At 42.7% G+C, this 71,309-nt stretch overlaps 1 long non-coding RNA gene across 1 annotated transcript; it reads left to right on the top strand.

The window, feature by feature from the left end:
• The first annotated feature begins 47,700 nt into the window (after positions 1-47,700).
• LOC142320977 (uncharacterized) lies at positions 47,701-54,123 on the top strand. The gene is made up of 3 exons (XR_012755533.1): positions 47,701-47,778; positions 51,390-51,471; positions 54,048-54,123. It is a non-coding gene; the product is annotated as an uncharacterized LOC142320977 (long non-coding RNA).
• The last annotated feature ends 17,186 nt before the right edge of the window (positions 54,124-71,309 follow it).

The following is a 71,309-nucleotide window of genomic DNA, read 5'->3' as shown; positions in this document are numbered from 1 at the left end:
GAACTGTTACTTCTGAAGTGCCGACCCTGGTGCGGAACTGTGCTCTCCACAGTTCCAGCAGTGTGATATTTTGATATTGTGCAGATGTTTTGTTTTGTTTGGTCTCTTTATTGAAAGAAGCGGTTCGGAAGCAACCCGTGAGGCTATAAGAAGAGAGAGCACTGTTACTTCTGCAGTGCCGACCCTGGTGCGGAACTGTGCTCTCCACAGTTCCAGCAGTGTGATATTTTGATATTGTGCAGATGTTTTGTTTTGTTTGGTCTGTTTATTGAAAGAAGGGGTTCGGAAGCAACACGTGTGGCTTTAAGGAGAGAGAGCACGTTTACTTCTGCAGTGCCGACCCTGGTGCGGAACTGTGCTCTCCGCAGTTCCAGCAGTGAGATATTTTAATATTGTGCAGATGTATTGTTTTGTTTAATCTGTTTATTGAAAGAAGGGGTTCGGAAGCAACCCGTGAGGCTATAAGAAGATAGAGCACTGTTACTTCTGCAGTGCCGACCCTGGTGCGGAACTGTGCTCTCCGCAGTTCCAGCAGTGTGTTATTTTTATATTGTGCAGATGTTTTGTTTGGTCTGTTTAATGAAAGAAGGGGTTCGGAAGCAACACGCGAGGCTTTAAGGAGAGAGAGCACTGTTACTTCTGCAGTGCCGACCCTGGTGCGGAACTGTGCTCTCCACAGTTCCAGCAGTGTGATATTTTGATATTGTGCAGATGTTTTGTTTTGTTTGGTCTGTTTATTGAAAGTAGGGGTACGGAAGCAACACGTGAGGCTTTAAGGAGAGAGAGCACTGTTACTTCTGCAGTGCCGACCCTGGTGCGGAACTGTGCTCTCCACAGTTCCAGCAGTGTGATATTTTGTTATTGTGCAGATGTTTTGTTTTGTTTGGTCTGTTTATTGAAAGAAGGGGTTTGGTAGCTACACGAGAGGCTGTAAGGTAGTGAGAGAACTGTTACTTCTGAAGTGCCGACACTGGTGCGGAACTGTGCTCTCCACAGTTCCAGCAGTGTGATATTTTGATATTGTGCAGATGTTTTGTTTTGTTTGGTCTGTTTATTGAAAGAAGGGGTTCGGAAGCAACCCGTGACGCTATAAGAAGAGAGAGCACTGTTACTTCTGCAGTGCCAACCCTGGTGGGGAACTGTGCTCTCCACAGTTCCAGCAGTGTGATATTTTGATATTGTGCAGATGTTTTGTTTTGTTTGGTCTGTTTATTGAAAGAAGGGGTTCGGAAGCAACACGTGTGGCTTTAAGGAGAGAGAGCACGTTTACTTCTGCAGTGCCGACCCTGGTGCGGAACTGTGCTCTCCGCAGTTCCTGCAGTGAGATATTTTAATATTGTGCAGATGTATTGTTTTGTTTAATCTGTTTATTGAAAGAAGGGGTTCGGAAGCAACCCGTGAGGCTATAAGAAGAGAGAGCACTGTTACTTCTGCAGTGCCGACCCTGGTGCGGAACTGTGCTCTCCACAGTTCCAGCAGTGTGTTATTTTGATATTGTGCAGATGTTTTGTTTGGTCTGTTTATTGAAAGAAGGGGTCCGGAAGCAACACGCGAGGCTTTAAGGAGAGAGAGCACTGTTACTTCTGCAGTGCCGACCCTGGTGCGGAACTGTGCTCTCCACAGTTCCAGCAGTGTGATATTTTGATATTGTTCTGATGTTTTGTTTTTTTTAGTCTGTTTATTGAAAGAAGGGGTTCGGAAGCAACCCGTGAGGCTATAAGAAGAGACAGCACTGTTACTTCTGCAGTGCCGACCCTGGTGCGGAACTGTGCTCTCCACAGTTCCAGCAGTGTGATATTTTGATATTGTGCAGATGTTTTGTTTTGTTAGGTCTGTTTATTGAAAGAAGGGGTTTGAAGCTACACCAGAGGCTGTAAGGTAGTGGGAGAACTGTTACTTCTGAAGTGCCGACCCTGGTGCGGAACTGTGCTCTCCACAGTTCCAGCAGTGTGATATTTTGATATTGTGCAGATGTTTTGTTTTGTTTGGTCTGTTTATTGAAAGAAGGGGTTCGGAAGCAACCCGTGACGCTATAAGAAGAGAGAGCACTGTTACTTCTGCAGTGCCAACCCTGGTGGGGAACTGTGCTCTCCACAGTTCCAGCAGTGTGATATTTTGTTATTGTGCAGATGTTTTGTTTTGTTTGGTCTGTTTATTGAAAGAAGGGGTTTGGAAGCTACACGAGAGGCTGTAAGGTAGTGAGAGAACTGTTACTTCTGAAGTGCCGACCCTGGTGCGGAACTGTGCTCTCCACAGTTCCAGCAGTGTGATATTTTGATATTGTGCAGATGTTTTGTTTTGTTTGGTCTGTTTATTGAAAGAAGGGGTTTGGAAGCTACACGAGAGGCTGTAAGGTAGTGAGAGAACTGTTACTTCTGAAGTGCCGACACTGGTGCGGAACTGTGCTCTCCACAGTTCCAGCAGTGTGATATTTTGATGTGGTTTACATGTTTTGTTTTTTTGGTCTGTTTATTGAAAGAAGGGGTTTGGAAGCTACACGAGAGGCTGTAAGGTAGTGAGAGAACTGTTACTTCTGCAGTGCCGTCCCTGGTTAACGATTTATTTTTTTTTATTCTGCATGTTTGGAACGTTCCCTTTATTTTTAGTTTAGCTGGCAAAAGGAATATTAAAGCGTTTTATTGTTTTTTTTTCAGTTGTGAAAAGAAGATGTTGAAAGACAAGGTAATAATTAGTAAAAACTTACCTAGAAATTTAAATTAAGAACTGTTACACTATAAGGTTTTTTAAGTTATTCAGTAATCGGAGGCGGTGTACGTGATGTCACTGTTTATCTGAAACACTCCGTACTTCTACCAGATATTATCGATAACATTTACTATAACAAATCTTTTTTTTCTTTAATTCTTTCTTTATACTTGTACAATATACAATACTTAAGCCTAATGACAGTAGTCATCTCCTAGTTTATTAGAAAAAGATATAAAAATCTTTGTATGGAACTGTGATCTCCACAGTTCCAGCAGTGTGTTATTTTGATGTGGTTTACGTGTTTTGTTTTTTTGGTCTGTTTATTGAAAGAAGAGGTTCGGAAGCAACACGTGATTCTGTAAGGAGAGAGAGCACTGTTACTTCTGCAGTGCCGACCCTGGTGCGGAACTGTGCTCTCCACAGTTCCAGCAGTGTGATATTTTGTTATTGTGCAGATGTTTTGTTTTGTTTGGTCTGTTTATTGAAAGAATGGGTTTGGAAGCTACACGAGAATCTGTAAGGTAGTGAGAGAACTGTTACTTCTGAAGTGCCGACCCTGGTGCGGAACTGTGCTCTCCACAGTTCCAGCAGTGTGATATTTTGATATTGTTCTGATGTTTTGTTTTGTAAAGTCTGTTTATTGAAAGAAGGGGTTCGGAAGCAACCCGTGAGGCTATAAGAAGAGAGAGCACTGTTACTTCTGCAGTGCCGACCCTGATGCGGAACTGTGCTCTCCACAGTTCCAGCAGTGTGATATTTTGATATTGTGCAGATGTTTTGTTTTGTTTGGTCTCTTTATTGAAAGAAGCGGTTCGGAAGCAACCCGTGAGGCTATAAGAAGAGAGAGCACTGTTACTTCTGCAGTGCCGACCCTGGTGCGGAACTGTGCTCTCCACAGTTCCAGCAGTGTGATATTTTGATATTGTGCAGATGTTTTGTTTTGTTTGGTCTGTTTATTGAAAGAAGGGGTTCGGAAGCAACACGTGTGGCTTTAAGGAGAGAGAGCACGTTTACTTCTGCAGTGCCGACCCTGGTGCGGAACTGTGCTCTCCGCAGTTCCAGCAGTGAGATATTTTAATATTGTGCAGATGTATTGTTTTGTTTAATCTGTTTATTGAAAGAAGGGGTTCGGAAGCAACCCGTGAGGCTATAAGAAGAGAGAGCACTGTTACTTCTGCAGTGCCGACCCTGGTGCGGAACTGTGCTCTCCACAGTTCCAGCAGTGTGTTATTTTGATATTGTGCAGATGTTTTGTTTGGTCTGTTTATTGAAAGAAGGGGTCCGGAAGCAACACGCGAGGCTTTAAGGAGAGAGAGCACTGTTACTTCTGCAGTGCCGACCCTGGTGCGGAACTGTGCTCTCCACAGTTCCAGCAGTGTGATATTTTGATATTGTGCAGATGTTTTGTTTTGTTTGGTCTGTTTAATGAAAGTAGGGGTTCGGAAGCAACACGTGAGGCTTTAAGGAGAGAGAGCACTGTTACTTCTGCAGTGCCGACCCTGGTGCGTAACTGTGCTCTCCACAGTTCCAGCAGTGTGATATTTTGATATTGTGCGGATTTTTTGTTTTGTTTGGTCTGTTTATTGAAAGAAGGGGTTCGGAAGCAACACGTGAGGCTTTAAGGAGAGAGAGCACTGTTACTTCTGCAGTGCCGACCCTGGTATGGAACTGTGCCTTCCACAGTTTCAGCAGTGTGATATTATGATGTTGTTCAGATGTTTTGTTTTTTTGGTCTGTTTATTGAAAGAAGGGGTTCGGAAGCTACACGTGAGGCTGTAAGCAGAGAGCACTGTTACTTCTGCAGTGCCGACCCTGGTGCGGAACTGTGCTCTCCACAGTTCCAGCAGTGTGATATTTTGATATTGTTCTGATGTTTTGTTTTGTAAAGTCTGTTTATTGAAAGAAGGGGTTCGAAAGCAACCCGTGAGGCTATAAGAAGAGAGAGCACTGTTACTTCTGCAGTGCCGACCCTGATGCGGAACTGTGCTCTCCACAGTTCCAGCAGTGTGATATTTTGATATTGTGCAGATGTTTTGTTTTGTTTGGTCTCTTTATTGAAAGAAGCGGTTCGGAAGCAACCCGTGAGGCTATAAGAAGAGAGAGCACTGTTACTTCTGCAGTGCCGACCCTGGTGCGGAACTGTGCTCTCCACAGTTCCAGCAGTGTGATATTTTGATATTGTGCAGATGTTTTGTTTTGTTTGGTCTGTTTATTGAAAGAAGGGGTTCGGAAGCAACACGTGTGGCTTTAAGGAGAGAGAGCACGTTTACTTCTGCAGTGCCGACCCTGGTGCGGAACTGTGCTCTCCGCAGTTCCAGCAGTGAGATATTTTAATATTGTGCAGATGTATTGTTTTGTTTAATCTGTTTATTGAAAGAAGGGGTTCGGAAGCAACCCGTGAGGCTATAAGAAGAGAGAGCACTGTTACTTCTGCAGTGCCGACCCTGGTGCGGAACTGTGCTCTCCGCAGTTCCAGCAGTGTGTTATTTTTATATTGTGCAGATGTTTTGTTTGGTCTGTTTAATGAAAGAAGGGGTTCGGAAGCAACACGCGAGGCTTTAAGGAGAGAGAGCACTGTTACTTCTGCAGTGCCGACCCTGGTGCGGAACTGTGCTCTCCACAGTTCCAGCAGTGTGATATTTTGATATTGTGCAGATGTTTTGTTTTGTTTGGTCTGTTTATTGAAAGTAGGGGTACGGAAGCAACACGTGAGGCTTTAAGGAGAGAGAGCACTGTTACTTCTGCAGTGCCGACCCTGGTGCGGAACTGTGCTCTCCACAGTTCCAGCAGTGTGATATTTTGTTATTGTGCAGATGTTTTGTTTTGTTTGGTCTGTTTATTGAAAGAAGGGGTTTGGTAGCTACACGAGAGGCTGTAAGGTAGTGAGAGAACTGTTACTTCTGAAGTGCCGACACTGGTGCGGAACTGTGCTCTCCACAGTTCCAGCAGTGTGATATTTTGATATTGTGCAGATGTTTTGTTTTGTTTGGTCTGTTTATTGAAAGAAGGGGTTCGGAAGCAACCCGTGACGCTATAAGAAGAGAGAGCACTGTTACTTCTGCAGTGCCAACCCTGGTGGGGAACTGTGCTCTCCACAGTTCCAGCAGTGTGATATTTTGATATTGTGCAGATGTTTTGTTTTGTTTGGTCTGTTTATTGAAAGAAGGGGTTCGGAAGCAACACGTGTGGCTTTAAGGAGAGAGAGCACGTTTACTTCTGCAGTGCCGACCCTGGTGCGGAACTGTGCTCTCCGCAGTTCCTGCAGTGAGATATTTTAATATTGTGCAGATGTATTGTTTTGTTTAATCTGTTTATTGAAAGAAGGGGTTCGGAAGCAACCCGTGAGGCTATAAGAAGAGAGAGCACTGTTACTTCTGCAGTGCCGACCCTGGTGCGGAACTGTGCTCTCCACAGTTCCAGCAGTGTGTTATTTTGATATTGTGCAGATGTTTTGTTTGGTCTGTTTATTGAAAGAAGGGGTCCGGAAGCAACACGCGAGGCTTTAAGGAGAGAGAGCACTGTTACTTCTGCAGTGCCGACCCTGGTGCGGAACTGTGCTCTCCACAGTTCCAGCAGTGTGATATTTTGATATTGTTCTGATGTTTTGTTTTTTTTAGTCTGTTTATTGAAAGAAGGGGTTCGGAAGCAACCCGTGAGGCTATAAGAAGAGACAGCACTGTTACTTCTGCAGTGCCGACCCTGGTGCGGAACTGTGCTCTCCACAGTTCCAGCAGTGTGATATTTTGATATTGTGCAGATGTTTTGTTTTGTTAGGTCTGTTTATTGAAAGAAGGGGTTTGAAGCTACACCAGAGGCTGTAAGGTAGTGGGAGAACTGTTACTTCTGAAGTGCCGACCCTGGTGCGGAACTGTGCTCTCCACAGTTCCAGCAGTGTGATATTTTGATATTGTGCAGATGTTTTGTTTTGTTTGGTCTGTTTATTGAAAGAAGGGGTTCGGAAGCAACCCGTGACGCTATAAGAAGAGAGAGCACTGTTACTTCTGCAGTGCCAACCCTGGTGGGGAACTGTGCTCTCCACAGTTCCAGCAGTGTGATATTTTGTTATTGTGCAGATGTTTTGTTTTGTTTGGTCTGTTTATTGAAAGAAGGGGTTTGGAAGCTACACGAGAGGCTGTAAGGTAGTGAGAGAACTGTTACTTCTGAAGTGCCGACCCTGGTGCGGAACTGTGCTCTCCACAGTTCCAGCAGTGTGATATTTTGATATTGTGCAGATGGTTTGTTTTGTTTGGTCTGTTTATTGAAAGAAGGGGTTTGGAAGCTACACGAGAGGCTGTAAGGTAGTGAGAGAACTGTTACTTCTGAAGTGCCGACACTGGTGCGGAACTGTGCTCTCCACAGTTCCAGCAGTGTGATATTTTGATGTGGTTTACATGTTTTGTTTTTTTGGTCTGTTTATTGAAAGAAGGGGTTTGGAAGCTACACGAGAGGCTGTAAGGTAGTGAGAGAACTGTTACTTCTGCAGTGCCGTCCCTGGTTAACGATTTATTTTTTTTTATTCTGCATGTTTGGAACGTTCCCTTTATTTTTAGTTTAGCTGGCAAAAGGAATATTAAAGCGTTTTATTGTTTTTTTTTCAGTTGTGAAAAGAAGATGTTGAAAGACAAGGTAATAATTAGTAAAAACTTACCTAGAAATTTAAATTAAGAACTGTTACACTATAAGGTTTTTTAAGTTATTCAGTAATCGGAGGCGGTGTACGTGATGTCACTGTTTATCTGAAACACTCCGTACTTCTACCAGATATTATCGATAACATTTACTATAACAAATCTTTTTTTTCTTTAATTCTTTCTTTATACTTGTACAATATACAATACTTAAGCCTAATGACAGTAGTCATCTCCTAGTTTATTAGAAAAAGATATAAAAATCTTTGTATGGAACTGTGATCTCCACAGTTCCAGCAGTGTGTTATTTTGATGTGGTTTACGTGTTTTGTTTTTTTGGTCTGTTTATTGAAAGAAGAGGTTCGGAAGCAACACGTGATTCTGTAAGGAGAGAGAGCACTGTTACTTCTGCAGTGCCGACCCTGGTGCGGAACTGTGCTCTCCACAGTTCCAGCAGTGTGATATTTTGTTATTGTGCAGATGTTTTGTTTTGTTTGGTCTGTTTATTGAAAGAATGGGTTTGGAAGCTACACGAGAATCTGTAAGGTAGTGAGAGAACTGTTACTTCTGAAGTGCCGACCCTGGTGCGGAACTGTGCTCTCCACAGTTCCAGCAGTGTGATATTTTGATATTGTTCTGATGTTTTGTTTTGTAAAGTCTGTTTATTGAAAGAAGGGGTTCGGAAGCAACCCGTGAGGCTATAAGAAGAGAGAGCACTGTTACTTCTGCAGTGCCGACCCTGATGCGGAACTGTGCTCTCCACAGTTCCAGCAGTGTGATATTTTGATATTGTGCAGATGTTTTGTTTTGTTTGGTCTCTTTATTGAAAGAAGCGGTTCGGAAGCAACCCGTGAGGCTATAAGAAGAGAGAGCACTGTTACTTCTGCAGTGCCGACCCTGGTGCGGAACTGTGCTCTCCACAGTTCCAGCAGTGTGATATTTTGATATTGTGCAGATGTTTTGTTTTGTTTGGTCTGTTTATTGAAAGAAGGGGTTCGGAAGCAACACGTGTGGCTTTAAGGAGAGAGAGCACGTTTACTTCTGCAGTGCCGACCCTGGTGCGGAACTGTGCTCTCCGCAGTTCCAGCAGTGAGATATTTTAATATTGTGCAGATGTATTGTTTTGTTTAATCTGTTTATTGAAAGAAGGGGTTCGGAAGCAACCCGTGAGGCTATAAGAAGAGAGAGCACTGTTACTTCTGCAGTGCCGACCCTGGTGCGGAACTGTGCTCTCCACAGTTCCAGCAGTGTGTTATTTTGATATTGTGCAGATGTTTTGTTTGGTCTGTTTATTGAAAGAAGGGGTCCGGAAGCAACACGCGAGGCTTTAAGGAGAGAGAGCACTGTTACTTCTGCAGTGCCGACCCTGGTGCGGAACTGTGCTCTCCACAGTTCCAGCAGTGTGATATTTTGATATTGTTCTGATGTTTTGTTTTTTTTAGTCTGTTTATTGAAAGAAGGGGTTCGGAAGCAACCAGTGAGGCTATAAGAAGAGACAGCACTGTTACTTCTGCAGTGCCGACCCTGGTGCGGAACTGTGCTCTCAACAGTTCCAGCAGTGTGATATTTTGATATTGTGCAGAAGTTTTGTTTTGTTAGGTCTGTTTATTGAAAGAAGGGGTTTGAAGCTACACCAGAGGCTGTAAGGTAGTGGGAGAACTGTTACTTCTGAAGTGCCGACCCTGGTGCGGAACTGTGCTCTCCACAGTTCCAGCAGTGTGATATTTTGATATTGTGCAGATGTTTTGTTTTGTTTGGTCTGTTTATTGAAAGAAGGGGTTCGGAAGCAACCCGTGACGCTATAAGAAGAGAGAGCACTGTTACATCTGCAGTGCCAACCCTGGTGGGGAACTGTGCTCTCCACAGTTCCAGCAGTGTGATATTTTGATATTGTGCAGATGTTTTGTTTTGTTTGGTCTGTTTAATGAAAGTAGGGGTTCGGAAGCAACACGTGAGGCTTTAATGAGAGAGAGCACTGTTACTTCTGCAGTGCCGACCCTGGTGCGGAACTGTGCTCTCCACAGTTCCAGCAGTGTGATATTTTGTTATTGTGCAGATGTTTTGTTTTGTTTGGTCTGTTTATTGAAAGAATGGGTTTGGAAGCTACACGAGAATCTGTAAGGTAGTGAGAGAACTGTTACTTCTGAAGTGCCGACCCTGGTGCGGAACTGTGCTCTCCACAGTTCCAGCAGTGTGATATTTTGATATTGTGCAGATGTTTTGTTTTGTTTGGTCTCTTTATTGAAAGAAGCGGTTCGGAAGCAACCCGTGAGGCTATAAGAAGAGAGAGCACTGTTACTTCTGCAGTGCCGACCCTGGTGCGGAACTGTGCTCTCCACAGTTCCAGCAGTGTGATATTTTGATATTGTGCAGATGTTTTGTTTTGTTTGGTCTGTTTATTGAAAGAAGGGGTTCGGAAGCAACACGTGTGGCTTTAAGGAGAGAGAGCACGTTTACTTCTGCAGTGCCGACCCTGGTGCGGAACTGTGCTCTCCGCAGTTCCAGCAGTGAGATATTTTAATATTGTGCAGATGTATTGTTTTGTTTAATCTGTTTATTGAAAGAAGGGGTTCGGAAGCAACCCGTGAGGCTATAAGAAGAGAGAGCACTGTTACTTCTGCAGTGCCGACCCTGGTGCGGAACTGTGCTCTCCGCAGTTCCAGCAGTGTGTTATTTTTATATTGTGCAGATGTTTTGTTTGGTCTGTTTAATGAAAGAAGGGGTTCGGAAGCAACACGCGAGGCTTTAAGGAGAGAGAGCACTGTTACTTCTGCAGTGCCGACCCTGGTGCGGAACTGTGCTCTCCACAGTTCCAGCAGTGTGATATTTTGATATTGTGCAGATGTTTTGTTTTGTTTGGTCTGTTTATTGAAAGTAGGGGTACGGAAGCAACACGTGAGGCTTTAAGGAGAGAGAGCACTGTTACTTCTGCAGTGCCGACCCTGGTGCGGAACTGTGCTCTCCACAGTTCCAGCAGTGTGATATTTTGTTATTGTGCAGATGTTTTGTTTTGTTTGGTCTGTTTATTGAAAGAAGGGGTTTGGTAGCTACACGAGAGGCTGTAAGGTAGTGAGAGAACTGTTACTTCTGAAGTGCCGACACTGGTGCGGAACTGTGCTCTCCACAGTTCCAGCAGTGTGATATTTTGATATTGTGCAGATGTTTTGTTTTGTTTGGTCTGTTTATTGAAAGAAGGGGTTCGGAAGCAACCCGTGACGCTATAAGAAGAGAGAGCACTGTTACTTCTGCAGTGCCAACCCTGGTGGGGAACTGTGCTCTCCACAGTTCCAGCAGTGTGATATTTTGATATTGTGCAGATGTTTTGTTTTGTTTGGTCTGTTTATTGAAAGAAGGGGTTCGGAAGCAACACGTGTGGCTTTAAGGAGAGAGAGCACGTTTACTTCTGCAGTGCCGACCCTGGTGCGGAACTGTGCTCTCCGCAGTTCCTGCAGTGAGATATTTTAATATTGTGCAGATGTATTGTTTTGTTTAATCTATTTATTGAAAGAAGGGGTTCGGAAGCAACCCGTGAGGCTATAAGAAGAGAGAGCACTGTTACTTCTGCAGTGCCGACCCTGGTGCGGAACTGTGCTCTCCACAGTTCCAGCAGTGTGTTATTTTGATATTGTGCAGATGTTTTGTTTGGTCTGTTTATTGAAAGAAGGGGTCCGGAAGCAACACGCGAGGCTTTAAGGAGAGAGAGCACTGTTACTTCTGCAGTGCCGACCCTGGTGCGGAACTGTGCTCTCCACAGTTCCAGCAGTGTGATATTTTGATATTGTTCTGATGTTTTGTTTTTTTTAGTCTGTTTATTGAAAGAAGGGGTTCGGAAGCAACCCGTGAGGCTATAAGAAGAGACAGCACTGTTACTTCTGCAGTGCCGACCCTGGTGCGGAACTGTGCTCTCCACAGTTCCAGCAGTGTGATATTTTGATATTGTGCAGATGTTTTGTTTTGTTAGGTCTGTTTATTGAAAGAAGGGGTTTGAAGCTACACCAGAGGCTGTAAGGTAGTGGGAGAACTGTTACTTCTGAAGTGCCGACCCTGGTGCGGAACTGTGCTCTCCACAGTTCCAGCAGTGTGATATTTTGATATTGTGCAGATGTTTTGTTTTGTTTGGTCTGTTTATTGAAAGAAGGGGTTCGGAAGCAACCCGTGACGCTATAAGAAGAGAGAGCACTGTTACTTCTGCAGTGCCAACCCTGGTGGGGAACTGTGCTCTCCACAGTTCCAGCAGTGTGATATTTTGTTATTGTGCAGATGTTTTGTTTTGTTTGGTCTGTTTATTGAAAGAAGGGGTTTGGAAGCTACACGAGAGGCTGTAAGGTAGTGAGAGAACTGTTACTTCTGAAGTGCCGACCCTGGTGCGGAACTGTGCTCTCCACAGTTCCAGCAGTGTGATATTTTGATATTGTGCAGATGTTTTGTTTTGTTTGGTCTGTTTATTGAAAGAAGGGGTTTGGAAGCTACACGAGAGGCTGTAAGGTAGTGAGAGAACTGTTACTTCTGAAGTGCCGACACTGGTGCGGAACTGTGCTCTCCACAGTTCCAGCAGTGTGATATTTTGATGTGGTTTACATGTTTTGTTTTTTTGGTCTGTTTATTGAAAGAAGGGGTTTGGAAGCTACACGAGAGGCTGTAAGGTAGTGAGAGAACTGTTACTTCTGCAGTGCCGTCCCTGGTTAACGATTTATTTTTTTTTATTCTGCATGTTTGGAACGTTCCCTTTATTTTTAGTTTAGCTGGCAAAAGGAATATTAAAGCGTTTTATTGTTTTTTTTTCAGTTGTGAAAAGAAGATGTTGAAAGACAAGGTAATAATTAGTAAAAACTTACCTAGAAATTTAAATTAAGAACTGTTACACTATAAGGTTTTTTAAGTTATTCAGTAATCGGAGGCGGTGTACGTGATGTCACTGTTTATCTGAAACACTCCGTACTTCTACCAGATATTATCGATAACATTTACTATAACAAATCTTTTTTTTCTTTAATTCTTTCTTTATACTTGTACAATATACAATACTTAAGCCTAATGACAGTAGTCATCTCCTAGTTTATTAGAAAAAGATATAAAAATCTTTGTATGGAACTGTGATCTCCACAGTTCCAGCAGTGTGTTATTTTGATGTGGTTTACGTGTTTTGTTTTTTTGGTCTGTTTATTGAAAGAAGAGGTTCGGAAGCAACACGTGATTCTGTAAGGAGAGAGAGCACTGTTACTTCTGCAGTGCCGACCCTGGTGCGGAACTGTGCTCTCCACAGTTCCAGCAGTGTGATATTTTGTTATTGTGCAGATGTTTTGTTTTGTTTGGTCTGTTTATTGAAAGAATGGGTTTGGAAGCTACACGAGAATCTGTAAGGTAGTGAGAGAACTGTTACTTCTGAAGTGCCGACCCTGGTGCGGAACTGTGCTCTCCACAGTTCCAGCAGTGTGATATTTTGATATTGTTCTGATGTTTTGTTTTGTAAAGTCTGTTTATTGAAAGAAGGGGTTCGGAAGCAACCCGTGAGGCTATAAGAAGAGAGAGCACTGTTACTTCTGCAGTGCCGACCCTGATGCGGAACTGTGCTCTCCACAGTTCCAGCAGTGTGATATTTTGATATTGTGCAGATGTTTTGTTTTGTTTGGTCTCTTTATTGAAAGAAGCGGTTCGGAAGCAACCCGTGAGGCTATAAGAAGAGAGAGCACTGTTACTTCTGCAGTGCCGACCCTGGTGCGGAACTGTGCTCTCCACAGTTCCAGCAGTGTGATATTTTGATATTGTGCAGATGTTTTGTTTTGTTTGGTCTGTTTATTGAAAGAAGGGGTTCGGAAGCAACACGTGTGGCTTTAAGGAGAGAGAGCACGTTTACTTCTGCAGTGCCGACCCTGGTGCGGAACTGTGCTCTCCGCAGTTCCAGCAGTGAGATATTTTAATATTGTGCAGATGTATTGTTTTGTTTAATCTGTTTATTGAAAGAAGGGGTTCGGAAGCAACCTGTGAGGCTATAAGAAGAGAGAGCACTGTTACTTCTGCAGTGCCGACCCTGGTGCGGAACTGTGCTACCCACAGTTCCAGCAGTGTGTTATTTTGATATTGTGCAGATGTTTTGTTTGGTCTGTTTATTGAAAGAAGGGGTCCGGAAGCAACACGCGAGGCTTTAAGGAGAGAGAGCACTGTTACTTCTGCAGTGCCGACCCTGGTGCGGAACTGTGCTCTCCACAGTTCCAGCAGTGTGATATTTTGATATTGTGCAGATGTTTTGTTTTGTTTGGTCTGTTTAATGAAAGTAGGGGTTCGGAAGCAACACGTGAGGCTTTAAGGAGAGAGAGCACTGTTACTTCTGCAGTGCCGACCCTGGTGCGTAACTGTGCTCTCCACAGTTCCAGCAGTGTGATATTATGATGTTGTTCAGATGTTTTGTTTTTTTGGTCTGTTTATTGAAAGAAGGGGTTCGGAAGCTACACGTGAGGCTGTAAGGAGAGAGCACTGTTACTTCTGCAGTGCCGACCCTGGTGCGGAACTGTGCTCTCCACAGTTCCAGCAGTGTGATATTTTGATATTGTTCTGATGTTTTGTTTTGTAAAGTCTGTTTATTGAAAGAAGGGGTTCGAAAGCAACCCGTGAGGCTATAAGAAGAGAGAGCACTGTTACTTCTGCAGTGCCGACCCTGATGCGGAACTGTGCTCTCCACAGTTCCAGCAGTGTGATATTTTGATATTGTGCAGATGTTTTGTTTTGTTTGGTCTCTTTATTGAAAGAAGCGGTTCGGAAGCAACCCGTGAGGCTATAAGAAGAGAGAGCACTGTTACTTCTGCAGTGCCGACCCTGGTGCGGAACTGTGCTCTCCACAGTTCCAGCAGTGTGATATTTTGATATTGTGCAGATGTTTTGTTTTGTTTGGTCTGTTTATTGAAAGAAGGGGTTCGGAAGCAACACGTGTGGCTTTAAGGAGAGAGAGCACGTTTACTTCTGCAGTGCCGACCCTGGTGCGGAACTGTGCTCTCCGCAGTTCCAGCAGTGAGATATTTTAATATTGTGCAGATGTATTGTTTTGTTTAATCTGTTTATTGAAAGAAGGGGTTCGGAAGCAACCCGTGAGGCTATAAGAAGAGAGAGCACTGTTACTTCTGCAGTGCCGACCCTGGTGCGGAACTGTGCTCTCCGCAGTTCCAGCAGTGTGTTATTTTTATATTGTGCAGATGTTTTGTTTGGTCTGTTTAATGAAAGAAGGGGTTCGGAAGCAACACGCGAGGCTTTAAGGAGAGAGAGCACTGTTACTTCTGCAGTGCCGACCCTGGTGCGGAACTGTGCTCTCCACAGTTCCAGCAGTGTGATATTTTGATATTGTGCAGATGTTTTGTTTTGTTTGGTCTGTTTATTGAAAGTAGGGGTACGGAAGCAACACGTGAGGCTTTAAGGAGAGAGAGCACTGTTACTTCTGCAGTGCCGACCCGGGTGCGGAACTGTGCTCTCCACAGTTCCAGCAGTGTGATATTTTGTTATTGTGCAGATGTTTTGTTTTGTTTGGTCTGTTTATTGAAAGAAGGGGTTTGGTAGCTACACGAGAGGCTGTAAGGTAGTGAGAGAACTGTTACTTCTGAAGTGCCGACACTGGTGCGGAACTGTGCTCTCCACAGTTCCAGCAGTGTGATATTTTGATATTGTGCAGATGTTTTGTTTTGTTTGGTCTGTTTATTGAAAGAAGGGGTTCGGAAGCAACCCGTGACGCTATAAGAAGAGAGAGCACTGTTACTTCTGCAGTGCCAACCCTGGTGGGGAACTGTGCTCTCCACAGTTCCAGCAGTGTGATATTTTGATATTGTGCAGATGTTTTGTTTTGTTTGGTCTGTTTATTGAAAGAAGGGGTTCGGAAGCAACACGTGTGGCTTTAAGGAGAGAGAGCACGTTTACTTCTGCAGTGCCGACCCTGGTGCGGAACTGTGCTCTCCGCAGTTCCTGCAGTGAGATATTTTAATATTGTGCAGATGTATTGTTTTGTTTAATCTGTTTATTGAAAGAAGGGGTTCGGAAGCAACCCGTGAGGCTATAAGAAGAGAGAGCACTGTTACTTCTGCAGTGCCGACCCTGGTGCGGAACTGTGCTCTCCACAGTTCCAGCAGTGTGTTATTTTGATATTGTGCAGATGTTTTGTTTGGTCTGTTTATTGAAAGAAGGGGTCCGGAAGCAACACGCGAGGCTTTAAGGAGAGAGAGCACTGTTACTTCTGCAGTGCCGACCCTGGTGCGGAACTGTGCTCTCCACAGTTCCAGCAGTGTGATATTTTGATATTGTTCTGATGTTTTGTTTTTTTTAGTCTGTTTATTGAAAGAAGGGGTTCGGAAGCAACCCGTGAGGCTATAAGAAGAGACAGCACTGTTACTTCTGCAGTGCCGACCCTGGTGCGGAACTGTGCTCTCCACAGTTCCAGCAGTGTGATATTTTGATATTGTGCAGATGTTTTGTTTTGTTAGGTCTGTTTATTGAAAGAAGGGGTTTGAAGCTACACCAGAGGCTGTAAGGTAGTGGGAGAACTGTTACTTCTGAAGTTCCGACCCTGGTGCGGAACTGTGCTCTCCACAGTTCCAGCAGTGTGATATTTTGATATTGTGCAGATGTTTTGTTTTGTTTGGTCTGTTTATTGAAAGAAGGGGTTCGGAAGCAACCCGTGACGCTATAAGAAGAGAGAGCACTGTTACTTCTGCAGTGCCAACCCTGGTGGGGAACTGTGCTCTCCACAGTTCCAGCAGTGTGATATTTTGTTATTGTGCAGATGTTTTGTTTTGTTTGGTCTGTTTATTGAAAGAAGGGGTTTGGAAGCTACACGAGAGGCTGTAAGGTAGTGAGAGAACTGTTACTTCTGAAGTGCCGACCCTGGTGCGGAACTGTGCTCTCCACAGTTCCAGCAGTGTGATATTTTGATATTGTGCAGATGTTTTGTTTTGTTTGGTCTGTTTATTGAAAGAAGGGGTTTGGAAGCTACACGAGAGGCTGTAAGGTAGTGAGAGAACTGTTACTTCTGAAGTGCCGACACTGGTGCGGAACTGTGCTCTCCACAGTTCCAGCAGTGTGATATTTTGATGTGGTTTACATGTTTTGTTTTTTTGGTCTGTTTATTGAAAGAAGGGGTTTGGAAGCTACACGAGAGGCTGTAAGGTAGTGAGAGAACTGTTACTTCTGCAGTGCCGTCCCTGGTTAACGATTTATTTTTTTTTATTCTGCATGTTTGGAACGTTCCCTTTATTTTTAGTTTAGCTGGCAAAAGGAATATTAAAGCGTTTTATTGTTTTTTTTTCAGTTGTGAAAAGAAGATGTTGAAAGACAAGGTAATAATTAGTAAAAACTTACCTAGAAATTTAAATTAAGAACTGTTACACTATAAGGTTTTTTAAGTTATTCAGTAATCGGAGGCGGTGTACGTGATGTCACTGTTTATCTGAAACACTCCGTACTTCTACCAGATATTATCGATAACATTTACTATAACAAATCTTTTTTTTCTTTAATTCTTTCTTTATACTTGTACAATATACAATACTTAAGCCTAATGACAGTAGTCATCTCCTAGTTTATTAGAAAAAGATATAAAAATCTTTGTATGGAACTGTGATCTCCACAGTTCCAGCAGTGTGTTATTTTGATGTGGTTTACGTGTTTTGTTTTTTTGGTCTGTTTATTGAAAGAAGAGGTTCGGAAGCAACACGTGATTCTGTAAGGAGAGAGAGCACTGTTACTTCTGCAGTGCCGACCCTGGTGCGGAACTGTGGTCTCCACAGTTCCAGCAGTGTGATATTTTGTTATTGTGCAGATGTTTTGTTTTGTTTGGTCTGTTTATTGAAAGAATGGGTTTGGAAGCTACACGAGAATCTGTAAGGTAGTGAGAGAACTGTTACTTCTGAAGTGCCGACCCTGGTGCGGAACTGTGCTCTCCACAGTTCCAGCAGTGTGATATTTTGATATTGTTCTGATGTTTTGTTTTGTAAAGTCTGTTTATTGAAAGAAGGGGTTCGGAAGCAACCCGTGAGGCTATAAGAAGAGAGAGCACTGTTACTTCTGCAGTGCCGACCCTGATGCGGAACTGTGCTCTCCACAGTTCCAGCAGTGTGATATTTTGATATTGTGCAGATGTTTTGTTTTGTTTGGTCTCTTTATTGAAAGAAGCGGTTCGGAAGCAACCCGTGAGGCTATAAGAAGAGAGAGCACTGTTACTTCTGCAGTGCCGACCCTGGTGCGGAACTGTGCTCTCCACAGTTCCAGCAGTGTGATATTTTGATATTGTGCAGATGTTTTGTTTTGTTTGGTCTGTTTATTGAAAGAAGGGGTTCGGAAGCAACACGTGTGGCTTTAAGGAGAGAGAGCACGTTTACTTCTGCAGTGCCGACCCTGGTGCGGAACTGTGCTCTCCGCAGTTCCAGCAGTGAGATATTTTAATATTGTGCAGATGTATTGTTTTGTTTAATCTGTTTATTGAAAGAAGGGGTTCGGAAGCAACCTGTGAGGCTATAAGAAGAGAGAGCACTGTTACTTCTGCAGTGCCGACCCTGGTGCGGAACTGTGCTACCCACAGTTCCAGCAGTGTGTTATTTTGATATTGTGCAGATGTTTTGTTTGGTCTGTTTATTGAAAGAAGGGGTCCGGAAGCAACACGCGAGGCTTTAAGGAGAGAGAGCACTGTTACTTCTGCAGTGCCGACCCTGGTGCGGAACTGTGCTCTCCACAGTTCCAGCAGTGTGATATTTTGATATTGTGCAGATGTTTTGTTTTGTTTGGTCTGTTTAATGAAAGTAGGGGTTCGGAAGCAACACGTGAGGCTTTAAGGAGAGAGAGCACTGTTACTTCTGCAGTGCCGACCCTGGTGCGTAACTGTGCTCTCCACAGTTCCAGCAGTGTGATATTTTGATATTGTGCGGATTTTTTGTTTTGTTTGGTCTGTTTATTGAAAGAAGGGGTTCGGAAGCAACACGTGAGGCTTTAAGGAGAGAGAGCACTGTTACTTCTGCAGTGCCGACCCTGGTATGGAACTGTGCCTTCCACAGTTTCAGCAGTGTGATATTATGATGTTGTTCAGATGTTTTGTTTTTTTGGTCTGTTTATTGAAAGAAGGGGTTCGGAAGCTACACGTGAGGCTGTAAGGAGAGAGCACTGTTACTTCTGCAGTGCCGACCCTGGTGCGGAACTGTGCTCTCCACAGTTCCAGCAGTGTGATATTTTGATATTGTTCTGATGTTTTGTTTTGTAAAGTCTGTTTATTGAAAGAGGGGGTTCGAAAGCAACCCGTGAGGCTATAAGAAGAGAGAGCACTGTTACTTCTGCAGTGCCGACCCTGATGCGGAACTGTGCTCTCCACAGTTCCAGCAGTGTGATATTTTGATATTGTGCAGATGTTTTGTTTTGTTTGGTCTCTTTATTGAAAGAAGCGGTTCGGAAGCAACCCGTGAGGCTATAAGAAGAGAGAGCACTGTTACTTCTGCAGTGCCGACCCTGGTGCGGAACTGTGCTCTCCACAGTTCCAGCAGTGTGATATTTTGATATTGTGCAGATGTTTTGTTTTGTTTGGTCTGTTTATTGAAAGAAGGGGTTCGGAAGCAACACGTGTGGCTTTAAGGAGAGAGAGCACGTTTACTTCTGCAGTGCCGACCCTGGTGCGGAACTGTGCTCTCCGCAGTTCCAGCAGTGAGATATTTTAATATTGTGCAGATGTATTGTTTTGTTTAATCTGTTTATTGAAAGAAGGGTTTCGGAAGCAACCCGTGAGGCTATAAGAAGAGAGAGCACTGTTACTTCTGCAGTGCCGACCCTGGTGCGGAACTGTGCTCTCCGCAGTTCCAGCAGTGTGTTATTTTTATATTGTGCAGATGTTTTGTTTGGTCTGTTTAATGAAAGAAGGGGTTCGGAAGCAACACGCGAGGCTTTAAGGAGAGAGAGCACTGTTACTTCTGCAGTGCCGACCCTGGTGCGGAACTGTGCTCTCCACAGTTCCAGCAGTGTGATATTTTGATATTGTGCAGATGTTTTGTTTTGTTTGGTCTGTTTATTGAAAGTAGGGGTACGGAAGCAACACGTGAGGCTTTAAGGAGAGAGAGCACTGTTACTTCTGCAGTGCCGACCCTGGTGCGGAACTGTGCTCTCCACAGTTCCAGCAGTGTGATATTTTGTTATTGTGCAGATGTTTTGTTTTGTTTGGTCTGTTTATTGAAAGAAGGGGTTTGGTAGCTACACGAGAGGCTGTAAGGTAGTGAGAGAACTGTTACTTCTGAAGTGCCGACACTGGTGCGGAACTGTGCTCTCCACAGTTCCAGCAGTGTGATATTTTGATATTGTGCAGATGTTTTGTTTTGTTTGGTCTGTTTATTGAAAGAAGGGGTTCGGAAGCAACCCGTGACGCTATAAGAAGAGAGAGCACTGTTACTTCTGCAGTGCCAACCCTGGTGGGGAACTGTGCTCTCCACAGTTCCAGCAGTGTGATATTTTGATATTGTGCAGATGTTTTGTTTTGTTTGGTCTGTTTATTGAAAGAAGGGGTTCGGAAGCAACACGTGTGGCTTTAAGGAGAGAGAGCACGTTTACTTCTGCAGTGCCGACCCTGGTGCGGAACTGTGCTCTCCGCAGTTCCTGCAGTGAGATATTTTAATATTGTGCAGATGTATTGTTTTGTTTAATCTGTTTATTGAAAGAAGGGGTTCGGAAGCAACCCGTGAGGCTATAAGAAGAGAGAGCACTGTTACTTCTGCAGTGCCGACCCTGGTGCGGAACTGTGCTCTCCACAGTTCCAGCAGTGTGTTATTTTGATATTGTGCAGATGTTTTGTTTGGTCTGTTTATTGAAAGAAGGGGTCCGGAAGCAACACGCGAGGCTTTAAGGAGAGAGCACTGTTACTTCTGCAGTGCCGACCCTGGTGCGGAACTGTGCTCTCCACAGTTCCAGCAGTGTGATATTTTGATATTGTTCTGATGTTTTGTTTTTTTTAGTCTGTTTATTGAAAGAAGGGGTTCGGAAGCAACCCGTGAGGCTATAAGAAGAGACAGCACTGTTACTTCTGCAGTGCCGACCCTGGTGCGGAACTGTGCTCTCCACAGTTCCAGCAGTGTGATATTTTGATATTGTGCAGATGTTTTGTTTTGTTAGGTCTGTTTATTGAAAGAAGGGGTTTGAAGCTACACCAGAGGCTGTAAGGTAGTGGGAGAACTGTTACTTCTGAAGTTCCGACCCTGGTGCGGAACTGTGCTCTCCACAGTTCCAGCAGTGTGATATTTTGATATTGTGCAGATGTTTTGTTTTGTTTGGTCTGTTTATTGAAAGAAGGGGTTCGGAAGCAACCCGTGACGCTATAAGAAGAGAGAGCACTGTTACTTCTGCAGTGCCAACCCTGGTGGGGAACTGTGCTCTCCACAGTTCCAGCAGTGTGATATTTTGTTATTGTGCAGATGTTTTGTTTTGTTTGGTCTGTTTATTGAAAGAAGGGGTTTGGAAGCTACACGAGAGGCTGTAAGGTAGTGAGAGAACTGTTACTTCTGAAGTGCCGACCCTGGTGCGGAACTGTGCTCTCCACAGTTCCAGCAGTGTGATATTTTGATATTGTGCAGATGTTTTGTTTTGTTTGGTCTGTTTATTGAAAGAAGGGGTTTGGAAGCTACACGAGAGGCTGTAAGGTAGTGAGAGAACTGTTACTTCTGAAGTGCCGACACTGGTGCGGAACTGTGCTCTCCACAGTTCCAGCAGTGTGATATTTTGATGTGGTTTACATGTTTTGTTTTTTTGGTCTGTTTATTGAAAGAAGGGGTTTGGAAGCTACACGAGAGGCTGTAAGGTAGTGAGAGAACTGTTACTTCTGCAGTGCCGTCCCTGGTTAACGATTTATTTTTTTTTATTCTGCATGTTTGGAACGTTCCCTTTATTTTTAGTTTAGCTGGCAAAAGGAATATTAAAGCGTTTTATTGTTTTTTTTTCAGTTGTGAAAAGAAGATGTTGAAAGACAAGGTAATAATTAGTAAAAACTTACCTAGAAATTTAAATTAAGAACTGTTACACTATAAGGTTTTTTAAGTTATTCAGTAATCGGAGGCGGTGTACGTGATGTCACTGTTTATCTGAAACACTCCGTACTTCTACCAGATATTATCGATAACATTTACTATAACAAATCTTTTTTTTCTTTAATTCTTTCTTTATACTTGTACAATATACAATACTTAAGCCTAATGACAGTAGTCATCTCCTAGTTTATTAGAAAAAGATATAAAAATCTTTGTATGGAACTGTGATCTCCACAGTTCCAGCAGTGTGTTATTTTGATGTGGTTTACGTGTTTTGTTTTTTTGGTCTGTTTATTGAAAGAAGAGGTTCGGAAGCAACACGTGATTCTGTAAGGAGAGAGAGCACTGTTACTTCTGCAGTGCCGACCCTGGTGCGGAACTGTGCTCTCCACAGTTCCAGCAGTGTGATATTTTGTTATTGTGCAGATGTTTTGTTTTGTTTGGTCTGTTTATTGAAAGAATGGGTTTGGAAGCTACACGAGAATCTGTAAGGTAGTGAGAGAACTGTTACTTCTGAAGTGCCGACCCTGGTGCGGAACTGTGCTCTCCACAGTTCCAGCAGTGTGATATTTTGATATTGTTCTGATGTTTTGTTTTGTAAAGTCTGTTTATTGAAAGAAGGGGTTCGGAAGCAACCCGTGAGGCTATAAGAAGAGAGAGCACTGTTACTTCTGCAGTGCCGACCCTGATGCGGAACTGTGCTCTCCACAGTTCCAGCAGTGTGATATTTTGATATTGTGCAGATGTTTTGTTTTGTTTGGTCTCTTTATTGAAAGAAGCGGTTCGGAAGCAACCCGTGAGGCTTTAAGGAGAGAGAGCACGTTTACTTCTGCAGTGCCGACCCTGGTGCGGAACTGTGCTCTCCGCAGTTCCAGCAGTGAGATATTTTAATATTGTGCAGATGTATTGTTTTGTTTAATCTGTTTATTGAAAGAAGGGGTTCGGAAGCAACCTGTGAGGCTATAAGAAGAGAGAGCACTGTTACTTCTGCAGTGCCGACCCTGGTGCGGAACTGTGCTACCCACAGTTCCAGCAGTGTGTTATTTTGATATTGTGCAGATGTTTTGTTTGGTCTGTTTATTGAAAGAAGGGGTCCGGAAGCAACACGCGAGGCTTTAAGGAGAGAGAGCACTGTTACTTCTGCAGTGCCGACCCTGGTGCGGAACTGTGCTCTCCACAGTTCCAGCAGTGTGATATTTTGATATTGTGCAGATGTTTTGTTTTGTTTGGTCTGTTTAATGAAAGTAGGGGTTCGGAAGCAACACGTGAGGCTTTAAGGAGAGAGAGCACTGTTACTTCTGCAGTGCCGACCCTGGTGCGTAACTGTGCTCTCCACAGTTCCAGCAGTGTGATATTTTGATATTGTGCGGATTTTTTGTTTTGTTTGGTCTGTTTATTGAAAGAAGGGGTTCGGAAGCAACACGTGAGGCTTTAAGGAGAGAGAGCACTGTTACTTCTGCAGTGCCGACCCTGGTATGGAACTGTGCCTTCCACAGTTTCAGCAGTGTGATATTATGATGTTGTTCAGATGTTTTGTTTTTTTGGTCTGTTTATTGAAAGAAGGGGTTCGGAAGCTACACGTGAGGCTGTAAGGAGAGAGCACTGTTACTTCTGCAGTGCCGACCCTGGTGCGGAACTGTGCTCTCCACAGTTCCAGCAGTGTGATATTTTGATATTGTTCTGATGTTTTGTTTTGTAAAGTCTGTTTATTGAAAGAAGGGGTTCGAAAGCAACCCGTGAGGCTATAAGAAGAGAGAGCACTGTTACTTCTGCAGTGCCGACCCTGATGCGGAACTGTGCTCTCCACAGTTCCAGCAGTGTGATATTTTGATATTGTGCAGATGTTTTGTTTTGTTTGGTCTCTTTATTGAAAGAAGCGGTTCGGAAGCAACCCGTGAGGCTATAAGAAGAGAGAGCACTGTTACTTCTGCAGTGCCGACCCTGGTGCGGAACTGTGCTCTCCACAGTTCCAGCAGTGTGATATTTTGATATTGTGCAGATGTTTTGTTTTGTTTGGTCTGTTTATTGAAAGAAGGGGTTCGGAAGCAACACGTGTGGCTTTAAGGAGAGAGAGCACGTTTACTTCTGCAGTGCCGACCCTGGTGCGGAACTGTGCTCTCCGCAGTTCCAGCAGTGAGATATTTTAATATTGTGCAGATGTATTGTTTTGTTTAATCTGTTTATTGAAAGAAGGGGTTCGGAAGCAACCCGTGAGGCTATAAGAAGAGAGAGCACTGTTACTTCTGCAGTGCCGACCCTGGTGCGGAACTGTGCTCTCCGCAGTTCCAGCAGTGTGTTATTTTTATATTGTGCAGATGTTTTGTTTGGTCTGTTTAATGAAAGAAGGGGTTCGGAAGCAACACGCGAGGCTTTAAGGAGAGAGAGCACTGTTACTTCTGCAGTGCCGACCCTGGTGCGGAACTGTGCTCTCCACAGTTCCAGCAGTGTGATATTTTGATATTGTGCAGATGTTTTGTTTTGTTTGGTCTGTTTATTGAAAGTAGGGGTACGGAAGCAACACGTGAGGCTTTAAGGAGAGAGAGCACTGTTACTTCTGCAGTGCCGACCCTGGTGCGGAACTGTGCTCTCCACAGTTCCAGCAGTGTGATATTTTGTTATTGTGCAGATGTTTTGTTTTGTTTGGTCTGTTTATTGAAAGAAGGGGTTTGGTAGCTACACGAGAGGCTGTAAGGTAGTGAGAGAACTGTTACTTCTGAAGTGCCGACACTGGTGCGGAACTGTGCTCTCCACAGTTCCAGCAGTGTGATATTTTGATATTGTGCAGATGTTTTGTTTTGTTTGGTCTGTTTATTGAAAGAAGGGGTTCGGAAGCAACCCGTGACGCTATAAGAAGAGAGAGCACTGTTACTTCTGCAGTGCCAACCCTGGTGGGGAACTGTGCTCTCCACAGTTCCAGCAGTGTGATATTTTGATATTGTGCAGATGTTTTGTTTTGTTTGGTCTGTTTATTGAAAGAAGGGGTTCGGAAGCAACACGTGTGGCTTTAAGGAGAGAGAGCACGTTTACTTCTGCAGTGCCGACCCTGGTGCGGAACTGTGCTCTCCGCAGTTCCTGCAGTGAGATATTTTAATATTGTGCAGATGTATTGTTTTGTTTAATCTGTTTATTGAAAGAAGGGGTTCGGAAGCAACCCGTGAGGCTATAAGAAGAGAGAGCACTGTTACTTCTGCAGTGCCGACCCTGGTGCGGAACTGTGCTCTCCACAGTTCCAGCAGTGTGTTATTTTGATATTGTGCAGATGTTTTGTTTGGTCTGTTTATTGAAAGAAGGGGTCCGGAAGCAACACGCGAGGCTTTAAGGAGAGAGAGCACTGTTACTTCTGCAGTGCCGACCCTGGTGCGGAACTGTGCTCTCCACAGTTCCAGCAGTGTGATATTTTGATATTGTTCTGATGTTTTGTTTTTTTTAGTCTGTTTATTGAAAGAAGGGGTTCGGAAGCAACCCGTGAGGCTATAAGAAGAGACAGCACTGTTACTTCTGCAGTGCCGACCCTGGTGCGGAACTGTGCTCTCCACAGTTCCAGCAGTGTGATATTTTGATATTGTGCAGATGTTTTGTTTTGTTAGGTCTGTTTATTGAAAGAAGGGGTTTGAAGCTACACCAGAGGCTGTAAGGTAGTGGGAGAACTGTTACTTCTGAAGTTCCGACCCTGGTGCGGAACTGTGCTCTCCACAGTTCCAGCAGTGTGATATTTTGATATTGTGCAGATGTTTTGTTTTGTTTGGTCTGTTTATTGAAAGAAGGGGTTCGGAAGCAACCCGTGACGCTATAAGAAGAGAGAGCACTGTTACTTCTGCAGTGCCAACCCTGGTGGGGAACTGTGCTCTCCACAGTTCCAGCAGTGTGATATTTTGTTATTGTGCAGATGTTTTGTTTTGTTTGGTCTGTTTATTGAAAGAAGGGGTTTGGAAGCTACACGAGAGGCTGTAAGGTAGTGAGAGAACTGTTACTTCTGAAGTGCCGACCCTGGTGCGGAACTGTGCTCTCCACAGTTCCAGCAGTGTGATATTTTGATATTGTGCAGATGTTTTGTTTTGTTTGGTCTGTTTATTGAAAGAAGGGGTTTGGAAGCTACACGAGAGGCTGTAAGGTAGTGAGAGAACTGTTACTTCTGAAGTGCCGACACTGGTGCGGAACTGTGCTCTCCACAGTTCCAGCAGTGTGATATTTTGATGTGGTTTACATGTTTTGTTTTTTTGGTCTGTTTATTGAAAGAAGGGGTTTGGAAGCTACACGAGAGGCTGTAAGGTAGTGAGAGAACTGTTACTTCTGCAGTGCCGTCCCTGGTTAACGATTTATTTTTTTTTATTCTGCATGTTTGGAACGTTCCCTTTATTTTTAGTTTAGCTGGCAAAAGGAATATTAAAGCGTTTTATTGTTTTTTTTTCAGTTGTGAAAAGAAGATGTTGAAAGACAAGGTAATAATTAGTAAAAACTTACCTAGAAATTTAAATTAAGAACTGTTACACTATAAGGTTTTTTAAGTTATTCAGTAATCGGAGGCGGTGTACGTGATGTCACTGTTTATCTGAAACACTCCGTACTTCTACCAGATATTATCGATAACATTTACTATAACAAATCTTTTTTTTCTTTAATTCTTTCTTTATACTTGTACAATATACAATACTTAAGCCTAATGACAGTAGTCATCTCCTAGTTTATTAGAAAAAGATATAAAAATCTTTGTATGGAACTGTGATCTCCACAGTTCCAGCAGTGTGTTATTTTGATGTGGTTTACGTGTTTTGTTTTTTTGGTCTGTTTATTGAAAGAAGAGGTTCGGAAGCAACACGTGATTCTGTAAGGAGAGAGAGCACTGTTACTTCTGCAGTGCCGACCCTGGTGCGGAACTGTGGTCTCCACAGTTCCAGCAGTGTGATATTTTGTTATTGTGCAGATGTTTTGTTTTGTTTGGTCTGTTTATTGAAAGAATGGGTTTGGAAGCTACACGAGAATCTGTAAGGTAGTGAGAGAACTGTTACTTCTGAAGTGCCGACCCTGGTGCGGAACTGTGCTCTCCACAGTTCCAGCAGTGTGATATTTTGATATTGTTCTGATGTTTTGTTTTGTAAAGTCTGTTTATTGAAAGAAGGGGTTCGGAAGCAACCCGTGAGGCTATAAGAAGAGAGAGCACTGTTACTTCTGCAGTGCCGACCCTGATGCGGAACTGTGCTCTCCACAGTTCCAGCAGTGTGATATTTTGATATTGTGCAGATGTTTTGTTTTGTTTGGTCTCTTTATTGAAAGAAGCGGTTCGGAAGCAACCCGTGAGGCTATAAGAAGAGAGAGCACTGTTACTTCTGCAGTGCCGACCCTGGTGCGGAACTGTGCTCTCCACAGTTCCAGCAGTGTGATATTTTGATATTGTGCAGATGTTTTGTTTTGTTTGGTCTGTTTATTGAAAGAAGGGGTTCGGAAGCAACACGTGTGGCTTTAAGGAGAGAGAGCACGTTTACTTCTGCAGTGCCGACCCTGGTGCGGAACTGTGCTCTCCGCAGTTCCAGCAGTGAGATATTTTAATATTGTGCAGATGTATTGTTTTGTTTAATCTGTTTATTGAAAGAAGGGGTTCGGAAGCAACCTGTGAGGCTATAAGAAGAGAGAGCACTGTTACTTCTGCAGTGCCGACCCTGGTGCGGAACTGTGCTACCCACAGTTCCAGCAGTGTGTTATTTTGATATTGTGCAGATGTTTTGTTTGGTCTGTTTATTGAAAGAAGGGGTCCGGAAGCAACACGCGAGGCTTTAAGGAGAGAGAGCACTGTTACTTCTGCAGTGCCGACCCTGGTGCGGAACTGTGCTCTCCACAGTTCCAGCAGTGTGATATTTTGATATTGTTCTGATGTTTTGTTTTTTTTAGTCTGTTTATTGAAAGAAGGGGTTCGGAAGCAACCAGTGAGGCTATAAGAAGAGACAGCACTGTTACTTCTGCAGTGCCGACCCTGGTGCGGAACTGTGCTCTCCACAGTTCCAGCAGTGTGATATTTTGATATTGTGCAGAAGTTTTGTTTTGTTAGGTCTGTTTATTGAAAGAAGGGGTTTGAAGCTACACCAGAGGCTGTAAGGTAGTGGGAGAACTGTTACTTCTGAAGTGCCGACCCTGGTGCGGAACTGTGCTCTCCACAGTTCCAGCAGTGTGATATTTTGATATTGTGCAGATGTTTTGTTTTGTTTGGTCTGTTTATTGAAAGAAGGGGTTCGGAAGCAACCCGTGACGCTATAAGAAGAGAGAGCACTGTTACATCTGCAGTGCCAACCCTGGTGGGGAACTGTGCTCTCCACAGTTCCAGCAGTGTGATATTTTGATATTGTGCAGATGTTTTGTTTTGTTTGGTCTGTTTATTGAAAGTAGGGGCTCGGAAGCAACACGTGAGGCTTTAAGGAGAGAGAGCACTGTTACTTCTGCAGTGCCGACCCTGGTGCGGAACTGTGCTCTCCACAGTTCCAGCAGTGTGATATTTTGTTATTGTGCAGATGTTTTGTTTTGTTTGGTCTGTTTATTGAAAGAAGGGGTTTGGAAGATACACGAGAGGCTGTAAGGTAGTGAGAGAACTGTTACTTCTGCAGTGCCGACCCTGGTGCGGAACTGTGCTCTCCACAGTTCCAGCAGTGTGATATTTTGATATTGTGCAGATGTTTTGTTTTGTTTGGTCTGTTTATTGAAAGTAGGGGCTCGGAAGCAACACGTGAGGCTTTAAGGAGAGAGAGCACTGTTACTTCTGCAGTGCCGACCCTGGTGCGGAACTGTGCTCTCCACAGTTCCAGCAGTGTGATATTTTGTTATTGTGCAGATGTTTTGTTTTGTTTGGTCTGTTTATTGAAAGAAGGGGTTTGGAAGATACACGAGAGGCTGTAAGGTAGTGAGAGAACTGTTACTTCTGCAGTGCCGACCCTGGTGCGGAACTGTGCTCTCCACAGTTCCAGCAGTGTGATATTTTGATATTGTGCAGATGTTTTGTTTTGTTTGGTCTGTTTAATGAAAGTAGGGGTTCGGAAGCAACACGTGAGGCTTTAATGAGAGAGAGCACTGTTACTTCTGCAGTGCCGACCCTGGTGCGGAACTGTGCTCTCCACAGTTCCAGCAGTGTGATATTTTGTTATTGTGCAGATGTTTTGTTTTGTTTGGTCTGTTTATTGAAAGAATGGGTTTGGAAGCTACACGAGAATCTGTAAGGTAGTGAGAGAACTGTTACTTCTGAAGTGCCGACCCTGGTGCGGAACTGTGCTCTCCACAGTTCCAGCAGTGTGATATTTTGATATTGTTCTGATGTTTTGTTTTGTTTGGTCTGTTTATTGAAAGAAGGGGTTCGAAAGCAACCCGTGAGGCTATAAGAAGAGAGAGCACTGTTACTTCTGCAGTGCCGACCCTGATGCGGAACTGTGCTCTCCACAGTTCCAGCAGTGTGATATTTTGATATTGTGCAGATGTTTTGTTTTGTTTGGTCTCTTTATTGAAAGAAGCGGTTCGGAAGCAACCCGTGAGGCTATAAGAAGAGAGAGCACTGTTACTTCTGCAGTGCCGACCCTGGTGCGGAACTGTGCTCTCCACAGTTCCAGCAGTGTGATATTTTGATATTGTGCAGATGTTTTGTTTTGTTTGGTCTGTTTATTGAAAGAAGGGGTTCGGAAGCAACACGTGTGGCTTTAAGGAGAGAGAGCACGTTTACTTCTGCAGTGCCGACCCTGGTGCGGAACTGTGCTCTCCGCAGTTCCAGCAGTGAGATATTTTAATATTGTGCAGATGTATTGTTTTGTTTAATCTGTTTATTGAAAGAAGGGGTTCGGAAGCAACCCGTGAGGCTATAAGAAGAGAGAGCACTGTTACTTCTGCAGTGCCGACCCTGGTGCGGAACTGTGCTCTCCACAGTTCCAGCAGTGTGATATTTTGTTATTGTGCAGATGTTTTGTTTTGTTTGGTCTGTTTATTGAAAGAATGGGTTTGGAAGCTACACGAGAATCTGTAAGGTAGTGAGAGAACTGTTACTTCTGAAGTGCCGACCCTGGTGCGGAACTGTGCTCTCCACAGTTCCAGCAGTGTGATATTTTGATATTGTTCTGATGTTTTGTTTTGTTTGGTCTGTTTATTGAAAGAAGGGGTTCGAAAGCAACCCGTGAGGCTATAAGAAGAGAGAGCACTGTTACTTCTGCAGTGCCGACCCTGATGCGGAACTGTGCTCTCCACAGTTCCAGCAGTGTGATATTTTGATATTGTGCAGATGTTTTGTTTTGTTTGGTCTCTTTATTGAAAGAAGCGGTTCGGAAGCAACCCGTGAGGCTATAAGAAGAGAGAGCACTGTTACTTCTGCAGTGCCGACCCTGGTGCGGAACTGTGCTCTCCACAGTTCCAGCAGTGTGATATTTTGATATTGTGCAGATGTTTTGTTTTGTTTGGTCTGTTTATTGAAAGAAGGGGTTCGGAAGCAACACGTGTGGCTTTAAGGAGAGAGAGCACGTTTACTTCTGCAGTGCCGACCCTGGTGCGGAACTGTGCTCTCCGCAGTTCCAGCAGTGAGATATTTTAATATTGTGCAGATGTATTGTTTTGTTTAATCTGTTTATTGAAAGAAGGGGTTCGGAAGCAACCCGTGAGGCTATAAGAAGAGAGAGCACTGTTACTTCTGCAGTGCCGACCCTGGTGCGGAACTGTGCTCTCCACAGTTCCAGCAGTGTGTTATTTTTATATTGTGCAGATGTTTTGTTTGGTCTGTTTAATGAAAGAAGGGGTTCGGAAGCAACACGCGAGGCTTTAAGGAGAGAGAGCACTGTTACTTCTGCAGTGCCGACCCTGGTGCGGAACTGTGCTCTCCACAGTTCCAGCAGTGTGATATTTTGATATTGTGCAGATGTTTTGTTTTGTTTGGTCTGTTTATTGAAAGTAGGGGTACGGAAGCAACACGTGAGGCTTTAAGGAGAGAGAGCACTGTTACTTCTGCAGTGCCGACCCTGGTGCGGAACTGTGCTCTCCACAGTTCCAGCAGTGTGATATTTTGTTATTGTGCAGATGTTTTGTTTTGTTTGGTCTGTTTATTGAAAGAAGGGGTTTGGTAGCTACACGAGAGGCTGTAAGGTAGTGAGAGAACTGTTACTTCTGAAGTGCCGACACTGGTGCGGAACTGTGCTCTCCACAGTTCCAGCAGTGTGATATTTTGATATTGTGCAGATGTTTTGTTTTGTTTGGTCTGTTTATTGAAAGAAGGGGTTCGGAAGCAACCCGTGACGCTATAAGAAGAGAGAGCACTGTTACTTCTGCAGTGCCGACCCTGGTGCGGAACTGTGCTCTCCACAGTTCCAGCAGTGTGATATTTTGTTATTGTGCAGATGTTTTGTTTTGTTTGGTCTGTTTATTGAAAGAAGGGGTTTGGTAGCTACACGAGAGGCTGTAAGGTAGTGAGAGAACTGTTACTTCTGAAGTGCCGACACTGGTGCGGAACTGTGCTCTCCACAGTTCCAGCAGTGTGATATTTTGATATTGTGCAGATGTTTTGTTTTGTTTGGTCTGTTTATTGAAAGAAGGGGTTTGGAAGCTACACGAGAGGCTGTAAGGTAGTGAGAGAACTGTTACTTCTGCAGTGCCGACCCTGGTGCGGAACTGTGCTCTCCACAGTTCCAGCAGTGTGATATTTTGATATTGTGCAGATGTTTTGTTTTGTTTGGTCTGTTTAATGAAAGTAGGGGTTCGGAAGCAACACGTGAGGCTTTAAAGAGAGAGAGCACTGTTACTTCTGCAGTGCCGACCCTGGTGCGGAACTGTGCTCTCCACAGTTCCAGCAGTGTGATATTTTGTTATTGTGCAGATGTTTTGTTTTGTTTGGTCTGTTTATTGAAAGAATGGGTTTGGAAGCTACACGAGAATCTGTAAGGTAGTGAGAGAACTGTTACTTCTGAAGTGCCGACCCTGGTGCGGAACTGTGCTCTCCACAGTTCCAGCAGTGTGATATTTTGTTATTGTGCAGATGTTTTGTTTTGTTTGGTCTGTTTATTGAAAGAATGGGTTTGGAAGCTACACGAGAATCTGTAAGGTAGTGAGAGAACTGTTACTTCTGAAGTGCCGACCCTGGTGCGGAACTGTGCTCTCCACAGTTCCACAGTGTGATATTTTGATATTGTTCTGATGTTTTGTTTTGTAAAGTCTGTTTATTGAAAGAAGGGGTTCGGAAGCAACCCGTGAGGCTATAAGAAGAGAGAGCACTGTTACTTCTGCAGTGCCGACCCTGATGCGGAACTGTGCTCTCCACAGTTCCAGCAGTGTGATATTTTGATATTGTGCAGATGTTTTGTTTTGTTTGGTCTCTTTATTGAAAGAAGCGGTTCGGAAGCAACCCGTGAGGCTATAAGAAGAGAGAGCACTGTTACTTCTGCAGTGCCGACCCTGGTGCGGAACTGTGCTCTCCACAGTTCCAGCAGTGTGATATTTTGATGTGGTTTACATGTTTTGTTTTTTTGGTCTGTTTATTGAAAGAAGGGGTTTGGAAGCTACACGAGAGGCTGTAAGGTAGTGAGAGAACTGTTACTTCTGCAGTGCCGTCCCTGGTTAACGATTTATTTTTTTTTATTCTGCATGTTTGGAACGTTCCCTTTATTTTTAGTTTAGCTGGCAAAAGGAATATTAAAGCGTTTTATTGTTTTTTTTTCAGTTGTGAAAAGAAGATGTTGAAAGACAAGGTAATAATTAGTAAAAACTTACCTAGAAATTTAAATTAAGAACTGTTACACTATAAGGTTTTTTAAGTTATTCAGTAATCGGAGGCGGTGTACGTGATGTCACTGTTTATCTGAAACACTCCGTACTTCTACCAGATATTATCGATAACATTTACTATAACAAATCTTTTTTTTCTTTAATTCTTTCTTTATACTTGTACAATATACAATACTTAAGCCTAATGACAGTAGTCATCTCCTAGTTTATTAGAAAAAGATATAAAAATCTTTGTATGGAACTGTGATCTCCACAGTTCCAGCAGTGTGTTATTTTGATGTGGTTTACGTGTTTTGTTTTTTTGGTCTGTTTATTGAAAGAAGAGGTTCGGAAGCAACACGTGATTCTGTAAGGAGAGAGAGCACTGTTACTTCTGCAGTGCCGACCCTGGTGCGGAACTGTGCTCTCCACAGTTCCAGCAGTGTGATATTTTGATATTGTGCAGATGTTTTGTTTTGTTTGGTCTGTTTAATGAAAGTAGGGGTTCGGAAGCAACACGTGAGGCTTTAATGAGAGAGAGCACTGTTACTTCTGCAGTGCCGACCCTGGTGCGGAACTGTGCTCTCCACAGTTCCAGCAGTGTGATATTTTGATATTGTGCAGATGTTTTGTTTTGTTTGGTCTGTTTATTGAAAGTAGGGGCTCGGAAGCAACACGTGAGGCTTTAAGGAGAGAGAGCACTGTTACTTCTGCAGTGCCGACCCTGGTGCGGAACTGTGCTCTCCACAGTTCCAGCAGTGTGATATTTTGATATTGTGCAGATGTTTTGTTTTGTTTGGTCTGTTTATTGAAAGAAGGGGTTCGGAAGCAACCAGTGACGCTATAAGAAGAGAGAGCACTGTTACTTCTGCAGTGCCAACCCTGGTGGGGAATTGTGCTCTCCACAGTTCCAGCAGTGTGATATTTTGATATTGTGCAGATGTTTTGTTTTGTTTGGTCTGTTTATTGAAAGTAGGGGCTCGCAAGCAACACGTGAGGCTTTAAGGAGAGAGAGCACTGTTACTTCTGCAGTGCCGACCCTGGTGCGGAACTGTGCTCTCCACAGTTCCAGCAGTGTGATATTTTGTTATTGTGCAGATGTTTTGTTTTGTTTGGTCTGTTTATTGAAAGAAGGGGTTTGGAAGCTACACGAGAGGCTGTAAGGTAGTGAGAGAACTGTTACTTCTGAAGTGCCGACCCTGGTGCGGAACTGTGCTCTCCACAGTTCCAGCAGTGTGATATTTTGATATTGTGCAGATGTTTTATTTTGTTTGGTCTGTTTATTGAAAGTAGGGGTTCGGAAGCAACACGTGAGGCTTTAAGGAGAGAGAGCACTGTTACTTCTGCAGTGCCAACCCTGGTGAGGAACTGTGCTCTCCACAGTTCCAGCAGTGTGATATTTTGTTATTGTGCAGATGTTTTGTTTTGTTTGGTCAGTTTATTGAAAGAAGGGGTTCGGAAGCAACACGTGAGGCTTTAAGTAGAGAGATCACTGTTACTTCTGAAGTGCCGACCCTGGTGCGGAACTGTGCTCTCCACAGTTCCAGCAGTGTGATATTTTAATATTGTGCAGATGTTTTGTTTTGTTTGGTCAGTTTATTGAAAGACGGGGTTCGGAAGCAACACGTGAGGCTTTAAGGAGGGAGAGCACTGTTACTACTGCAGTGCCGACCCTGGTGCGGAACTGTGCTCTCCGCAGTTCCAGCAGTGTGATATTTTAATATTGTGCAGATGTTTTGTTTTGTTTAGTCTGTTTATTGAAAGAAGGGGTTCGGAAGCAACCCGTGAGGCTATAAGAAGGGAGAGCACTGTTAGTTCTGCAGTGCCGACCCTGATGCGGAACTGTGCTCTCCACAGTTCCAGCAGTGTGATATTTTGATATTGTGCAGATGTTTTGTTTTGTTTGGTCTGTTTATTGAAAGTAGGGGCTCGGTAGCAACACGTGAGGCTTTAAGGAGAGAGAGCACTGTTACTTCTGCAGTGCCGACCCTGGTGCGGAACTGTGCTCTCCACAGTTTCAGCAGTGTGATATTTTGTTATGTGCAGATGTTTTGTTTGGTCTGTTTATTGAAAGAAGGGGTTTGGAAGCTACACGAGAGGCTGTAAGGTAGTGATAGAACTGTTACTTCTGCAGTGTCGTCGCTGGTTAACCATTTATTTTTTTTTATTCTGCATGTTTGGAACGTTCCCTTTATTTTTAGTTTAGTTGGCAAAAGGAATATTAAAGCGTTTTATTGTTTTTTTTTCAGTTGTGAAAAGAAGATGTTGAAAGACAAGGTAATAATTAGTAAAAACTTACCTAGAAATTTAAATTAAGAACTGTTCACTATAAGGTTTTTTAAGTTATTCAGTAATCGGAGGCGGTGTACGTGATGTCACTGTTTATCTGAAACACTCCGTACTTCTACCAGATATTATCGATAACATTTACTATAACAAATCTTTTTTTTTCTTTAATTCTTTCTTTATACTTGTACAATATACAATACTTAAGCCTAATGACAGTAGTCATCTCCTAGTTTATTAGAAAAAGATATAAAAATCTTTGTATGGAACTGTGATCTCCACAGTTCCGGCAGTGTGTTATTATGATGTGGTTTACATGTTTTTTTTTTTGGTCTGTTTATTGAAAGAAGGGGTTCGGAAGCAACACGTGAGGCTGTAAGGAGAGAGAGCACTGTTACTTCTGCAGTGCCGACCCTGGTGCGGAACTGTGCTCTCCACAGTTCCAGCAGTGTGATATTTTGATATTGTGCAGATATTTTGTTTTGTTTGGTCTGTTTATTGAAAGTAGGGGTTCGGAAGCAACACGTGAAGCTTTAAGGAGAGAGAGCACTGTTACTTCTGCAGTGCCGACCCTGGTGCGGAACTGTGCTCTCCACAGTTCCAGCAGTGTGTTATTTTGATATTGTGCAGATGTTTTGTTTGGTCTGTTTATTGAAAGAAGGGGTCCGGAAGCAACACGCGAGGCTTTAAGGAGAGAGAGCACTGTTACTTCTGCAGTGCCGACCCTGGTGCGGAACTGTGCTCTCCACAGTTCCAGCAGTGTGATATTTTGTTATTGTGCAGATGTTTTGTTTTGTTTGGTCTGTTTATTGAAAGAAGGGGTTTGGAAGCTACACGAGAGGCTGTAAGGTAGTGAGAGAACTGTTACTTCTGAAGTGCCGACCCTGGTGCGGAACTGTGCTCTCCACAGTTCCAGCAGTGTAATATTTTGATATTGTGCAGATGTTTTATTTTGTTTGGTCTGTTTATTGAAAGTAGGGGTTCGGAAGCAACACGTGAGGCTTTAAGGAGAGAGAGCACTGTTACTTCTGCAGTGCCAACCCTGGTGCGGAACTGTGCTCTCCACAGTTCCAGCAGTGTGATATTTTGTTATTGTGCAGATGTTTTGTTTTGTTTGGTCAGTTTATTGAAAGAAGGGGTTCGGAAGCAACACGTGAGGCTTTAAGTAGAGAGATCACTGTTACTTCTGAAGTGCCGACCCTGGTGCGGAACTGTGCTCTCCACAGTTCCAGCAGTGTGATATTTTAATATTGTGCAGATGTTTTGTTTTGTTTGGTCAGTTTATTGAAAGAAGGGGTTCGGAAGCAACACGTGAGGCTTTAAGGAGAGAGAGCACTGTTACTACTGCAGTGCCGACCCTGGTGCGGAACTGTGCTCTCCGCAGTTCCAGCAGTGTGATATTTTAATATTGTGCAGATGTTTTGTTTTGTTTAGTCTGTTTATTGAAAGAAGGGGTTCCGAAGCAACCCGTGAGGCTATAAGAAGAGAGAGCACTGTTACTTCTGCAGTGCCGACCCTGGTGCGGAACTGTGCTCTCCACAGTTCCAGCAGTGTGATATTTTGATATTGTGCAGATGTTTTGTTTTGTTTAGTCTGTTTATTGAAAGAAGGGGTTCGGAAGCAACCCGTGAGGCTATAAGAAGAGAGAGCACTGTTAGTTCTGCAGTGCCGACCCTGATGCGGAACTGTGCTCTCCACAGTTCCAGCAGTGTGATATTTTGATATTGTGCAGATGTTTTGTTTTGTTTGGTCTGTTTATTGAAAGTAGGGGCTCGGTAGCAACACGTGAGGCTTTAAGGAGAGAGAGCACTGTTACTTCTGCAGTGCCGACCCTGGTGCGGAACTGTGCTCTCCACAGTTCCAGCAGTGTGATATTTTGTTATTGTGCAGATGTTTTGTTTTGTTTGGTCTGTTTATTGAAAGAAGGGGTTCGGAAGCAACACGTGAGGCTTTAAGGAGAGAGAGCACTGTTACTTCTGCAGTGCCGACCCTGGTGCGGAACTGTGCTCTCCACAGTTTCAGCAGTGTGATATTTTGTTATTGTGCAGATGTTTTGTTTGGTCTGTTTATTGAAAGAAGGGGTTTGGAAGCTACACGAGAGGCTGTAAGGTAGTGATAGAACTGTTACTTCTGCAGTGTCGTCGCTGGTTAACGATTTATTTTTTTTTATTCTGCATGTTTGGAACGTTCCCTTTATTTTTAGTTTAGTTGGCAAAAGGAATATTAAAGCGTTTTATTGTTTTTTTTTCAGTTGTGAAAAGAAGATGTTGAAAGACAAGGTAATAATTAGTAAAAACTTACCTAGAAATTTAAATTAAGAACTGTTCACTATAAGGTTTTTTAAGTTATTCAGTAATCGGAGGCGGTGTACGTGATGTCACTGTTTATCTGAAACACTCCGTACTTCTACCAGATATTATCGATAACATTTACTATAACAAATCTTTTTTTTTCTTTAATTCTTTCTTTATACTTGTACAATATACAATACTTAAGCCTAATGACAGTAGTCATCTCCTAGTTTATTAGAAAAAGATATAAAAATCTTTGTATGGAACTGTGATCTCCACAGTTCCGGCAGTGTGTTATTATGATGTGGTTTACATGTTTTTTTTTTTGGTCTGTTTATTGAAAGAAGGGGTTCGGAAGCAACACGTGAGGCTGTAAGGAGAGAGAGCACTGTTACTTCTGCAGTGCCGACCCTGGTGCGGAACTGTGCTCTCCACAGTTCCAGCAGTGTGATATTTTGATATTGTGCAGATATTTTGTTTTGTTTGGTCTGTTTATTGAAAGTAGGGGTTCGGAAGCAACACGTGAAGCTTTAAGGAGAGAGAGCACTGTTACTTCTGCAGTGCCGACCCTGGTGCGGAACTGTGCTCTCCACAGTTCCAGCAGTGTGTTATTTTGATATTGTGCAGATGTTTTGTTTGGTCTGTTTATTGAAAGAAGGGGTCCGGAAGCAACACGCGAGGCTTTAAGGAGAGAGAGCACTGTTACTTCTGCAGTGCCGACCCTGGTGCGGAACTGTGCTCTCCACAGTTCCAGCAGTGTGATATTTTGTTATTGTGCAGATGTTTTGTTTTGTTTGGTCTGTTTATTGAAAGAAGGGGTTTGGAAGCTACACGAGAGGCTGTAAGGTAGTGAGAGAACTGTTACTTCTGAAGTGCCGACCCTGGTGCGGAACTGTGCTCTCCACAGTTCCAGCAGTGTAATATTTTGATATTGTGCAGATGTTTTATTTTGTTTGGTCTGTTTATTGAAAGTAGGGGTTCGGAAGCAACACGTGAGGCTTTAAGGAGAGAGAGCACTGTTACTTCTGCAGTGCCAACCCTGGTGCGGAACTGTGCTCTCCACAGTTCCAGCAGTGTGATATTTTGTTATTGTGCAGATGTTTTGTTTTGTTTGGTCAGTTTATTGAAAGAAGGGGTTCGGAAGCAACACGTGAGGCTTTAAGTAGAGAGATCACTGTTACTTCTGAAGTGCCGACCCTGGTGCGGAACTGTGCTCTCCACAGTTCCAGCAGTGTGATATTTTAATATTGTGCAGATGTTTTGTTTTGTTTGGTCAGTTTATTGAAAGAAGGGGTTCGGAAGCAACACGTGAGGCTTTAAGGAGAGAGAGCACTGTTACTACTGCAGTGCCGACCCTGGTGCGGAACTGTGCTCTCCGCTGTTCCAGCAGTGTGATATTTTAATATTGTGCAGATGTTTTGTTTTGTTTAGTCTGTTTATTGAAAGAAGGGGTTCCGAAGCAACCCGTGAGGCTATAAGAAGAGAGAGCACTGTTACTTCTGCAGTGCCGACCCTGGTGCGGAACTGTGCTCTCCACAGTTCCAGCAGTGTGATATTTTGATATTGTGCAGATGTTTTGTTTTGTTTAGTCTGTTTATTGAAAGAAGGGGTTCGGAAGCAACCCGTGAGGCTATAAGAAGAGAGAGCACTGTTAGTTCTGCAGTGCCGACCCTGATGCGGAACTGTGCTCTCCACAGTTCCAGCAGTGTGATATTTTGATATTGTGCAGATGTTTTGTTTTGTTTGGTCTGTTTATTGAAAGTAGGGGCTCGGTAGCAACACGTGAGGCTTTAAGGAGAGAGAGCACTGTTACTTCTGCAGTGCCGACCCTGGTGCGGAACTGTGCTCTCCACAGTTCCAGCAGTGTGATATTTTGTTATTGTGCAGATGTTTTGTTTTGTTTGGTCTCTTTATTGAAAGAAGGGGTTCGGAAGCAACACGTGAGGCTTTAAGGAGAGAGAGCACTGTTACTTCTGCAGTGCCGACCCTGGTGCGGAACTGTGCTCTCCACAGTTTCAGCAGTGTGATATTTTGTTATTGTGCAGATGTTTTGTTTGGTCTGTTTATTGAAAGAAGGGGTTTGGAAGCTACACGAGAGGCTGTAAGGTAGTGATAGAACTGTTACTTCTGCAGTGTCGTCGCTGGTTAACGATTTATTTTTTTTTATTCTGCATGTTTGGAACGTTCCCTTTATTTTTAGTTTAGTTGGCAAAAGGCATATTAAAGCGTTTTATTGTTTTTTTTTCAGTTGTGAAAAGAAGATGTTGAAAGACAAGGTAATAATTAGTAAAAACTTACCTAGAAATTTAAATTAAGAACTGTTCACTATAAGGTTTTTTAAGTTATTCAGTAATCGGAGGCGGTGTACGTGATGTCACTGTTTATCTGAAACACTCCGTACTTCTACCAGATATTATCGATAACATTTACTATAACAAATCTTTTTTTTTCTTTAATTCTTTCTTTATACTTGTACAATATACAATACTTAAGCCTAATGACAGTAGTCATCTCCTAGTTTATTAGAAAAAGATATAAAAATCTTTGTATGGAACTGTGATCTCCACAGTTCCGGCAGTGTGTTATTATGATGTGGTTTACATGTTTTTTTTTTTGGTTTGTTTATTGAAAGAAGGGGTTCGGAAGCAACACGTGAGGCTGTAAGGAGAGAGAGCACTGTTACTTCTGCAGTGCCGACCCTGGTGCGGAACTGTGCTCTCCACAGTTCCAGCAGTGTGATATTTTGATATTGTGCAGATGTTTTGTTTTGTTTGGTCTGTTTATTGAAAGTAGGGGTTCGGAAGCAACACGTGAAGCTTTAAGGAGAGAGAGCACTGTTACTTCTGCAGTGCCGACCCTGGTGCGGAACTGTGCTCTCCACAGTTCCAGCAGTGTGATATTTTGATATTGTGCAGATATTTTGTTTTGTTTGGTCTGTTTATTGAAAGTAGGGGTTCGGAAGCAACACGTGAAGCTTTAAGGAGAGAGAGCACTGTTACTTCTGCAGTGCCGACCCTGGTGCGGAACTGTGCTCTCCACAGTTCCAGCAGTGCGTTATTTTGATATTGTGCAGATGTTTTGTTTGGTCTGTTTATTGAAAGAAGGGGTCCGGAAGCAACACGCGAGGCTTTAAGGAGAGAGAGCACTGTTACTTCTGCAGTGCTGACCCTGGTGCGGAACTGTGCTCTCCACAGTTCCAGCAGTGTGATATTTTGTTATTGTGCAGATGTTTTGTTTTGTTTGGTCTGTTTATTGAAAGAAGGGGTTTGGAAGCTACACGAGAGGCTGTAAGGTAGTGAGAGAACTGTTACTTCTGAAGTGCCGACCCTGGTGCGGAACTGTGCTCTCCATAGTTCCAGCAGTGTGATATTTTGATATTGTGCAGATGTTTTATTTTGTTTGGTCTGTTTATTGAATGTAGGGGTTCGGAAGCAACACGTGAGGCTTTAAGGAGAGAGAGCACTGTTACTTCTGCAGTGCCAACCCTGGTGCGGAACTGTGCTCTCCACAGTTCCAGCAGTGTGATATTTTGTTATTGTGCAGATGTTTTGTTTTGTTTGGTCAGTTTATTGAAAGAAGGGGTTCGGAAGCAACACGTGAGGCTTTAAGTAGAGAGATCACTGTTACTTCTGAAGTGCCGACCCTGGTGCGGAACTGTGCTCTCCACAGTTCAAGCAGTGTGATATTTTAATATTGTGCAGATGTTTTGTTTTGTTTGGTCAGTTTATTGAAAGAAGGGGTTCGGAAGCAACACGTGAGGCTTTAAGGAGAGAGGCACTGTTACTACTGCAGTGCCGACCCTGGTGCGGAACTGTGCTCTCCGCAGTTCCAGCAGTGTGATATTTTAATATTGTGCAGATGTTTTGTTTTGTTTAGTCTGTTTATTGAAAGAAGGGGTTCGGAAGCAACCCGTGAGGCTATAAGAAGAGAGAGCACTGTTAGTTCTGCAGTGCCGACCCTGATGCGGAACTGTGCTCTCCACAGTTCCAGCAGTGTGATATTTTGATATTGTGCAGATGTTTTGTTTTGTTTGGTCTGTTTATTGAAAGTAGGGGCTCGGTAGCAACACGTGAGGCTTTAAGGAGAGAGAGCACTGTTACTTCTGCAGTGCCGACCCTGGTGCGGAACTGTGCTCTCCACAGTTCCAGCAGTGTGATATTTTGTTATTGTGCAGATGTTTTGTTTTGTTTGGTCTTTTTATTGAAAGAAGGGGTTCGGAAGCAACACGTGAGGCTTTAAGGAGAGAGAGCACTGTTACTTCTGCAGTGCCGACCCTGGTGCGGAACTGTGCTCTCCACAGTTTCAGCAGTGTGATATTTTGTTATTGTGCAGATGTTTTGTTTGGTCTGTTTATTGAAAGAAGGGGTTTGGAAGCTACACGAGAGGCTGTAAGGTAGTGATAGAACTGTTACTTCTGCAGTGTCGTCGCTGGTTAACGATTTATTTTTTTTTATTCTGCATGTTTGGAACGTTCCCTTTATTTTTAGTTTAGTTGGCAAAAGGCATATTAAAGCGTTTTATTGTTTTTTTTTCAGTTGTGAAAAGAAGATGTTGAAAGACAAGGTTATAATTAGTAAAAACTTACCTAGAAATTTAAATTAAGAACTGTTCACTATAAGGTTTTTTAAGTTATTCAGTAATCGGAGGCGGTGTACGTGATGTCCTGTTTATCTGAAACACTCCGTACTTCTACCAGATATTATCGATAACATTTACTATAACAAATCTTTTTTTTTCTTTAATTCTTTCTTTATACTTGTACAATATACAATACTTAAGCCTAATGACAGTAGTCATCTCCTAGTTTATTAGAAAAAGATATAAAAATCTTTGTATGGAACTGTGATCTCCACAGTTCCGGCAGTGTGTTATTATGATGTGGTTTACATGTTTTTTTTTTTGGTTTGTTTATTGAAAGAAGGGGTTCGGAAGCAACACGTGAGGCTGTAAGGAGAGAGAGCACTGTTACTTCTGCAGTGCCGACCCTGGTGCGGAACTGTGCTCTCCACAGTTCCAGCAGTGTGATATTTTGATATTGTGCAGATGTTTTGTTTTGTTTGGTCTGTTTATTGAAAGTAGGGGTTCGGAAGCAACACGTGAAGCTTTAAGGAGAGAGAGCACTGTTACTTCTGCAGTGCCTACCCTGGTGCGGAACTGTGCTCTCCGCAGTTTCAGCAGTGTGATATTTTGTTATTGTGCAGATGTTTTGTTTGGTCTGTTTATTGAAAGAAGGGGTTTGGAAGCTACACGAGAGGCTGTAAGGTAGTGATAGAACTGTTACTTCTGCAGTGTCGTCCCTGGTTAACGATTTATTTTTTTTTATTCTGCATGTTTGGAACGTTCCCTTTATTTTTAGTTTAGTTGGCAAAAGGAATATTAAAGCGTTTTATTGTTTTTTTTTCAGTTGTGAAAAGAAGATGTTGGAAAGCAAGGGCGATATGAACCTGAAATATATCCGAAAACGTGTTGGAAGGGTGAAAGACAAGGTAATAATTAGTAAATAGTTACCTATAAATTTAAATTAAGAACTGTTACACTATAGGGTTTTTTAAGTTATTCATTAATCGGAGGCGGTGTACGTGAAGTCACTGTTTATCTGAAACACTCCGTACTTCTACCAGATATTATCGATAACATTTACTATAACAAATCTTTTTTTTTCTTTAATTCTTTCTTTATACTTGTACTATATACAATACTTAAGCCTAATGACAGTAGTCATCTCCTAGTTTATTAGAAAAAGATATAAAAATCTTTGTATGGAACTGTGATCTCCACAGTTCCAGCAGTGTGTTATTTTGATGTGCTTAACATGTTTTGTTTTTTTGGTCTGTTTATTGAAAGAAGAGGTTCGGAAGCAACACGTGAGGCTGTAAGGAGAGAGAGCACTGTTACTTCTGCAGTGCCAACCCTGGTGGGGAACTGTGCTCTCCACAGTTCCAGCAGTGTGATATTTTGATATTGTGCAGATGTTTTGTTTTGTTTGGTCTGTTTATTGAAAGTAGGGGTTCGGAAGCAACCCGTGAGGCTATAAGGAGAGAGAGCACTGTTACTTCTGCAGTGCCAACCCTGGTGGGAACTGTGCTCTCCACAGTTCCAGCAGTGTGATATTTTGATATTGTGCAGATGTTTTGTTTTGTTTGGTCTGTTTATTGAAAGTAGGGGTTCGGAAGCAACCCGTGAGGCTATAAGAAGAGAGAGCACAGTTACTTCTGCAGTGCCGACCCTGGTGCGGAACTGTGCTCTCCGCAGTTCCAGCAGTGTGATATTTTAATATTGTGCAGATGTATTGTTTTGTTTAGTCTGTTTATTGAAAGAAGGGGTTCGGAAGCAACCCCTGAGGCTATAAGAAGAGAGAGCACTGTTACTTCTGCAGTGCCGACCCTGGTGCGGAACTGTGCTCTCCACAGTTCCAGCAGTGTGTTATTTTGATATTGTGCAGATATTTTGTTTTGTTTGGTCTGTTTATTGAAAGTAGGGGTTCGGAAGCAACACGTGAAGCTTTAAGGAGAGAGAGCACTGTTACTTCTGCAGTGCCGACCCTGGTGCGGAACTGTGCTCTCCACAGTTCCAGCAGTGTGTTATTTTGATATTGTGCAGATGTTTTGTTTTGTTTGGTCTGTTTATTGAAAGAAGGGGTTTGGAAGCTACACGAGAGGCTGTAAGGTAGTGAGAGAACTGTTACTTCTGAAGTGCCGACCCTGGTGCGGAACTGTGCTCTCCACAGTTCCAGCAGTGTGATATTTTGATATTGTGCAGATGTTTTATTTTGTTTGGTCTGTTTATTGAAAGTAGGGGTTCGAAAGCAACACGTGAGGCTTTAAGGAGAGAGAGCACTGTTACTTCTGCAGTGCCAACCCTGGTGCGGAACTGTGCTCTCTACAGTTCCAGCAGTGTGATATTTTGTTATTGTGCAGATGTTTTGTTTTGTTTGGTCAGTTTATTGAAAGAAGGGGTTCGGAAGCAACACGTGAGGCTTTAAGTAGAGAGATCACTGTTACTTCTGAAGTGCCGACCCTGGTGCGGAACTGTGCTCTCCACAGTTCCAGCAGTGTGATATTTTAATATTGTGCAGATGTTTTGTTTTGTTTGGTCAGTTTATTGAAAGAAGGGGTTCGGAAGCAACACGTGAGGCTTTAAGGAGAGAGAGCACTGTTACTACTGCAGTGCCGACCCTGGTGCGGAACTGTGCTCTCCGCAGTTCCAGCAGTGTGATATTTTAATATTGTGCAGATGTTTTGTTTTGTTTAGTCTGTTTATTGAAAGAAGGGGTTCCGAAGCAACCCGTGAGGCTATAAGAAGAGAGGGCACTGTTACTTCTGCAGTGCCGACCCTGGTGCGGAACTGTGCTCTCCACAGTTCCAGCAGTGTGATATTTTTATATTGTGCAGATGTTTTGTTTTGTTTAGTCTGTTTATTGAAAGAAGGGGTTCGGAAGCAACCCGTGAGGCTATAAGAAGAGAGAGCACTGTTAGTTCTGCAGTGCCGACCCTGATGCGGAACTGTGCTCTCCACAGTTCCAGCAGTGTGATATTTTGATATTGTGCAGATGTTTTGTTTTGTTTGGTCTGTTTATTGAAAGTAGGGGCTCGGTAGCAACACGTGAGGCTTTAAGGAGAGAGAGCACTGTTACTTCTGCAGTGCCGACCCTGGTGCGGAACTGTGCTCTCCACAGTTTCAGCAGTGTGATATTTTGTTATTGTGCAGATGTTTTGTTTGGTCTGTTTATTGAAAGAAGGGGTTTGGAAGCTACACGAGAGGCTGTAAGGTAGTGATAGAACTGTTACTTCTGCAGTGTCGTCGCTGGTTAACGATTTATTTTTTTTTATTCTGCATGTTTGGAACGTTCCCTTTATTTTTAGTTTAGTTGGCAAAAGGCATATTAAAGCGTTTTATTGTTTTTTTTTCAGTTGTGAAAAGAAGATGTTGAAAGACAAGGTAATAATTAGTAAAAACTTACCTAGAAATTTAAATTAAGAACTGTTCACTATAAGGTTTTTTAAGTTATTCAGTAATCGGAGGCGGTGTACGTGATGTCACTGTTTATCTGAAACACTCCGTACTTCTACCAGATATTATCGATAACATTTACTATAACAAATCTTTTTTTTTCTTTAATTCTTTCTTTATACTTGTACAATATACAATACTTAAGCCTAATGACAGTAGTCATCTCCTAGTTTATTAGAAAAAGATATAAAAATCTTTGTATGGAACTGTGATCTCCACAGTTCCGGCAGTGTGTTATTATGATGTGGTTTACATGTTTTTTTTTTTGGTTTGTTTATTGAAAGAAGGGGTTCGGAAGCAACACGTGAGGCTGTAAGGAGAGAGAGCACTGTTACTTCTGCAGTGCCGACCCTGGTGCGGAACTGTGCTCTCCACAGTTCCAGCAGTGTGATATTTTGATATTGTGCAGATGTTTTGTTTTGTTTGGTCTGTTTATTGAAAGTAGGGGTTCGGAAGCAACACGTGAAGCTTTAAGGAGAGAGAGCACTGTTACTTCTGCAGTGCCGACCCTGGTGCGGAACTGTGCTCTCCACAGTTCCAGCAGTGTGATATTTTGATATTGTGCAGATATTTTGTTTTGTTTGGTCTGTTTATTGAAAGTAGGGGTTCGGAAGCAACACGTGAAGCTTTAAGGAGAGAGAGCACTGTTACTTCTGCAGTGCCGACCCTGGTGCGGAACTGTGCTCTCCACAGTTCCAGCAGTGCGTTATTTTGATATTGTGCAGATGTTTTGTTTGGTCTGTTTATTGAAAGAAGGGGTCCGGAAGCAACACGCGAGGCTTTAAGGAGAGAGAGCACTGTTACTTCTGCAGTGCTGACCCTGGTGCGGAACTGTGCTCTCCACAGTTCCAGCAGTGTGATATTATGTTATTGTGCAGATGTTTTGTTTTGTTTGGTCTGTTTATTGAAAGAAGGGGTTTGGAAGCTACACGAGAGGCTGTAAGGTAGTGAGAGAACTGTTACTTCTGAAGTGCCGACCCTGGTGCGGAACTGTGCTCTCCACAGTTCCAGCAGTGTGATATTTTGATATTGTGCAGATGTTTTTTTTTGTTTGGTCTGTTTATTGAAAGTAGGGGTTCGGAAGCAACACGTGAGGCTTTAAGGAGAGAGAGCACTGTTACTTCTGCAGTGCCAACCCTGGTGCGGAACTGTGCTCTCCACAGTTCCAGCAGTGTGATATTTTGTTATTGTGCAGATGTTTTGTTTTGTTTGGTCAGTTTATTGAAAGAAGGGGTTCGGAAGCAACACGTGAGGCTTTAAGTAGAGAGATCACTGTTACTTCTGAAGTGCCAACCCTGGTGCGGAACTGTGCTCTCCACAGTTCCAGCAGTGTGATATTTTAATATTGTGCAGATGTTTTGTTTTGTTTGGTCAGTTTATTGAAAGAAGGGGTTCGGAAGCAACACGTGAGGCTTTAAGGAGAGAGGCACTGTTACTACTGCAGTGCCGACCCTGGTGCGGAACTGTGCTCTCCGCAGTTCCAGCAGTGTGATATTTTAATATTGTGCAGATGTTTTGTTTTGTTTAGTCTGTTTATTGAAAGAAGGGGTTCGGAAGCAACCCGTGAGGCTATAAGAAGAGAGAGCACTGTTAGTTCTGCAGTGCCGACCCTGATGCGGAACTGTGCTCTCCACAGTTCCAGCAGTGTGATATTTTGATATTGTGCAGATGTTTTGTTTTGTTTGGTCTGTTTATTGAAAGTAGGGGCTCGGTAGCAACACGTGAGGCTTTAAGGAGAGAGAGCACTGTTACTTCTGCAGTGCCGACCCTGGTGCGGAACTGTGCTCTCCACAGTTCCAGCAGTGTGATATTTTGTTATTGTGCAGATGTTTTGTTTTGTTTGGTCTTTTTATTGAAAGAAGGGGTTCGGAAGCAACACGTGAGGCTTTAAGGAGAGAGAGCACTGTTACTTCTGCAGTGCCGACCCTGGTGCGGAACTGTGCTCTCCACAGTTTCAGCAGTGTGATATTTTGTTATTGTGCAGATGTTTTGTTTGGTCTGTTTATTGAAAGAAGGGGTTTGGAAGCTACACGAGAGGCTGTAAGGTAGTGATAGAACTGTTACTTCTGCAGTGTCGTCGCTGGTTAACGATTTATTTTTTTTTATTCTGCATGTTTGGAACGTTCCCTTTATTTTTAGTTTAGTTGGCAAAAGGCATATTAAAGCGTTTTATTGTTTTTTTTTCAGTTGTGAAAAGAAGATGTTGAAAGACAAGGTAATAATTAGTAAAAACTTACCTAGAAATTTAAATTAAGAACTGTTCACTATAAGGTTTTTTAAGTTATTCAGTAATCGGAGGCGGTGTACGTGATGTCCTGTTTATCTGAAACACTCCGTACTTCTACCAGATATTATCGATAACATTTACTACAACAAATCTTTTTTTTTCTTTAATTCTTTCTTTATACTTGTACAATATACAATACTTAAGCCTAATGACAGTAGTCATCTCCTAGTTTATTAGAAAAAGATATAAAAATCTTTGTATGGAACTGTGATCTCCACAGTTCCGGCAGTGTGTTATTATGATGTGGTTTACATGTTTTTTTTTTTGGTTTGTTTATTGAAAGAAGGGGTTCGGAAGCAACACGTGAGGCTGTAAGGAGAGAGAGCACTGTTACTTCTGCAGTGCCGACCCTGGTGCGGAACTGTGCTCTCCACAGTTCCAGCAGTGTGATATTTTGATATTGTGCAGATGTTTTGTTTTGTTTGGTCTGTTTATTGAAAGTAGGGGTTCGGAAGCAACACGTGAGGCTGTAAGGAGAGAGAGCACTGTTACTTCTGCAGTGCCGACCCTGGTGCGGAACTGTGCTCTCCACAGTTCCAGCAGTGTGATATTTTGTTATTGTGCAGATGTTTTGTTTGGTCTGTTTATTGAAAGAAGGGGTTTGGAAGCTACACGAGAGGCTGTAAGGTAGTGATAGAACTGTTACTTCTGCAGTGTCGTCCCTGGTTAACGATTTATTTTTTTTTATTCTGCATGTTTGGAACGTTCCCTTTATTTTTAGTTTAGTTGGCAAAAGGAATATTAAAGCGTTTTATTGTTTTTTTTTCAGTTGTGAAAAGAAGATGTTGGAAAGCAAGGGCGATATGAACCTGAAATATATCCGAAAACGTGTTGGAAGGGTGAAAGACAAGGTAATAATTAGTAAATAGTTACCTATAAATTTAAATTAAGAACTGTTACACTATAGGGTTTTTTAAGTTATTCATTAATCGGAGGCGGTGTACGTGAAGTCACTGTTTATCTGAAACACTCCGTACTTCTACCAGATATTATCGATAACATTTACTATAACAAATCTTTTTTTTTCTTTAATTCTTTCTTTATACTTGTACTATATACAATACTTAAGCCTAATGACAGTAGTCATCTCCTAGTTTATTAGAAAAAGATATAAAAATCTTTGTATGGAACTGTGATCTCCACAGTTCCAGCAGTGTGTTATTTTGATGTGCTTTACATGTTTTGTTTTTTTGGTCTGTTTATTGAAAGAAGAGGTTCGGAAGCAACACGTGAGGCTGTAAGGAGAGAGAGCACTGTTACTTCTGCAGTGCCAACCCTGGTGGGGAACTGTGCTCTCCACAGTTCCAGCAGTGTGATATTTTGATATTGTGCAGATGTTTTGTTTTGTTTGGTCTGTTTATTGAAAGTAGGGGTTCGGAAGCAACCCGTGAGGCTATAAGAAGAGAGAGCACAGTTACTTCTGCAGTGCCGACCCTGGTGCGGAACTGTGCTCTCCGCAGTTCCAGCAGTGTGATATTTTAATATTGTGCAGATGTATTGTTTTGTTTAGTCTGTTTATTGAAAGAAGGGGTTCGGAAGCAACCCCTGAGGCTATAAGAAGAGAGAGCACTGTTACTTCTGCAGTGCCGACCCTGGTGCGGAACTGTGCTCTCCACAGTTCCAGCAGTGTGTTATTTTGATATTGTGCAGATATTTTGTTTTGTTTGGTCTGTTTATTGAAAGTAGGGGTTCGGAAGCAACACGTGAAGCTTTAAGGAGAGAGAGCACTGTTACTTCTGCAGTGCCGACCCTGGTGCGGAACTGTGCTCTCCACAGTTCCAGCAGTGTGTTATTTTGATATTGTGCAGATGTTTTGTTTTGTTTGGTCTGTTTATTGAAAGAAGGGGTTTGGAAGCTACACGAGAGGCTGTAAGGTAGTGAGAGAACTGTTACTTCTGAAGTGCCGACCCTGGTGCGGAACTGTGCTCTCCACAGTTCCAGCAGTGTGATATTTTGATATTGTGCAGATGTTTTATTTTGTTTGGTCTGTTTATTGAAAGTAGGGGTTCGAAAGCAACAAGTGAGGCTTTAAGGAGAGAGAGCACTGTTACTTCTGCAGTGCCAACCCTGGTGCGGAACTGTGCTCTCTACAGTTCCAGCAGTGTGATATTTTGTTATTGTGCAGATGTTTTGTTTTGTTTGGTCAGTTTATTGAAAGAAGGGGTTCGGAAGCAACACGTGAGGCTTTAAGTAGAGAGATCACTGTTACTTCTGAAGTGCCGACCCTGGTGCGGAACTGTGCTCTCCACAGTTCCAGCAGTGTGATATTTTAATATTGTGCAGATGTTTTGTTTTGTTTGGTCAGTTTATTGAAAGAAGGGGTTCGGAAGCAACACGTGAGGCTTTAAGGAGAGAGAGCACTGTTACTACTGCAGTGCCGACCCTGGTGCGGAACTGTGCTCTCCGCAGTTCCAGCAGTGTGATATTTTAATATTGTGCAGATGTTTTGTTTTGTTTAGTCTGTTTATTGAAAGAAGGGGTTCCGAAGCAACCCGTGAGGCTATAAGAAGAGAGGGCACTGTTACTTCTGCAGTGCCGACCCTGGTGCGGAACTGTGCTCTCCACAGTTCCAGCAGTGTGATATTTTTATATTGTGCAGATGTTTTGTTTTGTTTAGTCTGTTTATTGAAAGAAGGGGTTCGGAAGCAACCCGTGAGGCTATAAGAAGAGAGAGCACTGTTAGTTCTGCAGTGCCGACCCTGATGCGGAACTGTGCTCTCCACAGTTCCAGCAGTGTGATATTTTGATATTGTGCAGATGTTTTGTTTTGTTTGGTCTGTTTATTGAAAGTAGGGGCTCGGTAGCAACACGTGAGGCTTTAAGGAGAGAGAGCACTGTTACTTCTGCAGTGCCGACCCTGGTGCGGAACTGTGCTCTCCACAGTTCCAGCAGTGTGATATTTTGTTATTGTGCAGATGTTTTGTTTTGTTTGGTCTGTTTATTGAAAGAAGGGGTTCGGAAGCAACACGTGAGGCTTTAAGGAGAGAGAGCACTGTTACTTCTGCAGTGCCGACCCTGGTACGGAACTGTGCTCTCCACAGTTTCAGCAGTGTGATATTTTGTTATTGAGCAGATGTTTTGTTTGGTCTGTTTATTGAAAGAAGGGGTTTGGAAGCTACACGAGAGGCTGTAAGGTAATGATAGAACTGTTACTTCTGCAGTGTCGTCGCTGGTTAACGATTTATTTTTTTTTATTCTGCATGTTTGGAACGTTCCCTTTATTTTTAGTTTAGTTGGCAAAAGGCATATTAAAGCGTTTTATTGTTTTTTTTTCAGTTGTGAAAAGAAGATGTTGAAAGACAAGGTAATAATTAGTAAAAACTTACCTAGAAATTTAAATTAAGAACTGTTCACTATAAGGTTTTTTAAGTTATTCAGTAATCGGAGGCGGTGTACGTGATGTCACTGTTTATCTGAAACACTCCGTACTTCTACCAGATATTATCGATAACATTTACTATAACAAATCTTTTTTTTTCTTTAATTCTTTCTTTATACTTGTACAATATACAATACTTAAGCCTAATGACAGTAGTCATCTCCTAGTTTATTAGAAAAAGATATAAAAATCTTTGTATGGAACTGTGATCTCCACAGTTCCGGCAGTGTGTTATTATGATGTGGTTTACATGTTTTTTTTTTTGGTCTGTTTATTGAAAGAAGGGGTTCGGAAGCAACACGTGAGGCTGTAAGGAGAGAGAGCACTGTTACTTCTGCAGTGCCGACCCTGGTGCGGAACTGTGCTCTCCACAGTTCCAGCAGTGTGATATTTTGATATTGTGCAGATGTTTTGTTTTGTTTGGTCTGTTTATTGAAAGTAGGGGTTCGGAAGCAACACGTGAAGCTTTAAGGAGAGAGAGCACTGTTACTTCTGCAGTGCCGACCCTGGTGCGGAACTGTGCTCTCCGCAGTTCCAGAGGTGTGATATTTTAATATTGTGCAGATGTTTTGTTTTGTTTAGTCTGTTTATTGAAAGAAGGGGTTCAGAAGCAAACCGTGAGGCTATAAGAAGAGAGAGCACTGTTACTTCTGCAGTGCCGACCCTGGTGCGGAACTATGCTCTCCACAGTTCCAGCAGTGTGATATTTTGATATTGTGCAGATGTTTTGTTTTGCTTGGTCTGTTTATTGAAAGAAGGGGTTCGGAAGCAACACGTGAGGCTTTAAGGAGAGAGAGCACTGTTACTTCTGCAGTGCCGACCCTGGTGCGGAACTGTGCTCTCCACAGTTTCAGCAGTGTGATATTTTGTTATTGTGCAGATGTTTTGTTTGGTCTGTTTATTGAAAGAAGGGGTTTGGAAGCTACACGAGAGGCTGTAAGGTAGTGAGAGAACTGTTACTTCTGAAGTGCCGACCCTGGTTAACGATTTATTTTTTTTTATTCTGCATGTTTGGAACGTTCCCTTTATTTTTAGTTTAGTTGGCAAAAGGAATATTAAAGCGTTTTATTGTTTTTTTTTCAGTTGTGAAAAGAAGATGTTGGAAAGCAAGGGCGATATGAACCTGAAATATATCCGAAAACGTGTTGGAAGGGTGAAAGACAAGGTAATAATTAGTAAATAGTTACCTAGAAATTTAAATTAAGAACTGTTACACTATAGGGTTTTTTAAGTTATTCAGTAATCGGAGGCGGTGTATGTGAAGTCACTGTTTATCTGAAACACTCCGTACTTCTACCAGATATTATCGATAACATTTACTATAACAAATCTTTTTTTTTCTTTAATTCTTTCTTTATACTTGTACTATATACAATACTTAAGCCTAATGACAGTAGTCATCTCCTAGTTTATTAGAAAAAGATATAAAAATCTTTGTATAGAACTGTGATCTCCACAGTTCCAGCAGTGTGTTATTTTGATGTGCTTTACATGTTTTGTTTTTTTGGTCTGTTTATTGAAAGAAGAGGTTCGGAAGCAACACGTGAGGCTGTAAGGAGAGAGAGCACTGTTACTTCTGCAGTGCCAACCCTGGTGGGGAACTGTGCTCTCCACAGTTCCAGCAGTGTGATATTTTGATATTGTGCAGATGTTTTGTTTTGTTTGGTCTGTTTATTGAAAGTAGGGGTTCGGAAGCAACCCGTGAGGCTATAAGAAGAGAGAGCACTGTTACTTCTGCAGTGCGGACCCTGGTGCGGAACTGTGCTCTCCACAGTTCCAGCAGTGTGATATTTTGTTATTGTGCAGATGTTTTGTTTTGTTTGGTCTGTTTATTGAAAGAAGGGGTTCGGAAGCAACCCGTGACGCTATAAGAAGAGAGAGCACTGTTACTTCTGCAGTGCGGACCCTGGTGCGGAACTGTGCTCACCACAGTTCCAGCAGTGTGATATTTTGTTATTGTGCAGATGTTTTGTTTTGTTTGGTCTGTTTATTGAAAGAAGGGGTTTGGAAGCTACACGAGAGGCTGTAAAGTAGTGAAAGAACTGTTACTTCTGAAGTGCCGACCCTGGTGCGGAACTGTGCTCTCCACAGTTCCAGCAGTGTGATATTTTGTTATTGTGCAGATGTTTTGTTTTGTTTGGTCTGTTTATTGAAAGAAGGGGTTCGGAAGCAACACGTGAGGCTTTAAGGAGAGAGAGCACTGTTACTTCTGCAGTGCCGACCCTGGTGCGGAACTGTGCTCTCCGCAGTTCCAGCAGTGTGATATTTTAATATTGTGCAGATGTTTTGTTTTGTTTAGTCTGTTTATTGAAAGAAGGGGTTCGGAAGCAACCCGTGAGGCTATAAGAAGAGAGAGCACTGTTACTTCTGCAGTGCCGACCCTGGTGCGGAACTGTGCTCTCCACAGTTCCAGCAGTGTGATATTTTGTTATTGTGCAGATGTTTTGTTTTGTTTGGTCTGTTTATTGAAAGAAGGGGTTTGGAAGCTATACGAGAGGCTGTAAGGTAGTGAGAGAACTGTTACTTCTGAAGTGCCGACCCTGGTGCGGAACTGTGCTCTCCACAGTTCCAGCAGTGTGATATTTTAATATTGTGCAGATGTTTTGTTTTGTTTGGTCAGTTTATTGAAAGAAGGGGTTCGGAAGCAACCCGTGAGGCTATAAGAAGAGAGAGCACTGTTACTTCTGCAGTGCTGACCCTGGTGCGGAACTGTGCTCTCCACAGTTCCAGCAGTGTGATATTTTGATATTGTGCAGATGTTTTGTTTATTCTGTTTATTGAAAGAAGGGGTCCGGAAGCAACACGTGAGGCCTTAAGGAGAGAGAGCACTGTTACTTCTGCAGTGCCGACCCTGGTGCGGAACTGTGCTTTCCACAGTTCCAGCAGTGTGATATTTTGATATTGTGCAGATGTTTTGTTTTGTTTGGTCTGTTTATTGAAAGAAGGGGTTTGGAAGCTACACGAGAGGCTGTAAGGTAGTGAGAGCACTGTTACTTCTGCAGTGCCGACCCTGGTGCGGAACTGTGCTCTCCACAGTTCCAGCAGTGTGATATTTTGTTATTGTGCAGATGTTTTGTTTTGTTTGGTCTGTTTATTGAAAGAAGGGGTTTGGAAGCTACACGAGAGGCTGTAAGGTAGTGAGAGAACTGTTACTTCTGAAGTGCTGACCCTGGTGCGGAACTGTGCTCTCCACAGTTCCAGCAGTGTGATATTTTGATATTGTGCAGATGTTTTGTTTGGTCTGTTTATTGAAAGAAGGGGTCCGGAAGCAACACGTGAGGCTGTAAGGAGAGAGAGCACTGTTACTTCTGCAGTGCCGACCCTGGTGCGGAACTGTGCTCTCCACAGTTCCAGCAGTGTGATATTTTAATATTGTGCAGATGTTTTGTTTTGTTTGGTCTGTTTATTGAAAGATGAAGTTCGGAAGCAACACGTGAGGCTTTAAGGAGAGAGAGCACTGTTACTTCTGCAGTGCCGACCCTGGTGCGGAACTGTGCTCTCCACAGTTTCAGCAGTGTGATATTTTGTTATTGTGCAGATGTTTTGTTTGGTCTGTTTATTGAAAGAAGGGGTTTGGAAGCTACACGAGAGGCTGTAAGGTAGTGATAGAACTGTTACTTCTGCAGTGCCGTCCCTGGTTAACGATTTATTTTTTTTTATTCTGCATGTTTGGAACGTTCCCTTTATTTTTAGTTTAGTTGGCAAAAGGAATATTAAAGCGTTTTATTGTTTTTTTTTCAGTTGTGAAAAGAAGATGTTGGAATGCAAGGGCGATATGAACCTGAAATATATCCGAAAACGTGTTGGAAGGGTGAAAGACAAGGTAATAATTAGTAAATACTTACCTAGAAATTTAAGTTAAGAACTGTTACACTATAGGGTTTTTTAAGTTATTCAGTAATCGGAGGCGGTGTACGTGAAGTCACTGTTTATCTGAAACACTCCGTACTTCTACCAGATATTATCGATAACATTTACTATAACAAATCTTTTTTTTTCTTTAATTCTTTCTTTATACTTGTACTATATACAATACTTAAGCCTAATGACAGTAGTCATCTCCTATTTTATTAGAAAAAGAAATAAAAATCTTTGTATGGAACTGTGATCTCCACAGTTCCAGCAGTGTGTTATTTTGATGTGCTTTACATGTTTTGTTTTTTTGGTCTGTTTATTGAAAGAAGAGGTTCGGAAGCAACACGTGAGGCTGTAAGGAGAGAGAGCACTGTTACTTCTGCAGTGCCAACCCTGGTGGGGAACTGTGCTCTCCACAGTTCCAGCAGTGTGATATTTTGATATTGTGCAGATGTTTTGTTTTGTTTGGTCTGTTTATTGAAAGAAGGGGTTCGGAAGCAACCCGTGACGCTATAAGAAGAGAGAGCACTGTTACTTCTGCAGTGCCGACCCTGATGCGGAACTGTGCTCTCCACAGTTCCAGCAGTGTGATATTTTGTTATTGTGCAGATGTTTTGTTTTGTTTGGTCTGTTTATTGAAAGAAGGGGTTCGGAAGCAACGCGTGTAGCTTTAAGTAGAGAGAGCCCTGTTACTTCTGCAGTGCCGACCCTGGTGCGGAACTGTGCTCTCCACAGTTCCAGCAGTGTGATATTTTGTTATTGTGCAGATGTTTTGTTTTGTTTGGTCTGTTTATTGAAAGAAGGGGTTTGGAAGCTACACGAGAGGCTGTAAGGTAGTGAAAGAACTGTTACTTCTGAAGTGCCGACCCTGGTGCGGAACTGTGCTCTCCACAGTTCCAGCAGTGTGATATTTTGTTATTGTGCCGATGTTTTGTTTTGTTTGGTCTGTTTATTGAAAGAAGGGGTTCGGAAGCAACACGTGAGGTTTTAATTAGAGAGAGCACTGTTACTTCTGCAGTGCCGACCCTGGTGCGGAACTGTGCTCTCCACAGTTCCAGCAGTGTGATATTTTTTTATTGTGCAGATGTTTTGTTTTGTTTGGTCTGTTTATTGAAAGAATGGGTTTGGAAGCTACACGAGAGGCTGTAAGGTAGTGAGAGAACTGTTACTTCTGAAGTGCCGACCCTGGTGCGGAACTGTGCTCTCCACAGTTCCAGCAGTGTGATATTTTGATATTGTGCAGATGTTTTGTTTGGTCTGTTTATTGAAAGAAGGGGTTCGGAAGCAACCCGTGAGGCTATAAGAAGAGAGAGCACTGTTACTTCTGCAGTGCCGACCCTGGTGCGGAACTGTGTTCTCCACAGTTCCAGCAGTGTGATATTTTGATATTGTGCAGATGTTTTGTTTTGTTTGGTCTGTTTATTGAAAGAAGGGGTTCGGAAGCAACACGTGTGGCTTTAACGAGAGAGAGCACTGTTACTTCTGCAGTGCCGACCCTGGTGCGGAACTGTGCTCTCCGCAGTTCCAGCAGTGTGATATTTTAATATTGTGCAGATGTTTTGTTTTGTTTAGTCTGTTTATTGAAAGAAGGGGTTCGGAAGCAACCCGTGAGGCTATAAGAAGAGAGAGCACTGTTACTTCTGCAGTGCCGACCCTGGTGCGGGACTGTGCTCTCCACAGTTCCAGCAGTGTGATATTTTGATATTGTGCAGATGTTTTGTTTGGTCTGTTTATTGAAAGAAGGGGTCCGGAAGCAACACGCGAGGCTTTAAGGAGAGAGAGCACTGTTACTTCTGCAGTGCCGACCCTGGTGCGGAATGTGCTCTCCACAGTTCCAGCAGTGTGATATTTTAATATTGTGCAGATGTTTTGTTTTGTTTGGTCTGTTTATTGAAAGAAGGGGTTCGGAAGCAACACGTGAGGCTTTAAGGAGAGAGAGCACTGTTACTTCTGCAGTGCCGACCCTGGTGCGGAACTGTGCTCTCCACAGTTTCAGCAGTGTGATATTTTGTTATTGTGCAGATGTTTTGTTTGGTCTGTTTATTGAAAGAAGGGGTTTGGAAGCTACACGAGAGGCTGTAAGGTAGTGAGAGAACTGTTACTTCTGAAGTGCCGACCCTGGTGCGGAACTGTGCCCTCCACAGTTCCAGCAGTGTGATATTTTGATATTGTTCTGATGTTTTGTTTTGTTCAGTCTGTTTATTGAAAGAAGGGGTTCGGAAGCAACCCGTGAGGCTATAAGAAGAGAGAGCACTGTTACTTCTGCAGTGCCGACCCTGGTGCGGAACTGTGTTCTCCACAGTTCCAGCAGTGTGATATTTTGATATTGTGCAGATGTTTTGTATGTTTGGTCTGTTTATTGAAAGTAGGGTTTCGGAAGCAACACGTGAGGCTGTAAGGAGAGAGAGCACTGTTACTTCTGCAGTGCCGACCCTGGTGCGGAACTGTGCTCTCCACAGTTCCAGCAGTGTGATATTTTGATATTGTGCAGATGTTTTGTTTTGTTTGGTCTGTTTATTGAAAGTAGGGGTTCGGAAGCAACACGTGAGGCTTTAAGGAGAGAGAGCACTGTTACTTCTGCAGTGCCGACCCTGGTGCGGAACTGTGCTCTCCACAGTTCCAGCAGTGTGATATTTTGTTATTGTGCAGATGATTTGTTTTGTTTGGTCTGTTTATTGAAAGAAGGGGTTTGGAAGCTACACGTGAGGCTTTAAGGAGAGAGAGCACTGTTACTTCTGCAGTGCCGACCCTGGTGCGGAACTGTGCTCTCCACAGTTCCAGCAGTGTGATATTTTGTTATTGTGCAGATGATTTGTTTTGTTTGGTCTGTTTATTGAAAGAAGGGGTTTGGAAGCTACACGAGAGGCTGTAAGGTAGTGAGAGAACTGTTACTTCTGAAGTGCCGACACTGGTGCGGAACTGTGCTCTTCACAGTTCCAGCAGTGTGATATTTTGATGTGGTTTACATGTTTTGTTTTTTTGGTCTGTTTATTGAAAGAAGGGGTTTGGAAGCTACACGAGAGGCTGTAAGGTAGTGAGAGAACTGTTACTTCTGCAGTGCCGTCCCTGGTTAACGATTTATTTTTTTTTATTCTGCATGTTTGGAACGTTCCCTTTATTTTTAGTTTAGTTGGCAAAAGGAATATTAAAGCGTTTTATTGTTTTTTTTTCAGTTGTGAAAAGAAGATGTTGAAAGACAAGGTAATAATTAGTAAAAACTTACCTAGAAATTTAAATTAAGAACTGTTACACTATAGGGTTTTTTAAGTTATTCAGTAATCGGAGGCGGTGTACGTGAAGTCACTGTTTATCTGAAACACTCCGTACTTCTACCAGATATTATCGATAACATTTACTATAACAAATCTTTTTTTTTCTTTAATTCTTTCTTTATACTTGTACTATATACAATACTTAAGCCTAATGACAGTAGTCATCTCCTAGTTTATTAGAAAAAGAAATAAAAATCTTTGTATGGAACTGTGATCTCCACAGTTCCAGCAGTGTGTTATTTTGATGTGCTTTACATGTTTTGTTTTTTTGGTCTGTTTATTGAAAGAAGAGGTTCGGAAGCAACACGTGAGGCTGTAAGGAGAGAGAGCACTGTTACTTCTGCAGTGCCGACCCTGATGCGGAACTGTGCTCTCCACAGTTCCAGCAGTGTGATATTTTGATATTGTGCAGATGTTTTGTTTTGTTTGGTCTGTTTATTGAAAGAAGGGGTTCGGAAGCAACCCGTGACGCTATAAGAAGAGAGAGCACTGTTACTTCTGCAGTGCCGACCCTGATGCGGAACTGTGCTCTCCACAGTTCCAGCAGTGTGATATTTTGTTATTGTGCAGATGTTTTGTTTTGTTTGGTCTGTTTATTGAAAAAAGGGGTTCGGAAGCAACACGTGTAGCTTTAAGTAGAGAGAGCCCTGTTACTTCTGCAGTGCCGACCCTGGTGCGGAACTGTGCTCTCCACAGTTCCAGCAGTGTGATATTTTGTTATTGTGCAGATGTTTTGTTTTGTTTGGTCTGTTTATTGAAAGAAGGGGTTTGGAAGCTACACGAGAGGCTGTAAGGTAGTGAAAGAACTGTTACTTCTGAAGTGCCGACCCTGGTGCGGAACTGTGCTCTCCACAGTTCCAGCAGTGTGATATTTTGTTATTGTGCAGATGTTTTGTTTTGTTTGGTCTGTTTATTGAAAGAAGGGGTTCGGAAGCAACACGTGAGGTTTTAAGTAGAGAGAGCACTGTTACTTCTGCAGTGCCGACCCTGGTGCGGAACTGTGCTCTCCACAGTTCCAGCAGTGTGATATTTTGTTATTGTGCAGATGTTTTGTTTTGTTTGGTCTGTTTATTGAAAGAATGGGTTTGGAAGCTACACGAGAGGCTGTAAGGTAGTGAGAGAACTGTTACTTCTGAAGTGCCGACCCTGGTGCGGAACTGTGCTCTCCACAGTTCCAGCAGTGTGATATTTTGATATTGTGCAGATGTTTTGTTTGGTCTGTTTATTGAAAGAAGGGGTTCGGAAGCAACCCGTGAGGCTATAAGAAGAGAGAGCACTGTTACTTCTGCAGTGCCGACCCTGGTGCGGAACTGTGTTCTCCACAGTTCCAGCAGTGTGATATTTTGATATTGTGCAGATGTTTTGTTTTGTTTGGTCTGTTTATTGAAAGAAGGGGTTCGGAAGCAACACGTGTGGCTTTAAGGAGAGAGAGCACTGTTACTTCTGCAGTGCCGACCCTGGTGCGGAACTGTGCTCTCCGCAGTTCCAGCAGTGTGATATTTTAATATTGTGCAGATGTTTTGTTTTGTTTAGTCTGTTTATTGAAAGAAGGGGTTCGGAAGCAACCCGTGAGGCTATAAGAAGAGAGAGCACTGTTACTTCTGCAGTGCCGACCCTGCTGCGGGACTGTCCTCTCCACAGTTCCAGCAGTGTGATATTTTGATATTGTGCAGATGTTTTGTTTGGTCTGTTTATTGAAAGAAGGGGTCCGGAAGCAACACGCGAGGCTTTAAGGAGAGAGAGCACTGTTACTTCTGCAGTGCCGACCCTGGTGCGGAATGTGCTCTCCACAGTTCCAGCAGTGTGATATTTTAATATTGTGCAGATGTTTTGTTTTGTTTGGTCTGTTTATTGAAAGAAGGGGTTCGGAAGCAACACGTGAGGCTTTAAGGAGAGAGAGCACTGTTACTTCTGCAGTGCCGACCCTGGTGCGGAACTGTGCTCTCCACAGTTTCAGCAGTGTGATATTTTGTTATTGTGCAGATGTTTTGTTTGGTCTGTTTATTGAAAGAAGGGGTTTGGAAGCTACACGAGAGGCTGTAAGGTAGTGAGAGAACTGTTACTTCTGAAGTGCCGACCCTGGTGCTCCTTACAGCCTCACGTGTTGCTTCCGAACCCCTACTTTCAATAAACAGACCAAACAAAACATCTGCACAATATCAAAATATCACACTGCTGGAACTGTGGAGAGCACAGTTCCGCACCAGGGTCGGCACTGCAGAAGTAACAGGGCTCTCTCTACTTAAAGCCACACGTGTTGCTTCCGAACCCCTTCTTTCAATAAACAGACCAAACAAAACAAAACATCTGCACAATAACAAAATATCACACTGCTGGAACTGTGGAGAGCACAGTTCCGCACCAGGGTCGGCACTGCAGAAGTAACAGTGCTCTCTCTTCTTATAGCGTCACGGGTTGCTTCCGAACCCCTTCTTTCAATAAACAGACTTTACAAAACAAAACATCAGAACAATATCAAAATATCACACTGCTGGAACTGTGGAGAGCACAGTTCCGCACCAGGGTCGGCACTGCAGAAGTAACTGTGCTCTCTCTTCTTATAGCCTCACGGGTTGCTTCCGAACCCCTACTTTCAATAAACAGACCAAACAAAACAAAACATCTGCACAATATCAAAATATCACACTGCTGGAACTGTGGAGAGCACAGTTCCCCACCAGGGTTGGCACTGCAGAAGTAACAGTGCTCTCTCTCCTTACAGCCTCACGTGTTGCTTCCGAACCTCTTCTTTCAATAAACAGACCAAAAAAACAAAACATGTAAAGCACATCAAAATAACACACTGCTGGAACTGTGGAGATCACAGTTCCATACAAAGATTTTTATTTCTTTTTCTAATAAACTAGGAGATGACTACTGTCATTAGGCTTAAGTATTGTATATAGTACAAGTATAAAGAAAGAATTAAAGAAAAAAAAAGATTTGTTATAGGAAATGTTATCGATAATATCTGGTAGAAGTACGGAGTGTTTCAGATAAACAGTGACTTCACGTACACCGCCTCCGATTACTGAATAACTTAAAAAACCCTATAGTGTAACAGTTCTTAATTTAAATTTCTAGGTAAGTATTTACTAATCATTACCTTGTCTTTCACCCTTCCAACACGTTTTCGGATATATTTCAGGTTCATATCGCCCTTGCTTTCCAACATCTTCTTTTCACAACTGAAAAAAAAACAATAAAACGCTTTAATATTCCTTTTGCCAACTAAACTAAAAATAAAGGGAACGTTCCAAACATGCAGAATAAAAAAAAATAAATCGTTAACCAGGGACGGCACTGCAGAAGTAACAGTTCTATCACTACCTTACAGCCTCTCGTGTAGCTTCCAAACCCCTTCTTTCAATAAACAGACCAAACAAAACATCTGCACAATAACAAAATATCACACTGCTGAAACTGTGGAGAGCACAGTTCCGCACCAGAGTCGGCACTGCAGAAGTAACAGTGCTCTCTCTCCTTAAAGCCTCACGTGTTGCTTCCGAACCCCTTCTTTCAATAAACAGACTAAACAAAACAAAACATCTGCACAATTTTAAAATATCACACTGCTGGAACTGCGGAGAGCACAGTTCCGCACCAGTGTCGGCACTGCAGAAGTAACAGTGCTCTCTCTCCTTAAAGCCTCACGTGTTGCTTCCGAACCCCTTCTTTCAATAAACAGACCAAACAAAACAAAACATTTGCACAATATTAAAATATCACACTGCTGGAACTGCGGAGAGCACAGTTCCCCACCAGGGTCGGCACTGCAGAAGTAACAGTGCTCTCTCTCCTTACAGACTCACGTGTTGCTTCCGAACCTCTTCTTTCAATAAACAGACCAAAAAAACAAAACATGTAAAGCACATCAAAATAACACACTGCTGGAACTGTGGAGATCACAGTTCCATACAAAGATTTTTATATATTTTTCTAATACACTAGGAGATGACTACTGTCATTAGGCTTAAGTATTGTATATAGTACAAGTATAAAGAAAGAATTAAAGAAAAAAAAAAATTTGTTATAGTAAATGTTATCGATAATATCTGGTAGAAGTACGGAGTGTTTCAGATAAACAGTGACTTCACGTACACCGCCTCCGATTACTGAATAACTTAAAAAACCCTATAGTGTAACAGTTCTTAATTTAAATTTCTAGGTAAGTTTTTACTAATTATTACCTTGTCTTTCACCCTTCCAACACGTTTTCGGATATATTTCAGGTTCATATCGCCCTTGCTTTCCAACATCTTCTTTTCACAACTGAAAAAAAAACAATAAAACGCTTTAATATTCCTTTTGCCAACTAAACTAAAAATAAAGGGAACGTTCCAAACATGCAGAATAAAAAAAATAAATCGTTAACAAGGGACGGCACTGCAGAAGTAACAGTTCTCTCACTACCTTACAGCCTCTAGTGTAGCTTCCAAACCCCTTCTTTCAATAAACAGACCAAACAAAACAAAACATCTGCACAATAACAAAATATCACACTGCTGAAACTGTGGAGAGCACAGTTCCGCACCAGGGTCGGCACTGCAGAAGCAACAGTGCTCTCTCTCCTTAAAGCCTCACGTGTTGCTTCCGAACCCCTTCTTTCATAAAACAGACCAAACAAAACAAAACATCTGCACAATATTAAAATATCACACTGCTGGAACTGTGGAGAGCACAGTTCCGCACCAGGGTCGGCACTAAAGAAGTAACAGTGCTCTCTCTTCTTATAGCCTCACGGGTTGCTTCCGAACCCCTTCTTTCAATAAACAGACCAAACAAAACATCTGCACAATAACAAAATATCACACTGCTGAAACTATGGAGAGCACAGTTCCGCACCAGGGTCGGCACTGCAGAAGTAACAGTGCTCTCTCTCCTTAAAGCCTCACGTGTTGCTTCCGAACCCCATCTTTCAATCAACAGACCAAACAAAACAAAACATCTGCACAATATCAAAATATCACACTGCTGGAACTGTGGAGAGCACAGTTCCGCACCAGGGTCGGCACTTCAGAAGTAACAGTTCTCTCACTACCTTACAGCCTCTCGTGTAGCTTCCAAACCCATTCTTTCAATAAACAGACCAAACAAAACAAAACATCTGCACAATATCAAAATATCACACTGCTGGAACTGTGGAGAGCACAGTTCCCCACCAGGGTTGGCACTGCAGAAGTAACAGTGCTCTCTCTCCTTACAGCCTCACGTGTTGCTTCCGAACCCCTACTTTCAATAAACAGACCAAACAAAACAAAACATCTGCACAATATCAAAATATCACACTGCTGGAACTGTGGAGAGCACAGTTCCGCACCAGGGTCGGCACTGCAGAAGTAACAGGGCTCTCTCTACTTAAAGCCACACGTGTTGCTTCCGAACCCCTTCTTTCAATAAACAGACCAAACAAAACAAAACATCTGCACAATAACAAAATATCACACTGCTGGAACTGTGGAGAGCACAGTTCCGCACCAGGGTCGGCACTGCAGAAGTAACTGTGCTCTCTCTTCTTATAGCCTCACGGGTTGCTTCCGAACCACTACTTTCAATAAACAGACCAAACAAAACAAAACATCTGCACAATATCAAAATATCACACTGCTGGAACTGTGGAGAGCACAGTTCCCCACCAGGGTTGGCACTGCAGAAGTAACAGTGCTCTCTCTCCTTACAGCCTCACGTGTTGCTTCCGAACCTCTTCTTTCAATAAACAGACCAAAAAAACAAAACATGTAAAGCACATCAAAATAACACACTGCTGGAACTGTGGAGATCACAGTTCCATACAAAGATTTTTATTTCTTTTTCTAATAAACTAGGAGATGACTACTGTCATTAGGCTTAAGTATTGTATATAGTACAAGTATAAAGAAAGAATTAAAGAAAAAAAAAGATTTGTTATAGGAAATGTTATCGATAATATCTGGTAGAATTACGGAGTGTTTCAGATAAACAGTGACTTCACGTACACCGCCTCCGATTACTGAATAACTTAAAAAACCCTATAGTGTAACAGTTCTTAATTTAAATTTCTAGGTAAGTATTTACTAATTATTACCTTGTCTTTCACCCTTCCAACACGTTTTCGGATATATTTCAGGTTCATATCGCCCTTGCTTTCCAACATCTTCTTTTCACAACTGAAAAAAAAACAATAAAACGCTTTAATATTCCTTTTGCCAACTAAACTAAAAATAAAGGGAACGTTCCAAACATGCAGAATAAAAAAAAATAAATCGTTAACCAGGGACGGCACTGCAGAAGTAACAGTTCTATCACTACCTTACAGCCTCTCGTGTAGCTTCCAAACCCCTTCTTTCAATAAACAGACCAAACAAAACATCTGCACAATAACAAAATATCACACTGCTGAAACTGTGGAGAGCACAGTTCCGCACCAGGGTCGGCACTGCAGAAGTAACAGTGCTCTCTCTCCTTAGAGCCTCACGTGTTGCTTCCGAACCCCATCTTTCAATAAACAGACCAAACAAAACAAAACATCTGCACAATATTAAAATATCACACTGCTGGAACTGTGGAGAGCACAGTTCCGCACCAGGGTCGGCACTGCAGAAGTAACAGTGCTCTCTCTCCTTAAAGCCTCACGTGTTGCTTCCGAACCCCTTCTTTCAATAAACAGACTAAACAAAACAAAACATCTGCACAATTTTAAATTATCACACTGCTGGAACTGCGGAGAGCACAGTTCCGCACCAGTGTCGGCACTGCAGAAGTAACAGTGCTCTCTCTCCTTAAAGCCTCACGTGTTGCTTCCGAACCCCTTCTTTCAATAAACAGACTTTACAAAACAAAACATCAGAACAATATCAAAATATCACACTGCTGGAACTGTGGAGAGCACAGTTCCGCACCAGGGTCGGCACTGCAGAAGTAACTGTGCTCTCTCTTCTTATAGCCTCACGGGTTGCTTCCGAACCCCTACTTTCAATAAACAGACCAAACAAAACAAAACATCTGCACAATATCAAAATATCACACTGCTGGAACTGTGGAGAGCACAGTTCCGCACCAGGGTCGGCACTGCAGAAGAACAAGTGCTCTCTCTTCTTATAACCTCACGGGTTGCTTCCGAACCCCTTCTTTCAATAAACAGACTTTACAAAACAAAACATCAGAACAATATCAAAATATCACACTGCTGGAACTGTGGAGAGCACAGTTCCGCACCAGGGTCGGCACTGCAGAAGTAACTGTGCTCTCTCTTCTTATAGCCTCACGGGTTGCTTCCGAACCCCTACTTTCAATAAACAGACCAAACAAAACAAAACATCTGCACAATATCAAAATATCACACTGCTGGAACTGTGGAGAGCACAGTTCCCCACCAGGGTTGGCACTGCAGAAGTAACAGTGCTCTCTCTCCTTACAGCCTCACGTGTTGCTTCCGAACCTCTTCTTTCAATAAACAGACCAAAAAAACAAAACATGTAAAGCACATCAAAATAACACACTTCTGGAACTGTGGAGATCACAGTTCCATACAAAGATTTTTATATCTTTTTCTAATAAACTAGGAGATGACTACTGTCATTAGGCTTAAGTATTGTATATAGTACAAGTATAAAGAAAGAATTAAAGAAAAAAAGATTTGTTATAGTAAATGTTATCGATAATATCTGGTAGAAGTACGGAGTGTTTCAGATAAACAGTGACTTCACGTACACCGCCTCCGATTACTGAATAACTTAAAAAACCCTATAGTGTAACAGTTCTTAATTTAAATTTCTAGGTAAGTTTTTACTAATTATTACCTTGTCTTTCACCCTTCCAACACGTTTTCGGATATATTTCAGGTTCATATCGCCCTTGCTTTCCAACATCTTCTTTTCACAACTGAAAAAAAAACAATAAAACGCTTTAATATTCCTTTTGCCAACTAAACTAAAAATAAAGGGAACGTTCCAAACATGCAGAATAAAAAAAAATAAATCGTTAACAAGGGACGGCACTGCAGAAGTAACAGTTCTCTCACTACCTTACAGCCTCTAGTGTAGCTTCCAAACCCCTTCTTTCAATAAACAGACCAAACAAAACAAAACATCTGCACAATAACAAAATATCACACTGCTGAAACTGTGGAGAGCACAGTTCCGCACCAGGGTCGGCACTGCAGAAGCAACAGTGCTCTCTCTCCTTAAAGCCTCACGTGTTGCTTCCGAACCCCTTCTTTCATAAAACAGACCAAACAAAACAAAACATCTGCACAATATTAAAATATCACACTGCTGGAACTGTGGAGAGCACAGTTCCGCACCAGGGTCGGCACTAAAGAAGTAACAGTGCTCTCTCTTCTTATAGCCTCACGGGTTGCTTCCGAACCCCTTCTTTCAATAAACAGACCAAACAAAACATCTGCACAATAACAAAATATCACACTGCTGAAACTGTGGAGAGCACAGTTCCGCACCAGGGTCGGCACTGCAGAAGTAACAGTGCTCTCTCTCCTTAGAGCCTCACGTGTTGCTTCCGAACCCCATCTTTCAATAAACAGACCAAACAAAACAAAACATCTGCACAATGTTAAAATATCACACTGCTGGAACTGTGGAGAGCACAGTTCCGCACCAGGGTCGGCACTGCAGAGGTAACAGTGCTCTCTCTCCTTAAAGCCTCACGTGTTGCTTCCGAACCCCTTCTTTCAATAAACAGACTAAACAAAACAAAACATCTGCACAATTTTAAATTATCACACTGCTGGAACTGCGGAGAGCACAGTTCCGCACCAGTGTCGGAACTGCAGAAGTAACAGTGCTCTCTCTCCTTAAAGCCTCACGTGTTGCTTCCGAACCCCTTCTTTCAATAAACAGACCAAACAAAACAAAACATCTGCACAATATTAAAATATCACACTGCTGGAACTGCGGAGAGCACAGTTCCCCACTAGGGTCGGCACTGCAGAAGTAACAGTGCTCTCTCTCCTTACAGACTCACGTGTTGCTTCCGAACCTCTTCTTTCAATAAACAGACCAAAAAAACAAAACATGTAAAGCACATCAAAATAACACACTGCTGGAACTGTGGAGATCACAGTTCCATACAAAGATTTTTATATATTTTTCTAATACACTAGGAGATGACTACTGTCATTAGGCTTAAGTATTGTATATAGTACAAGTATAAAGAAAGAATTAAAGAAAAAAAGATTTGTTATAGTAAATGTTATCGATAATATCTGGTAGAAGTACGGAGTGTTTCAGATAAACAGTGACTTCACGTACACCGCCTCCGATTACTGAATAACTTAAAAAACCCTATAGTGTAACAGTTCTTAATTTAAATTTCTAGGTAAGTTTTTACTAATTATTACCTTGTCTTTCACCCTTCCAACACGTTTTCGGATATATTTCAGGTTCATATCGCCCTTGCTTTCCAACATCTTCTTTTCACAACTGAAAAAAAAACAATAAAACGCTTTAATATTCCTTTTGCCAACTAAACTAAAAATAAAGGGAACGTTCCAAACATGCAGAATAAAAAAAAATAAATCGTTAACAAGGGACGGCACTGCAGAAGTAACAGTTCTCTCACTACCTTACAGCCTCTAGTGTAGCTTCCAAACCCCTTCTTTCAATAAACAGACCAAACAAAACATCTGCACAATAACAAAATATCACACTGCTGAAACTGTGGAGAGCACAGTTCCGCACCAGGGTCAGCACTGCAGAAGTAACAGTGCTCTCTCTCCTTAAAGCCTCACGTGTTGCTTCCGAACCCCTTCTTTCATAAAACAGACCAAACAAAACAAAACATCTGCACAATATTAAAATATCACACTGCTGGAACTGTGGAGAGCACAGTTCCGCACCAGGGTCGGCACTAAAGAAGTAACAGTGCTCTCTCTTCTTATAGCCTCACGGGTTGCTTCCGAACCCCTTCTTTCAATAAACAGACCAAACAAAACATCTGCACAATAACAAAATATCACACTGCTGAAACTATGGAGAGCACAGTTCCGCACCAGGGTCGGCACTGCAGAAGTAACAGTGCTCTCTCTCCTTAAAGCCTCACGTGTTGCTTCCGAACCCCATCTTTCAATAAACAGACCAAACAAAACAAAACATCTGCACAATATTAAAATATCACACTGCTGGAACTGTGGAGAGCACAGTTCCGCACCAGGGTCGGCACTGCAGAAGTAACAGTGCTCTCTCCCCTTAAAGCCTCACGTGTTGCTTCCGAACCCCATCTTTCAATAAACAGACCAAACAAAACAAAACATCTGCACAATATTAAAATATCACACTGCTGGATCTGTGGAGAGCACAGTTCCGCACCAGGGTCGGCACTGCAGAAGTAACAGCGCTCTCTCTCCTTAAAGCCTCACGTGTTGCTTCCGAACCCCATCTTTCAATAAACAGACCAAACAAAACAAAACATCTGCACAATATTAAAATATCACACTGCTGGAACTGTGGAGAGCACAGTTCCGCACCAGGGTCGGCACTGCAGAAGTAACAGTGCTCTCTCTCCTTAAAGCCTCACGTGTTGCTTCCGAACCCCATCTTTCAATAAACAGACCAAACAAAACAAAACATCTGCACAATATTAAAATATCACACTGCTGGAACTGTGGAGAGCACAGTTCCGCACCAGGGTCGGCACTGCAGAAGTAACAGTGCTCTCTCTCCTTAAAGCCTCACGTGTTGCTTCCGAACCCCTTCTTTCAATAAACAGACCAAACAAAACAAAACATCTGCACAATATTAAAATATCACACTGCTGGAACTGCGGAGAGCAAAGTTCCGCACCAGGGTCGGCACTGCAGAAGTAACAGTGCTCTCTCTCCTTAAAGCCTCACGTGTTGCTTCCGAACCCCTTCTTTCAATAAACTGACCAAACAAAACAAAACATCTGCACAATATTAAAATATCACACTGCTGGAACTGTGGAGAGCACAGTTCCGCACCAGGGTCGGCACTTCAGAAGTAACAGTTCTCTCACTACCTTACGGCCTCTCGTGTAGCTTCCAAACCCCTTCTTTCAATAAACAGACCAAACAAAACAAAACATCTGCACAATAACAAAATATCACACTGCTGGAACTGTGGAGAGCACAGTTCCGCACCAGGGTCGGCACTGCAGAAGTAACAGTGCTCTCTCTCCTTAAAGCCTCACGTGTTGCTTCCGAACCCCTACTTTCAATAAACAGACCAAACAAAACAAAACATATGCACAATATCAAAATATCACACTGCTGGAACTGTGGAGAGCACAGTTCAGCACCAGGGTCGGCACTTCAGAAGTAACAGTTCTCTCACTACCTTACAGCCTCTCGTGTAGCTTCCAAACCCATTCTTTCAATAAACAGACCAAACAAAACAAAACATCTGCACAATAACAAAATATCACACTGCTGGAACTGTGGAGAGCACAGTTCCGCACCAGGGTCGGCACTGCAGAAGTAACAGTGCTCTCTCTCATTAAAGCCTCACGTGTTGCTTCCGAACCTCTTCTTTCAATAAACAGACCAAAAAAACAAAACATGTAAAGCACATCAAAATAACACACTGCTGGAACTGTGGAGATCACAGTTCCATACAAAGATTTTTATATATTTTTCTAATAAACTAGGAGATGACTACTGTCATTAGGCTTAAGTATTGTATATAGTACAAGTATAAAGAAAGAATTAAAGAAAAAAAAAGATTTGTTATAGTAAATGTTATCGATAATATCTGGTAGAAGTACGGAGTGTTTCAGATAAACAGTGACTTCACGTACACCGCCTCCGATTACTTAATAACTTAAAAAACCCTATAGTGTAACAGTTCTTAATTTAAATTTCTAGGTAAGTTTTTACTAATTATTACCTTGTCTTTCACCCTTCCAACACGTTTTCGGATATATTTCAGGTTCATATCGCCCTTGCTTTCCAACATCTTCTTTTCACAACTGAAAAAAAAACAATAAAACGCTTTAATATTCCTTTTGCCAACTAAACTAAAAATAAAGGGAACGTTCCAAACATGCAGAATAAAAAAAAATAAATCGTTAACCAGGGACGGCACTGCAGAAGTAACAGTGCTCTTTCTTCTTATAGCCTCACGGGTTGCTTCCGAACCCCTTCTTTCAATAAACAGACTAAACAAAACAAAACATCTGCACAATATTAAAATATCACATGCTGGAACTGCGGAGAGCACAGTTCCGCACCAGGGTCGGCACTGTAGAAGTAACAGTGCTCTCTCTCCTTAAAGCCTCACGTGTTGCTTCCGAACCCCTTCTTTCAATAAACTGACCAAACAAAACAAAACATCTGCACAATATTAAAATATCACACTGCTGGAACTGTGGAGAGCACAGTTCCGCACCAGGGTCGGCACTTCAGAAGTAACAGTTCTCTCACTACCTTACAGCCTCTCGTGTAGCTTCCAAATCCCTTCTTTCAATAAACAGACCAAACAAAACAAAACATCTGCACAATAACAAAATATCACACTGCTGGAACTATGGAGAGCCCACTTCCGCACCAGGGTCGGCACTGCAGAAGTAACAGTGCGCTCTCTCCTTAAAGCCTCACGTGTTGCTTCCGAACCCCTACTTTCAATAAACAGACCAAACAAAACAAAACATCTGCACAATAACAAAATATCACACTGCTGGAACTGTGGAGAGCACAGTTCCGCACCAGGGTCGGCACTGCAGAAGTAACAGTGCTCTCTCTCCTTAAAGCCTCACGTGTTGCTTCCGGACCCCTTCTTTCAATAAACAGACCAAACAAAACATCTGCACAATATCAAAATATCACACTGCTGGAACTGTGGAGAGCACAGTTCCGCACCAGGGTCGGCACTGCAGAAGTAACAGTGCTCTCTCTTCTTATAGCCTCTCGTGTAGCTTCCAAACCCCTTCTTTCAATAAACAGACCAAACAAAACAAAACATCTGCACAATAACAAAATATCACACTGCTGGAACTGTGGAGAGCCCAGTTCCGCACCAGGGTCGGCACTGCAGAAGTAACAGTGCGCTCTCTCCTTAAAGCCTCACGTGTTGCTTCCGAACCCCTACTTTCAATAAACAGACCAAACAAAACAAAACATCTGCACAATAACAAAATATCACACTGCTGGAACTGTGGAGAGCACAGTTCCGCACCAGGGTCGGCACTGCAGAAGTAACAGTGCTCTCTCTCCTTAAAGCCTCACGTGTTGCTTCCGGACCCCTTATTTCAATAAACAGACCAAACAAAACATCTGCACAATATCAAAATATCACACTGCTGGAACTGTGGAGAGCACAGTTCCGCACCAGGGTCGGCACTGCAGAAGTAACAGTGCTCTCTCTTCTTATAGCCTCTCGTGTAGCTTCCAAACCCCTTCTTTCAATAAACAGACCAAACAAAACAAAACATCTGCACAATAACAAAATATCACACTGCTGGAACTGTGGAGAGCACAGTTCCGCACCAGGGTCGGCACTGCAGAAGTAACAGTGCTCTCTCTCCTTAAAGCCTCACGTGTTGCTTCCGAATCCCTACTTTCAATAAACAGACCAAACAAAACAAAACATCTGCACAATATCAAAATATCACACTGCTGGAACTGTGGAGAGCACAGTTCCGCACCGGGGTCGGCACTTCAGAAGTAACAGTTCTCTCACTACCTTACAGCCTCTCGTGTTGCTTCCGAACCTCTTCTTTCAATAAACAGACCAAAAAAACAAAACATCTGCACAATATTAAAATATCACACTGCTGGAACTGCGGAGAGCACAGTTCCGCACCAGGGTCGGCACTTCAGAAGTAACAGTTCTCTCACTACCTTACGGCCTCTCGTGTAGCTTCCAAACCCCTTCTTTCAATAAACAGACCAAACAAAACAGAACATCTGCACAATAACAAAATATCA

This window comes from Lycorma delicatula, chromosome 3 (genome assembly GCF_047948215.1).
Source record: "Lycorma delicatula isolate Av1 chromosome 3, ASM4794821v1, whole genome shotgun sequence".
NCBI classification, from domain to species: domain Eukaryota; kingdom Metazoa; phylum Arthropoda; class Insecta; order Hemiptera; family Fulgoridae; genus Lycorma; species Lycorma delicatula.
This window is presented reverse-complemented; position numbering and strand designations above follow the sequence as displayed.